This window comes from Gastrolobium bilobum, unplaced genomic scaffold (assembly GCF_033153095.1).
Source record: "Gastrolobium bilobum isolate Gb01-03AN ecotype WA unplaced genomic scaffold, APGP_CSIRO_Gbil_v1 utg51566, whole genome shotgun sequence".
Lineage (NCBI taxonomy): Eukaryota > Viridiplantae > Streptophyta > Magnoliopsida > Fabales > Fabaceae > Gastrolobium > Gastrolobium bilobum.
In genome coordinates this window covers 31,785-103,873 of record NW_026895246.1, presented here as the reverse complement: position 1 = coordinate 103,873, position 72,089 = coordinate 31,785, and the positions used below count along the sequence as shown (strand labels likewise).

The window sequence follows — 72,089 nt, the reverse complement described above, 5'->3', positions numbered from 1 at the left end:
GGCTGCTATTTTTACAAAATGGCAGGAGGACGTAAAAGATTTTGAGGACTTGGATATTTGTTGTTGGCTTCTACTGTTTTGGGCATGCTGCTATTGATGTGATATTTTATGGATGACTGTATGAAATTGAGAAGCTTTTATTAATGTGAACTATGATTTTATTATTGCATTACGATTTTATGACCAACAAGTATTAAGGGAACAGATGTTGAAACGTTTGCGAAAAGGATTTTGACGTGTTATCTAAATGCTGAGTTTTGAAAAGTCTTTGCGAGCACTTTGTAGGTTGTCGTACTGTGGCTACGGACCTCCGATTGTCTTATAATTTATATGCACGCGTAGCCCCAGGTGTCTAGTTTCATTATATATAAACCTTGCAAAGAACTTCTGAAAGCTCGATTTATTACGAATTTTTACCAGCCAGGACGTTTGTGATATTTTCACTGTTTTATCTCTTATTTTGTGAGTTATGTTTCGAGGGGAAAACGAACTCCAAATCACTATTATTTTATATGAACGTGAAGCCCTAGATGTCTAGTTTCCAGATTACAAAGAATATTTTTTTGAATCGTTGAACTGGATTTTATACGAATTTTTAAAGACAGACAGGTCTATCAGGAAATTTTTATTTCTAGTAAGTTTAGGAAATTTTGCGTACTCTGATTTTGTAATTAACCAGATCCCCTCTTTAGTTTTAATTGGCAATGTAAAAGCGATTTTTGCAGTCTCTAAAATACTATGAAAGAACTCTAATTCCGCTTAGCAAACACATCTCTTGGAGGCCTACAAGAGAGAGTGTTACACCCTAACCCTGCCCCTGTATATTGTTTATCTGAAATTGGATTTTTATTTTGATTTTGTTTTACAGTGTGACTGCATGGAGGAGAGACGCGTTGCGAAGAAGAGAGCGGTGGATACCGAAGGGAGGAGCAAGCACCGACATGATGGTTCTTCCTCCTCTCAGCCCCAAGCTGCTGTGCATCAAGCTCTGGACCTGTCGTTCGGATATTTACTTGAGGATGACGCTAATGCACACGAGAGGTTTGTGAAGTTTTTTGGGAGCCACAAAATTTGTGAGCTGAAATCACTGGATTCAGCTTTCTTCAATTTGGAGCGGTTCGACATAGTCCCACTTCTTCAGCAAGCACATCTGCTGGTGCTGGCGGAGATGAGGTGCCCGTACTCGGAGGTCATGGTGAGAGCATTCTACCAGAACCTGGGCTATGTGCATGGTGAGCTGACTTCCCGTGTCTGCGGGATTGATATCATCCTTACTGCTCCTATCTGGACAGAGTTGCTGGGATTTGACTTCGATAGTGTGCCAGGGGCAGCACTATATGACGGAGACAGCCATCATATATTTTGTGGTTATGATCGGGAGGCTGTTGTGGCTGAGACCAGGAGAGCAGATGCAGAGGCCGGACAATTTGCTCATTATCCTGTGAGCAATTTGTCTGTGTCTGCCCGCATACTTCATTATGTGGTGACACACATTATTTTCTAGCGCCCTCATAATCACTCGAAGGTGCTGGAAGGTGACTTTGTGATCTTGTGGGCTCTCCTTCACCATATTGAGGTGAACTGAAGGCACTACATATGCATCTTGATGTGGAAGGCGGCCAAGTCAAAGAAGGCTGAATTGCCTTTTGCATTCCTGGTGCAGAAGATTTTGCACAGATTTGGTGTTCCTATGGCAACCGAGACCATGAAGATAGCCAAAGGATGGAATGCCATCTTTGGGGAGCGCCTGTTGAAGCAATGCAGGATTATGCAGAGCCCAACAAGTGTGTGGTACTAGAAGAGGGCACCTGAACCAGCAGAGGTCCCCCTTCAGCACGATGCTTAGATGGAGGATGCAGGTGCAGGTAAATGTTTTTTGGGTTTAGGGTAGCAAGAGGGTTAATGTTTTTGCACCATCCGAATTTTAATGTCTATTTTTTATGATGTTGACACAGGACTTGATGATGATGACTCAGATGATGTTGCTGCTGCTGTTGATCCCACTCCTGCACGTCACAGCCGCACTCGACGACCACCAGCTCCACCATTACTTGAGGGTGGATGGACAGCTCCTGAGGGAGGATGGACACTTGATCATGTGATGTCCTCCATGTATCGCCTGACATGTGGTATGGACTCCTATACCAGTGAGTTTAAAGGCTATAGGCAGAGTACAAGCAAGTGGCGAACAACGATTGAAAACAGGGTGGCACGCTTAGAGGCTGGATCAGCAGGAGGTCATGACATACGTGAGGAGGCTGATGTTGCTGGTGAGGATGACGATGATGAGGATGAGGACAACGACGACGATGACCAGGATACGCAGTCGGATTCCAGGCAGTAGGGTTTAGGGTGACATGGCTGGGGTACATTTGACTTGATGTATGGCTGGGGTAGATTTGACTTGATTTATTTTGAGTTTGTTAGGCTGTAGCTTGGATTATTATGTATGTATGCAGCCCATTTTTGGTGATATAGGGTTTTATCTCATGATGTAATCGTGTCTTTTTTGAAATATATGAAGAACCCAGTTATGAAATGTGTTGTTATGTGACTTGTATTGTATTGTCCAAGTTCTGAATGAAATTGTAAGTAAATTCTATGTCTATTTTTAACGTGCATACCTCAGAATTTCATTCGCGCACATCAACCTATCTGATTACAGTATGTGCCCCATTCTGTTATCAACAAGTCATATTTTTAAGTATTATCAAATAACAATCACTAAAATTGCCAAGAAAAGGGTGGACCAGCTGCTAATCTTGCAAAACCAACTGGTCTACCCGGGTAACTCGTACTGGTGTACCCGGGTAGGATGTACTCGGGTAAGCCATTATGAGTTACCCGGGTAGACCAGTTGGTTTTGCAAGATCAGCAGTTGGTTCACCCTTTTTTTTGGCAATTTCAGCGATTGTTGTCTACTACCATAACCTTATGTGACTCAACCTGGGGGTAATGGAATATAGTTTACATTCTTGGGATCGTTTAATACCATAACCAAATGGTACACATAATAGTGTCAAACGTACACAAATGCAACAAAAGACTTAAATGAAAGTTACGGTTTAGGATACCATAACCATTACACAACAATACAAGTGGATGTTCACACAACATGAAACACAATCCATAAATGCATAGTCATTACAAAACAATGACCAATATGACTACATATAACAACGAAGTTCATTTCATAATTGCCATCATGCTTGTCTTAGCCTCAATGGACATGTACGAATGTTATGTCCAACTTGCTTGCAATGCTTACATCTGCTCTGACTGGTCGAGGGCTGAGACTCAACCCAATCCATCTCATTCTGAATCCTTGAAGACTTTGGTCTTCCTTTTGCGTGAACCAACCTTACATCCGGAATTACAATAGGCCCAACAACGGATGGAATCAACAGTTCATTGCCAATAGGATACCAGTGTGCAGCATATACTTTAGCAATGGTTGGAATTTTGAAAACAGGATCCACATAATCATAATGGTTCAACCGAGCTGCCTTGCAAACTGCTAAAACATGGTTGCAGGGATACCTCCTTGCCGTGAACCTACCACACTGACATTTACGATTGATTAAGTCCACTCGCATGGTGTCACCAACCTCGTGCGTAGATTGATTATAGGCATCCTCAACCTCAAACTATAACAAATGACTATCAAAAATCCTCAGAAACCTAATTTGTAGTTGTGAATATGTGTGGGATACAGTACCTAATTTCATCAACGTTTTCTTCAATTCCACATTCCTAAACCTGGTATTAAAGTTGCTTCCAATGTGACGTAGACAAAAAACATAATAAGCATATGAAGGCTGCCAACCAGCATGATCTTTGACCGCCCTTATGATGCTTCGATGACGATCGGATATTAGGCAAATATCGTGCCTATGTGTGACATGAAAACGTAAAAGGCTCAGAAACCAAGACCAATCTTCCAACTTCTCACCTGGAGGAACAACAGCAAAGGCAATAGGGAGCAGATATCCATCTCCATCCTATGATGTTGCAATCAAGAGTGTTCCTATGTACTTCCCATACAGATGAGTATCGTCAATTTGAATTATAGGCTTGCAGTATTTGAATGCTTCAATGCATTGGTGAAATGTCCAAAAAACCCTATGAAATATAGCCCTGTCTGTATAAACCCGACGTTCGTCATAATATGGATTTGTATCAAGCTTGAACACAGAACCCACATTCACCTGCGTCATATACGTCAGCCAATTGGACAAGAATCCATAGGATTTCTCCCAGTCACCATACAACTTAACAATGGCCTTTATTTTTGCCTTCTAAGCCTTCCTGTACGTTATGTTGTATCTATATATTCCTTGTATCCTCTCTTGTATTAGAACTGGTTTTGTAGCTGGATCTTCCTTTAACATATCTGTAAAAAAAAAAACACAACTTTACCATATTCTCAATAAGAAGCTTCGGTAAGTACACGGTAAAATACAGACTCATAATAGCCGCACAAATGACATCTGAGTCCAACTGTCTATGATCCTGTGATAGGCCCTGATTCAGGCATGTGTGATCTTGACCCCATTTACGGACCACCCAATTAGCTCCCTTCTTAGGCTTGATTGCCCTCATATACCACGGACAACCGTCAGCATGGTTTCTACATTTCATAACAAATCTTGACTCGTCACTTTTTTCAACTATGGTTGTCCTGCGCCCCTTCATACAATGTATCTTCACAGCATTTTGCATTTTAGGTTTGGAGCCAAATTCTTGTTGCACAAATAACGGATCTCCTAACTTCCAACCTCCGTGCAAGTCATCATCCCCATACAGGATCTCCAACTCGTCATTAGGGTGCGCCCAATTAATGAATGAATAATGTTGGCTTTCATTCCAAAATGGCTCTACCGCAGTCCCTGCATCTAAAGCTTCATCATTATTGTTTGAATCAATACCACCGAAAATGTATAATTTTTTAAAGCAAATGTGTAAATTTAATAACTTACCACTACTGACAGGGTGAACATGAACTGACAGGGTCAACGTGAAGTGGTGAAATGGCTGGGGTACCCAGCCTTACAACGCTCGTGCCAGCGTCAAAATTTTCATCCACGTCAGTGTCAGACGAATCACCTTGTGGAATAGCACTTTCAGATTCTCCCTCATCTTCACTGTCCACATACTCCTCATCTTCATCGTCTTCATCCTCATCCAATGTTACCTGAGCAGGTGCAGATGATCGTACAATTGTATCTTCTTGACCAGTACAGTGCGCAGTGGTTGTATGCACCAGTACGATGAAGACTGACCAACATCAACTTCAACATATATCTCAATCATTTTTAATACTTTCCATTCAACATACGCATTTGTGACGAACTCCACATCTTCATCATCATTGATATCGTTACCAATGTAGTATATTGTATCCATATCCACTACGGTCTCTAACCTGGCTATCATGCGATGGATGGAATGGATGCCTTCTGACCCCATTTTTTGGAGAATTCTCTCCTTCAAATCATTGCATGTAGTGCCCACTTTGATTTTCATCGTTTTTGTTTTTCCTTCAAATCGGACATCGTTCGGACCTTCAAAATGCCTCCCATTGTAATAAATAACTATAGGAACCATGTTAGTACTTGAACTCATCTTTCACACGAAAATTTGGGTCTAGGTTTTGGGTTTGGATCTTGGTTCAGATTTTTTAACACAAAATGGGAATGTGGAGGTGTAATGCCAATGTCCTACCAAGATTAAGCTTTTCGAGATGATGAGATGAAATATATGTGTGATGTGTCAGAATAGAGATGTGAAGAAAGAGAGATTTGGGGAAAAAATAACACTTAACTCGCAACAATGGCCGAAACCCTTGATATTGGGGTTTCTGGCCGATATCTACCCGGGTACCCCCATACCTACCCGGGTAAATAATTCAAGACTTTTGCAGATTGAAGAACAATACCTGGGTACCCCACTCCATACCCGGGTAGGGTTGATTTTTCAAAAAAATACTCGGGTATAGAGGGGGTACCCGGGGAGGTTTCGTGATCAACGGTCAAACAGGGGCAGATTGGTGTTATGTTTTTTTGAAGGGTTAATTTCTCGAAATAGTTTCTAATCGAGGGCAATTTGGTAAATAATTATTAATAAAGGGCTACAGTGGTCAAAAAGCCTATATATATATGTGTTTGCGCGCGTTCCCGTAGGAAAGCTGCTTTTTTTTTGGTAATCTAGTAAAGCTGCTTTTTAGTACACTTTTATATTGTTCGGTTGAATTAGAATGTGTTTTTATTTTCATCACACTTAATGTCCTTGCAAAATTTTCACGTTGCATTATCTGTTACATTATTAACATTAACATCAACAACATCTTTATTATAAATTAATTGAGATCGGTAGTAGATGAATTCAAATAAAATATATGAAAAAATTGAAAAAATAAAAATAAAAATATATACAATATTATCCATAAAAATATAGTAGTAAACAATTACAAGAAAAAATAAAATAAAATTAAATGAAAATAAAGATATATTAGAGGATAAAAAATAAAATAAAAAATAGAAGGACAAAAGAGAGAGAGTAAAATAATAAAAAATAAAAATACAGATAAATAAATAAAAGAAAAATGATTGAAAACAAAATAAAATAAAAGAAAAAATTAAAAAAGAAAGCTAGAGAAAGAAAAAGAAAGAGATCATGCGGGGTGATGGAAAGAGAAGAGAGATAATAAAAAAATATTAGCCCGCATACTTTTATATACTTTTATATATATGAACACTCCAAGTTCTACGTTATGATTTTTTTTAAAAAGGAGTCCAATGTTTTTCAATGTGAGAGTTAGAGATAAAAAATTTATCCTACAATATAAGAAATTTTTATCACTTTAATTATAGCATAAAATACATTATTTAGTTATGTAATTGCATTTTCGGTCATAAATTAGGGTAAGGTATTTTTTCAGTCACCGGAGATAAGTGACTCTCAAAACTACGTCGTTTTGAGTTTTCATAATTTTAGACGAATTAACGATGGGTGCTTCAGTAAAATTCATGGGATAAAAAAACAAAACAAAATTACGAAAAGATCATTCACTAATTCAAAACAACGTAGTTTTGGGGGTCATTGGAGATAACTTATCGTCAATGACTGAAGAAATAATTTACCCCATAAATTATGATACCATACATTTTATCAACTTTACTTCGTTCGAAAGCTAATAATTCAACAACAAAAAATCCCATAATAAACTAAGGGATTATTATTTCTCAGGTTGTAGGAAATAATTTTATGTCCTGTATATAAATAAAAATATATGAGATCCATATGAGAACAAGAAAAAAAATGAGCTCCACATTTTTTTATATTTGTGTAAGAAATAAAATTATCTCTAAGAGATATTAATCCCATAAACTAAAAGTAATTGAATCTATTACAAAAATAAAAATAAAAGTAATTGAATCACTTATCTACAAAAAATAATAATTGAATCACTTGAATGTGTAAAAAATATCGCTCGGAACGGAGTATCAATAAGTTTTGAGGATAATTTTGTAACTACAACCATGATTAAAATAAATACACACACTTGTGAGAGAGTAGGCCTTTTCAGCAATCATTATCCAGTTCAAAAATGTTTAAACATAGCATTATTGTTGATGTGACCTAAGAAACTTGCCAGAATTGCTGTCCTATAGAAGTTAAAGTATTATATATATGTTTTTTGGCATAATTTAGGGAATAACATATTACATCTATATTTTTTTTATGATTATTCTATTTTTATTTTATTAGATTGCAATCTCAATTAATCTTTATCAGTTTTCTCTTATTTCGAGATTGTGATCTAATCATGTTAGAAATAAGTAGATAAAGTAAATATAAAAAAAAGATAAATTTAATATTTTATCCCTAATTTTATTACTTGTATTTTTTTTATTGCTGTCAATGATATTCATTTGAATCAAACAGTTTTATTAATTTGTTTTTCAAACCCAATTAAAGGTATATCATTTATATTTAAATTAAAGAAATTCTAAGAAAGATTTTTTTATGACTCGTATATCAATTGTTTATTTAATTTTAAATCAATCTTTTAGAGTTTATTTGTTACATATTCCATGGGAAGTAACTGTATTTTCTCTTGTTTATTCCTTAATGAAGGGAAGGTGTCATCTTGAGTACTTATAAATGGCTTCATTAATTGCATCATTCCAATATTTCGATACACATTTTCTTATATTTTGAGGGATTATGTAATAATAATCCTAAATTCATTAATTGTAACATTTAAATTCAACCATAATTGTACAAAATATTTTGGAAAGGTAAAAAAAATCTGAAGATCCAGATTATATTATACTTTTGGATAAAATAAAAAAGGGTTCTATTTTTATACAATTTTTTTTATCTATCACAAACATATATTTATCAAAATTCAATGTCGGATGATAAATAAAATATTTTTATCGCAACGATAGAAATACTTTTTTCAATAAAAAAAAATAGACATGATTAAAGATAAGAGTTAGATTCGAAGAAAGATATAACCAAAGGTGCAAATATCCACATGTTTGTAATCAGGACGGGTTCTGAAAACAAATGAAGAAGGTCCGGACAATAGGCATTATTGATGAACATGACACTACACGACAATGGAATGTACATGATCCACAAACGTAGTTAACCAGATATGTCTTTCCATCATGGTCCCACTCTTGTGGTTATCCTTCATCGCACCGTTGCCTATATATTGCAGAGAAGTAATCCTGATCTATATTGCACGGATACTGATATGAGATGTGATATGATGTTCTGACATTTTAATTTTAAAAAATAATAGATTTTGACACATTAAGATATATTTTGATATTAAATAATTTTTTTAATTTATGTAGTGTATATTATATTTAATATTCAATTATTTAACAAAAAAAATGAAACTAAACTTATAATATCATCAATTTTGCAAAGAAACATAAGATATTCCAAATATTTATATTAAACTCAATAAAATTGTTATCGTAATCCAACGAATCTAATAGTTGAAACTAAAAACGTAATATAACGTAACTTTGAACCCTTTTTTAGTCTATGCAATGCGTGTTAGAGTGTCGGACACGACACATCAAGTTTTTTGAAATATCGGTGCATCATAGAACATCGGTATATAACTTAAAATAATAATAATAATAATAATAATAATAATAATAATAGTAATAATAATAATATTAATAATAATAATAATAATAAGACATTAGTCTTATTTATTCGGTAAGTGTAATTAGGTCTTGTCATAATTTCAATCATGATGGCTGTCAATGGAAGAGTGATTAGTTGTATTATAATGCAACTTAGTCCAACTAAGGTAATGAGACTATTTATGATTCTTATCAAAGCAAAATGCTCTTAGGTATTGCTCCAAATACCTGTTTGTAACTTCAGATTGTCCGTCGGATTGTGGATGGTAAGCTGTGCTTCTATACGGCTTAGTTCCACTAAACTTAAACAATAAAGTCCAAAACTGACTAAGGAACACATTATTCCTGTCAGAGACTATAGTCTTCGGATATCCATGAAGTTTAACCACCATGTCACAAAACAACGAAGCTACCTTGGTTGTTGTATAAAGACTCGCTAATGCACCAAAATGTGCATATTTTGTAAGACGATCCATTACAAGAAGTATCATTGAAAACCCACGACACGAGAAAGTGGCAATCTTGTTATGAAGTCCATGCTAAGGTCTTCAAAGACTCCCCTTGGAATTGGTATTCATTGAAGCGTTGTTGCATTTCCACCAAATTGTGATCTATACGAGTCTGAAAAGAACCCAATTCTTTCGCTAAATCTTGGATCCTCATCTTTCAATCTTTAGGAGTCCAATGGGATGAAAGCACCAATATTAAGGGGTGTGAACCCTAACAGAGACGCAAGGAACAAGAAGGAAAATAATGAATGAGTAACTCTTTTATTTCATCAAGAATGAGTTTCAAAATTAGTTAAACTGGGGTTTTATTACATTGACACCTAAGTAATGACTTTCTGCCTAAACACATGTCACGTGAGCTCTTAAAAATACCCACAACACTAATACTCAGCATAACTTACTAGTGTTACTTTCAAAAGCTACTTATATACAAACTATTGATATACAATGTTGTTATCTATATCTATATTTATTTTTGGATATTAACTACAAAATCCTTTGCCCAAACTGGAGCACCAGACCTTCTCTTGTCCGTAACAAAAGGAAAACCTCCTTTATTAAAGAACTACGTAAGTTACACAAAAAGGTGTTATATTTCCATCTGGTATGTTCTTTCTAACCCTGATTGATAAACTCATAATTTATCATGTTTTTAAAGACTAAAATCACTCTTATATCTAGTAAAAAGCACAAAAAGTTAGAGTTATTTGGCTAAAAAGTATGGACTTTGAATTATTGACTTATGTGAATGAATTTTGCTTGTTTTGTAAGATAATTGAGTTGAAAGGGAGTAATGGTTAAGCTTTAAGGACTTAAAGCGATAAATGAGAAGCACCCATTTTTGTGAGAATTTCTCTAAGGCTATCTTTCAGCCAATGTTTCATATCCAAGATGATGGATTTGGATCTCATATTCTAAATAAAAGTTGTATATCTATCTTTTATATTTCCAACGAGACCAAGATCATATTAATTGGGCGAGTTTATCTCATGTTATAGCCAAAATATGAAACCATGTTTTTGCTGTCAAAATGACGTGTTTCAATGCGCTCTAGCCCGTTTAACGCCCAGTTACAATCAAATTAAGGCCCATTACGTGATTTTCACCTAAAACAAGGATTCCTACACCTATTTAAGCTATTCTTCATAAGTCTTTGAAAACACTTGATACTGGAGGCGTAGTTTTCATCGTAGGAGCAAGTCTTTCATGCTTTTGAGAGCCGGAGACAGGTTAAAGTCGGGATTACGCTGGAAACCTTGAAGATTCCCTACGCCATCACATCAATGGAGTCTAGGAAAGCTTTTTTTTGTGTTCTTGATTCCACCATGTTAGGCTAGATTTTCTTTGTAATTAAGGCTAGATGGAACCCAATTGAATCTTTATGTTTCTGAATTAATCTTTAATGTAATCTTTCCTTTTTATATTGAATGAATGTGTCTTTGTTTAATGCCTTTTGTGAGTTGTTCTTGTAGATTGAATTAAGATTCATATATGACAATAAGGATGTTGGTATATGAACTCATTCATCACTAATTTGTATGACTCTAGGAATAGACATATGAATTATGCCATTTTTATGATTCTTGATATTAATACTTAAATTCTTTTGAGAAATGATGAGTCTCCAATTTACTATGTGTTAAGGGTCAATATGAGCATGGAATTAATTTAAAAGTAATTAAAAGTTATGAGAATTATAATTAAATTGTTATTTTATTTTCAATAATATTCTCATAAGATTTTTTATATTTTGCAGTAAATTTCAGCTCAATAAAGAGATAAATTGGAGAGATCAAATATAGTTGCTTTGGATTTCAAAATCATTCCAGATCTTATCAAATCTTCGTTTGAATATTTTTACGAAAAGCTTTCCATTAAATAAAAAGGGAAACATTTGAAAGATTTAATCAAAGATATGATTAGAGATTCTAGTGAAGATTCCATTTAAGATATGATAGAAAATTAAAAGATATGGTTTTCATCCCTATAAAAGGCATCTCTTGGAAACTCAAACACAATTCGACAGAGGCAACAATATTCAGAGGAGGAGACTCACGCTGGAGATCAGGATTCCGGAGAACTTGAAGATTGAAGACCATTGATCATTCTTCTTCATCTTTTTCTTTTCTTTCTTTGTTATGAATTCTTTTTACTATTTTAATTTTTTTAAGCCAGCTATGTCTGGCTAATTCCTTTTTGTAGTTGGGATCACGGACCCAATGTGAATTCTTTATATTTTCTGTATTGTTTTTATAAGTTAATTAGTTTAGTTAGTTTTATTCTGGCTGTGTTAATTTTTTCATATCCTTATTAGAACTGATCACTCTAATTATAAGGCTTTGAGAGTTAGGGCTCACAATAAACATATTGGGGTTTTAATCTGGACAAGAGTAGAATAACAATTTGTGCATGACCTAGACACAGGCTTACATAGATTGCAGACTTTTAATTCATTTGCGTAATGCTTAATTCAAGAGGGAATGCTAGGACACTAGTATTCAAATTGGGTTAAAGGGTTTTGAAGGATATTTTGCAGTAATTTGATATTTTGCAGTAATTTTAAGGAAAGTTTTCCATTAAACTAAAAAGAGGAAGATTTGAAGGATTTGGTCAAAGATATGATTAGAAGATTTGAAGGATTGATTCAAAGATATGATTAGAGATTCTAGTGAAGATTCTATTGAAGATTTGATCAAGATTTCTAAGAAAGGCATAAACTCTATAAATAGAGACCCAGACCTCATAGCAAACAATCTTTGGCTGGAGAGAATTCTTGGAGGCTCACGCTGGAGATCAGGATTTCGACGGAGTTGAAGACCGAAGATCATTGATCCTTCTTCTTCTTCTCCTTTTTTTTCTTTATTGCTTTATGAATTCTTTTTATTATTTTAATTTATTTAAGCTAGCTATGTCTGGCTAGTTTGTTTTTGTAGTTGGGATCACGGACCCAATGTGAATCCTTTATATTTCCTATATTGTTTTTATAATTTAATTAGTAGTTTGTTTTATTCTACCTGGTTTAATTTTTCATATCCTGTTTAGAATTGATCACTCTAAATTATAGGACTTTGAGTGTCAGAATTCACAATAGACATATTGGGATTTTAATCTGGACAAGGGTAGAATAACAATTTGTGTATGATCTAGACATAGGCTTACATAGATTGCAGACTCATAATTCATTTGCTTAATGCTTAATTCAAGAGGGATTACTAAGACATTAGAATTCTGACGGGTTAAAGGATTGAAATCACTAAGACATTAGGGTTCAACTATTTTATAGGGAAATAATGAATTGTCTGAACAAACGAATTAATTAATTATAAAATACAATATAGGAATATAAGGGAGGATCAGAGGTGAAGTGCATCCTGGCTATAGTCTTTTTACAATTTCCAATCAATTTCATATTTTCTTGATATTCTTGACATTCTTGATTTTCGTGCATGCTTTTTAAATATTATTGTTTTTAAATTTCTGTTTTAAAATTCCAACCATCAATTACTTTCACAACCAAAATCAATTTTATTTTCCAACTTAAAGGGAATAGTTAAACTAGTACTTGGTGCATTAATCCTCGTGGGAATGATACTTTTCTTATCACTTTGCCGATTTCGCAACAAGTTTTTGGCGCCGTTGCCAGGGATTAATTACGCCAATATTATTTTTAACTTTCGATCTTTAAGATTGGACTTTTATTTTTTATTTTGTTTTTTTTTGTTTTTTTTTTTGTTTTTCTTTCTCTATGATATACTATTAACATCATGGTTGAACAATTTGAAATTCCATTAGAATTGGAGGAAGGATTGCTCTGCATTGAAAATGCAAAACTTTTTGGGGGTGAATATGCAGAGGATCCTCATGATCTAATAGAAATTTTTTTGAATTTCTGCAGTAGCGTAAGGTTAGACGGAGCCACTGAAGACTCCATTAAGGTCCACTTGTTTCCCTTCTTTCTAAAAGGTAGAGCTAAGACGTGGTTGAAGTCTCAACCTCGACGAAGCATCACCACATGGGAGGACATAGAATTCAAATTTCTAAGCAAATATTTCCCACCGTCCAAAGCCACAAAGATTAAAAAGGAGATCGACTCCTTCGCACAAAAGAAAGGAGAACATTTATATCAAGCTTGGATTAGACTTCAGGAATTATGCAGAAGATGTCCAGTTGAAGATTGCGAATTTGTTCGCATTTTGTATGTAATGTCCCACATCGGTTGGAGAGGGGAACGAAGCATGCCTTATAAGGGTGTGGATACCTCTTCTAGTGTGAGGCCTTTTGTGGGGTGTCCCAAGAAACAAAATCGTGAGCTCGACGGTGCTTGTGCGCGGGGCAAAGCGGACAATATCATGCTACAGGGTTTGGGGCTGTTACATTTTATGGTATCAGAGCCTGGCCCTGAACCGGTGTATACAGCGGGGACGCTGTATTCCCAGTGAGGGAGGATGTAATGTCCCACATCAGTTGGAGAGGGGAACGAAGCATGCCTTATAAGGGTGTGGATACCTCTTCTAGTGTGAGGGCTTTTGTGGGGTGTCCCAAGAAACAAAACCGTGAGCTCGACGGTGCTTGTGCGCGGGGCAAAGCGGACAATATCATGCTACAGGGTTTGGGGCTGTTACATTGTACAACAGTATATGCCCACTTTCAAGAATAAAATTAGATCTAGCAGTTGGAATACCACTTTACACTATGGAACCTGGAGAAGTTCTTGAGCTGATCGAGACAGTGGTTTACGACGAATACCAAACACTCAAGGACCAGCCAATAGTTGAGCAAGAAGTTGAGGAGAAGTCATCCATTCTAGCTCAAGAGAATTATATAGAAAATGTTGCTCCTCTTCTCAAGCAACTCACTGAAAACATTGAGGGAAATTCATACTTGAAGGATCAGGATGTGACAATAGCTACTGAAGAATTCAAAACCGAGGAGGAATCTACTACAGAAGAAGAATCCAAAGTTAAAGAATATTTTGAAGTAAGAAAAGAGCAAGAAGATGGAACATATAGGAAGGAGACCCCCTCTCCAATGGCGATTACCCTCCTACATTCTCATGATGAAACACTTGAATTGGAGGAGTATAAAATTGAAGAAGATGCAGACTAAGAGGAGCTAGAGATGAGATCTTCTAATGAGGAAGAATGCGAGGAAGCTAATATTGTGAATTCAATTGAGACATGCAGTGAAAGAAGCACTAACACCTCTAGCCCCATAGTAGACATACATGTTGAGCAAGCCTTATGTGATGTTCAGACTAATGCGAATCAAGTGCCAATGACCTTATTAGAGAAAATGGGAATAAGGCATATAAGATTTGCGAAGATGACTCTACAATTTCCTGATCGCTTTATTCAAGTGTTGGTTAATATTGCGGAAAATGTATTAGTGAAGGCGGGCAACTTTGAGTACAGAGAAAATTTTGTAGTCATTGATATAGACGTGGAACCTGTTTTTGCTCACATTCTTGAAGAACCATTCTTGGCCACCACAGACGCAGTGATAGATGAGCTAAAAGATGAGGCAATTCACAAGGTGGATGGAGTCCAGGTAAGTGTTCTTGATTTTAAAATTAATTCTTCATCACTTACAATTTTTCCTTCAGATGTAGAAGCACAATTTGTTGAAGACAAAGGAGATGAAAGAACAAAGCTTAAGAATCCTCATCTATTAAGAACCAAAAGCAAACCAAAGGTTAAGATAAAGAAATCCAAAAAGATGACTATGACCAAGGAGAAAAAGCCAGCTTTGGTTCTTTGCTACAAGCCACCTTGATCATCTGTCAACGTCACGCTCGTGACGTTAAACAAGCGCTAATTGGAAGGCAACCCAATAAGTTTTTCAATTTTATAATTTTGTTTATTTTAGATTTTATTTTATTTTTCTATTTTTATTTTATTTTATTTTATTTTTAGTACTAGATGCATACATTTACTCTTATTTTGATAATTCCTGTTGATATTCTCATGTTATCAATATCTTGTTTTGATCTAAGTGTGTGTTCTTAGTTCGTAGGAATTTTTGGTTTAGTATTATTGCTAGGGATAACAATATTCTAAATCTGGGAATTGGGTGCATATTATGTTTGGACTGAGGAATACACACAGAGGAATAAATATGCTCAGTAGGAATTTTCAAATTCAGGGGAGATATCTCAAACTTTTGAAATTTTTTTTTTTAGTTGTTCTGTTCGACTGGTATTGTGTCTCTGAATTTTTCTCTCTCCAAAATAGCATTAGCTGAATTGGTTAATAAATCTGAATAACTCTAAGAGGCACAAGTTAAACTGTGAGAATTCAAATTAAATTTTTCTGTCATGACATTGCATTGAATATTATCTAGAGAATATGACTGTTCGTTTGTATGATTTTCTTTTTGAGAATTTCTAGGTAAAGCTTTGATGTGAAAAATTAGGAATTAGATTCTAGCTTGATGCCACAGTTTGTGAGTTTTGAGCCTAAATAATTAATTTTTTTTGAGAGACCTCATTGTAGTAGTACTCTAGAACTTGATCTGTTTCTCTGTGATGCATGCATGAGTTGAAATGATAAAGGCATTTTTGTTCTTGTTAACCACTTGGCCAAATAGTCCACCTTAAAAGAATTTTTTTTTCATTGCTAGCCCTTTTGAGCCTTAGACTGATTTTTGTTCAATTTCCATAAAATACTTAGCTGATATTCTTGTTGACTCACCCTTGAATGAGATTGAAATATTGTTCAAAGAAAATTTAAGGTGAAGTTCTCACTTGAAAGTTAAGTGATAAAAATGAAAATAGTACCTCAAAGAAAAGAAAAAAAATTCTGTCTGAGAAGAGAATGTGCAAAGGAAAAGAAAGAAATTGTGAAAAAAAAAAAAGTTCTGCTATAAATTATTAGCAAGAAAAAGAAAAAAAAAGGTGGTGAAAAAGGAAGAAAAAAAAATCATGAAAGGAAGGAAAACAGTGAAATCATTGTATAAGAGTTGACTGAGCCTTGAATTAAATTAAATATATTTCAATCTCACACAGTAAAATTAGCTGCTTTCCAAACTTTCTACCCCTAAACCAGGCCACGTTACAACCCTAAAAAGACTTTTGGATCAATTTTTGCATGTTATCTATGTTCCTCATCTTTAGGGATTTGAGAATAAGATCAAGCCTATGGTAGTGTTATTACACTGATGGATTGAGTGATTATACCTCACACACTTGAGTGTTGAGTGTATTGTTTATCTTAGTGAGAGGTATTCAAGTTAGATTCTAATTTTCTTTTTGAAACTGAAAAGTCTTTTTTTGAAATTCTCAACACTGAAAATCATTCATGCTTAGTATAGTACTCTCATGAGCTTCTGCTCTAAATTATTTGTTTGATGTTATGTTATGCTTGAATTTTATTGTCTCTTCTCACAAGATTACATTCATGCTTCATAGTGTTTATTCTAGTTTATTGCTGAGGACAGCAATGTCTAAATCTGGAAATTGTTTGATAAGTCTCAAATTTACTATGTATTAAGGGTCAATATGAGTGTGAAAATGATTTAAAAGTAATTAAAAAGTATGAGATATATAATTAAATTGTTATTTTATTCTCAATAATATTCTCATTAGATTTCTGATATTTTGCAGTAATTTCAGCTCAATAAAGAGATAATTGGAGATATCAAATAGAGTTGCTTTGGATTTCTGAATCATTGAATACCTTATCAAATCTTCGTTTGAATATTTTTAAGGAAAGTTTTCCATTAAATTAAAAAGAGGAAGATTTGAAGGATTTGGTCAAAGATATGATTAGAGATTCTAGTGAAGATTCTAGTGAAGATTTGATCAAGATTTCTAAGAAAGGCATAAACTCTATAAATAGAGACCCAGACCTCATAGCAAACAATCTTTGGCTGGATAGAATTCTTGGAGGCTCACGCTGGAGATCAGGATTCCGACGAAGTTGAAGACCGAAGATCATTGATCCTTCTTCTTCTTCTCCTTCTTTTTCTTTATTGCTTTATGAATTCTTTTTATTATTTTAATTTGTTTAAGCTAGCTATGTCTGGCTAGTTTGTTTTTGTAGTTGGGATCACGGACCCAATGTGAATCCTTTATATTTCCTATATTGTTTTTATAATTTAATTAGTAGTTTGTTTTATTCTACCTGGTTTAATTTTTCATATCCTGTTTAGAATTGATCACTCTAAATTATAGGACTTTGAGTGTTAGAATTCACAATAGACATATTGGGGTTTTAATCTGGACAAGGGTAGAATAACAATTTGTGTATGATCTAGACATAGGCTTACATAGATTGCAGACTCATAATTCATTTGCTTAATGCTTAATTCAAGAGGGATTACTAAGACATTAGAATTCTGACGGGTTAAAGGATTGAAATCACTAAGACATTAGGGTTCAACTATTTTATAGGGAAATAATGAATTGTCTGAACAAACGAATTAATTAATTATAAAATACAATATATGAATATAAGGGAGGATCAGAGGTGAAGTGCATCCTGGCTACAGTCTTTTTACAATTTCCAATCAATTTCATATTTTCTTGATATTCTTGACATTCTTGATTTTCTTGCATGCTTTTTAAATATTATTGTTTTAAATTTCTGTTTTAAAATTCCAACTATCAATTACTTTCACAACCAAAATCAATTTTATTTTCCAACTTAAGGGGAATAGTTAAACTAGTACTTGGTGCATTAATCCTCGTGGGAACGATACTTTTCTTATCACTTTATTACTTGGAACGATCGATATACTTGCCGATTTCCCAACAAACGATATCTTACTTATCATTTTATTACTTGAAACGAACGGTATACTAGCCAAATTCGCAACAAGAAACACCAAGGAATTATGATTCTCTTAAGGGAGTAAAGGGTTAGAATGCCAAGATATTAAGTTTTAACTAATTTAGGAGAATTGATGGGCAATATAAAAAAGGGCTATTAATTAGGTTTTAATTTAGAACATAAAAGGAAAATTGGGAGAAGTCGAATTCCTAACTGCATTTTTTAATTGACAAGTAATCCAAATTTTACCTTCTTACTTTGTCATTTAGTTTGATTTTCATATAATATTTGTGAGCAAATTTCATTCAACTCTCTTGATTGATTGTCCAACTTAAGCCTAAACAGCACATTAGTGATTGAAATTCTGATCCTTATAATTAAGAACTATCTTGTACTCAAAACACTTTATTACTTTTATGACCAGTGCACTTGCCAAAGTCACGACACTAATCAACTTCAATCCGATGATTTGTGCATATCCTTGGAAATGCTTTCTTTGCTGCTGAAATGGTTTGACTGTTTAGTAAAAGTATCAATCAATCACATTCACGACACATAGTTGATTATATTTTGCCCAACAAATGAAGGACCTGTCCTCATTTTTGGCTACAAATTACGAGTTGATCAAGCATGGAATGAGGATTTTGTAATTGTTGATGTAAGACTAATCAGTAGCAACAATCTCTACGCCAAGCATTGGCTATATACCAACGCCATGTGGGTGGGTGGCTGACCAACGCATAACATGTGCATCGGAATAGTAGTCATTACAATGGCCTTTATTGCAAATTTGCATTCCTTCCTCAACTCTCTCCGCTGTCACAAACTTTTAAACGATGACCGTGAATTTGAGGAATTTGTACTCTACACTTTATGTTTTTAGCTGCCTAACAGCATAGAAAAGCTCGTGATTGTAAAACTTTTGACTTGTTAGAGAAGTCCACAACTACATTTAAGGTTCCACTTAACTCATTAATATCCAAAATTATTGTTATTGAAAATCATTCAAGTCTTTATAATATATTATGTATTTATCTACATTGTTATCACTATTATTTATTAACTATTATGTATTTACCTAATTTAGTCACATTTTAGTTATTCTCAAAATGCTAACGTGAGAAAACCTTATCTAATAAAGAAGTAAAAACCCACGGGACCTAGTCCAGATCAAAAATTCACTATGAAAATAATGGTTACAAAATAATCAGAATACACTAATGTGGTGGTTAACTCAACCTCTCCAACAATGGTGATAACCAAACTACCCTAGAGATGTTTCTCTCAAACTCTCTCTAGAGATCTCTCAAATGCAAAGCATAAAGCTTTGCTCAAACAATCAAATAATTATCTCTCAAATTTTCTCTCTCATTCACTTAACCTAGCCTCCACCCACAACTAATGAATATATAGAGAAGGTGAGATCTAGGGTTAGGGTTTTTAGGAAATCCCTCAATGGGCTTGGGCTTAGCATTGAAGGAGGAAGCCCAACAATCAGTAACAAGTGAAGGCCTTGATCCCACTGGTAGAAAATTTAATTATCACTATACAATTTTTTTTTTTTACTCATATTTAGTTTCTTAATTTTTTTGAGTCTCTATATTTTTTTATGGCAATATGTTACTCATGTTGTATTAGACAAAATTGTATCATACAACACACAAAAATATAGGTGGGACCCATTGAGAAAAATAGAGAAAAAAAAGTGGGTCCTACTCACTTTATGTGGGAGCACGAGACAATTTTATCTTATGCAATAAGAGAAACATATTCCGTATTTTTTATACATATAAAAATTGGAAAATGTAAGTATAATATTGCAGGATATAAGTTTTGTCATATCACTACCTTATAACAATGTATTCCAGAGAATACGTAATTATAAGGAGAGGTTATATTTATAAACTTTTTGTTTACAGACTCTTACAAACTATATTATGTAGTTCCAGAAGTACACTATGTACTTCCAGGAGTACAAAATGTAATTTGCAAAAATTTATATAAAAAAAAATTATAAACATATCTTTCCTCTAATTATAATATTAAAATTATTTTTTTCTTATTTTAAAATTATAAGAGGGTGGCAAGACAAATCTTACATACGATGAACCCATAAATATTTAGATAGAAAACTTTTTCAGAACAATTATTGAACTCCCAAAGCTTATCATCCCCCGTTATAAATTCAATGTTATAAATATGAGGTGATATCTTCACTCAATATATTTAAACCTACTTAAATAAATTTAGCATCAGATATCTTACAAATACATTCCCTACTTCTCCTCTTAAAGGCCCATAAAAAATTACATCGAATCACCAAAGAAGTTTCATCAATCACGGTCAGATCAAAAATATTCAGGTCGGATCAGATATACAATTGCAAATCTCAATAGGGAAGCTTCAAATAAAAAATTATTTAAAAAATAAAAAATTAATTCTCAAAAAATTGACAAATACTTACCATTTAATATATTTAAAAACAAAAAAATTTACTACTAAAATATCAATTTATAAATAACATACTCATATACATATAATTTTTCATTTTTCAAATACTTATTTACATAAATAAATAATTTTATAAATTTTTGTAATATACTAATATCTTAAAAAAATAAATACTTTTAACAACTCCAGCATGAGACCTACATGACCTACACTTGATAGGAAAATGTAATCACGTGAATAACATATATATATATATATATATATATATATATATTTTAAACTAGAAGCTCCTCTTGGAAGCTTTTCATTAAAAGTTATTTTTATATTTTCTTTATTCAACAAAAAAGCTAATTTTTCAAAGAGCTTATAAACTACAAAAATTAAGGTGTTTTGTGGAGGTCTTTGACCCCTACAAAAGGCTTTTGTGGCATTCATAGCAACCTCCAGTTTCGCATGCGCCGCAACACATTTTGTGAGGGGTTTTGTGTGCAATGTCACAATTTGTTAAAATATTTTCTGGAGTTGTAGACCTCCACAAATGTTGCATTTTCTGGAGGTTCCAGACCCCCACAAATATTATGTTTCTGGAGGTTTACTAACCTTCACAATATGTTTGACTTTCTGTCACTCAATAGACCCCACAACATTTATCATTTCTTGGAGGGCATAGACCTCCACAATCTGTTTATTATATTTAAAAAAAAATAAAAAATGAGCTTACAGAAATGATTTTATTTGAATAATAAAAGCATTTCAAGTCTAAATTTATTTGTTATTTGAAAAAAATTCAAGCCACACTTAAAATTTACTTATCGCAAAATGAATCTCATTAACCATAATTTATTTCGAAAACCAAACAAATTATCCAAACATTTATTGCTGAAGAAATTAATTCTTCCACACCTCAAACCCGATTTTGACCTTAAAAAAGGACATAATTCGAAGAATTTACAAGCAATAAGTTATTAGATTCTAGCATTAGCTCCCCATAAAATAAAAACTTTATTAGTTAAATGATTGTACTTGTATAAAGAATAATGAAAAAAAAATATTATACAACTACCATAATTCATTTAATACAACGTGACTTACTTTTGAAAGTAACTCAAACTGACATCAGATTCAAATGTGAGCAAATAGATTTGTTATAATTATTAATGAATTGACTTTGGTAAATCTCATAATCAAACAGCACTTGGAACAAGGCAATTGAATTTCCATTTGAACCAATGACAAAGAATGGAAACCAAAGCATGGTATTTGGTGTTTAGATGGTTACTCGTCAAGCCTGCGCTTCTTTAACACTACTACTTTGCTTGTCCTACTATCTGCATTAACTTCTTCCACTCGTGTCTCACAAAAAAGATAAGAAACGTCAACACTACTTTATTAATATTTTCCACCACCTACAATGCACCTTTACCTTTGTTAACTATAATAGTTTATTCAATATACCTGTCACATTAGACAATGCCTTCTGCTTCAGAGATTTTATCCCTAAACTGTGTCATAAGCAGATATGCTTATCTCTCCATCTTCCATGGAACCCAATATCGGAATCTGTAAAATTGCTTTAATAATTAATTCAAGAACAGCTATCATAATTAATTCAAGAACCAAATGTTCTAAGTTTCAGTTTAATAATTGCTTTGTTTTCAAATGGGTTTATGATTTTCACTAAATCCATGAGTCTTCATTCTTTATATATTCTTAATTAATCAGAACATGAAAAAAAATTAAAATGAAAACTAAACTAATTGGAGTAAGAATAAAAGCGTGAAACTAAACAACTCCAATTAGTGTGCAGGAGTGTGACTACTTCTTTGATTACGGGGCAACAAACATCAAGTACGTCTTTCAATTGAAGAGAAGACAGAGTACCATGTTTTCGAGATAGAAGGCTCTGTAAGCTTTGCTTCCAAGCCTAGATTTGAAAACAAGAACCCAACACAAAAGAAAGTGAAGCAAAGCCTAGGTTTGGAATAACAAGTGAAAGTTTAGTTATTACGTTATTGGAACTATATATATATACACGATGGCTATGTTAGACTTAATTTGTTAGCTTACCTTTCTCATCTCGCAAGTACCTTCCTCCATAATGTAAGGATAATCGTCCTCTTTATGGATTCCACCACTTTCTGCTATAAAGGAGAATGCATAGTCCATGAGACCCCCATTGCAACCATTGTTGTAAGTTCTGTCACAGTCAATATATATTCCATCTTTATTCCCTCAACAGCTGCAACAGTGGAAAATGCCCAGCAACTACCTGCAAATAATCATGCTCATAGTTTTCATCATTTAACACATAAATAACATCTCTTTACATTTGAACTTACCACATGAACCTTGATTCATAACTTGGGTTACAACACCTTTCTTTCTCCAATCCACTGACTTTGGAAAATCAACATCCTTGTAAGTGAATTCCTCTGGGGACTCTCTCCTTCCAGACAAGTCAACCTTCAAACACGGAAAATATTGTGAAGAAAAAAAAAATTAAGTACACACACACACTCATATATATATATATATATATATATATATATATATATATATATATGAGATAGGATCCTTTGACACTGGTGTCAAATTTGAAATTTGACACCTCATCTGAGAGCCGTTGGATCAAAAAAGATCAATGGTGCCACATGCTTACAAATCAGAGTCATTTATCTTTTTTGATCTAACGGCTCTCATATGAGGTGTCAAATTTAAAATTTGACACCAGTGTCAAAGGATCCTGCCTCTATATATATATATATATATATATATATATATATATATATATATATATATCCATAGAAAAAGCATTACACAATTACAAGAAATAATACTATATAGGAGGACAGAAGAGAATAAAAAGGTAAGAAATAAAAAAATAAAAATAATAGAATATATCAATCATAAAAAATGACTTCAAATAACTGAAAATCAAACTTTGCTTTGCAAGTATGGCATTAATAACTCAAAAATGACTTACTTGACTTTCGGCTGTGATTTTTCTGAATCAGATAACTCAAAATCAAACTTTGCTTTGCAAGTAGGGAAGTAATAATGAGTGCATTCATGATTCTTCAAAAAACAGAATAATATCAATCAGTAAAAAATGACTTCAAAGACTACAAAAAATATGCAATCTTCAAGACAAATACAGAACTAACTATAATTTTTCATTGTAGACTTAATATAAGAAAAATGCAAGATATACAAACCGTGGCACATGTTTTGCACAAGAATTGGCCCCCAAGAGTTTCTGCACTAGTTGCAGGCTAACTTAACTGTTGACAGCATAACATGTTATTTGAACTTAAAAAAAAAGGACTTTATTTCCCTCAAAATCTCTTCAGCATACAACAAGAGACAACTTGCTATTCAAAAAAGTAGGTGGCATTCCAATGGACAACCTCTGACTTGGTGGGCTCAAGAACTTTAAAATATAAAGTAAGAGACATCCAAAATCTTTCTCACCCATTGCAAACCCAAAAGTATTCCCATAAACACATCTCACTCTGCAACTAGGACCCATGTACATCATACAAGGCATGAGAGTTACTCCTCCTTATATTACTGAAGACAAATAATCAAATGACAAGCAAGGTTAAAAATAAAAACATGATGGACTCGCAATAGAATCATTTAAAACTAGTTGGTTTGAGTTACTGCTCCTTATAATTTCTCTGTGAAGCCCTGATCTACCAAAAATGCCTCCTCTATTGCCATTTGAAAGTCAGAAGGATTATTGTAATTCAATTCAATTCTTACATAATTGTCATAAGAAACAATATATATTCTCATAAGAAAACCAAAACAACAAATCATTAGATAACATATTCATAAGAAAAGGTAATATCCCGTATACCATTCTGAGTGGAACAAGGAAATTGGCAAAATGCAGCTATCACTAGCAACTTGCAACCTAAACACATCGTATTAAAGCTCATTCTAATATAATACACCATTTAGTAAAAGCATAGCCACCGAACAAGCATCGACAAAGACAACCATACCAGAAAGAAATGATTTCAACAAGAGTTCATCAAACTCGTTATTCTCACCAACAATATCAAGCAGAAATCATAATAAAAATTAAAAAAAAATGAACTAGCGATTTGATACCTTACTGGAGATCTGAAAATTGGAACGGAATGCCAATTCGATGGACCCTCCGAGGAAAATCGACGGCTTAAATGGATCGGCCGATGATGGGAAGACAGTTGTCGTCACCGTCGTCGCCGCCGGTGTTTCCATTTGTAGCTGCGTGAAGGCAATAAGCGTTGAATGAATGAAAAAAGAAGAAGCTAAATCAGTTAACGGAGAACTCATACAAATTAAGAATTAGAATCAGTGATGGTGAGAAGAGTAAGAACCAGGTTGGAGCAATCTCGAACTGAAAAATCTTGAATATTAATAGAAGAGATGTTAAAGTCAATAAACAAGTAATGAACACGATGAGAAATTGAAGTTAATTGAGTTACCTTAATCCAATGATTTTGGGTTTTGAAGCAGAGTGAGATGTTGTAACGGCTGGTTGAGAGGAGAACGAGTGTTAGGGTCTCGATAAAGGAGCGAAGAGCAAACTAGACTTCACAACAGTGAAAGACATTTCAACAAATCGTATAGTTCACAACAATATTTTTAAAATGCAAATATTTTTTTTTTTTGAAAAACTTTAAAAAAATTTCTAGAGATTAATAATATGCATAAAGTAAATAGAAATTAAAAAGAAATTATATATATACATATATATATATATATATAAATTATAAAGCAATATAAACTAGAAAAACATAATAATAAATTGTGGAGATCTAAAATCTGCCAAAAATTACATTATTTAGTGGAGGTTTTTTTGACCTACACTAAATAACCTCCACTAATCACTTATTTTTTTGTAGTGATATAAAGAAGTGTTTGACTTGGCTTCGAGAAGCTAACAAAAATATCTAAACCAGATTGGTACAAAATAATAATAATGGAATCCTTTATAAACTTAGCTTTGTTCCTTATTTTTTTTATTTTAAATTCACACTTTTTTAGAAATGCTATATTTTTTAGAAATGCTATCATTTTAAATTTAAAATAAGAAAAAAATTAGAGTTTGAAAAGTATATAATATTTTGCTCCAATTTCTTCTAATTAAATAATATAACCCAATACAACTCTATGTATATATAAAATATGGAAGAAATTAAAAGGTTGATAGACAATTGTGAGTCATAAACTTTGCGCATCCGAGAATGGCAAACCCTAGCGCAACTACGACATCGTCGGATCTCTCACCGGAGGAAGTAGATAATTTGAAGAGGAATACGAAGAAATACAAAGGGGGAGATACTCCTTTCAGTCACGACCAAACAATGGCACCACGAGATGAAGAGTGGATGGAGGAGAAGATGCCCTTCAAGGAAATGCTCATGCACCACAGTGGTGAGTGAGAGATGCAAGAAGCGAATGAGGAGAAGCAATCAGAAAAAGAGGATGAAGATTTCCATGATGCGAAGGCTGAATCGAAGGAAAGAGATAACTCAGAGGTTCTCCGGGAGACTAATGGGGAGGGTAGGGTCAATTCTAAACTATCAGATGCATTCAAAAATCGTGCTTAGAGGCCATGGAAGAAATCAATTTATGTAAAATTATTGCGAAAAAAGCTGGCACTTCCTATCATGAAGAAAAGGATTGAGAATATGTGGGCAAGGGAAGGGAAAATTTTCGTCACGGATGTGGAGAATGGCTTCTTGGTAAGGTTCACTGATAAAAAAGATATGGATTATGCCTTTTCTACTGGTCCCTGGGTTTTGTTTGATCATTATTTAACAATAAAAATGTGGGAACCTGATTTCCAACCCCATTTTACTGAAATTGGTCGTATTATGGCTTGGGTTCGTCTTCCAAATTTTCCGATGGAATATGTTAATACTAACTTGCTTAAAGAAGTATGGAACTGGCTAGGAAAATTTGTTAAAATGGATACAGCCACAACCTGTTTAGCTCGAGGAAAATTTGCACGAATTTGTATTGAGTTAGACTGGGCAAACCCCTACAGGCAGATTATAAAATTGAGGGTAGACTGAAGAAGGTTGAATATGAAGGTTACATTTGGTATATGTTATAACTGTGGTAAATATGGCCATCGTTCTGAAAATTGCCAATCGAAGACTAGTCAATTGGTGAATACATCAGGTGAGGCAAGTATGAATCATAGTGAGGAGGGCTTGGCAAGTTTAGAAAATAAAGGCTGCTATTCAAATTATTGAAACTTCTACTGTTTATATGTTGGTAGATTAAAAATCGGGTGAAGAAATCAAATGTAATGTTCACAAGGGTAAGTTCAGTGAAAAATATATAGAAGGAAGAAGTCAAAAGCAAGAAATTGAAGAAACTAATACTATGGTAATAGATGAGCAACCTATCCAGGAAGATGATCCAACTATATGAAGCTAAAGTAACTCTGAATGTAATCATGAAGAGCTCTCTTCAATCGAAGTCCCAATTTATTTGAAACACTTATTTATTTTTTGGTAAAGAAACACTTAAAATGCAAAGGAAATTATATTTCATCTTTATTATATTTTTTATTTTCCCTAATTAAGAGAGTTTGAGACAAAAAGTTTGATTCTAGAATTCATATATCTATCATATTTCATAATTTTATTATCATATTTCGTAATTTTATTATTCATGCATGAGTTTTAATGTTACAGATTAATTAATAAAAATATGCCTAAGGTAAGTGAATTTGAGTTATCCACAACTAGTTTATTACCCGTGCAATACACGCAGCAAAAAAAAAATCGATTTATTTGTCTTGTAAAAGTTAATACGAATTTTAAATAAACTTTATGAATAAAATTTTCTATGACACAATTATTAAAGAAATAATTAAAAGATAATATAAATAAGAAATTTGCAACTTAATATTGAATGGTGTCTATAATAGACTAAAAAAATGTTACATTAGTGACTCAAAAAATCTGAAATAATAAATCCCTTGGAAAAGATTTCAGGGGTATCTATCTTTGTTTCTATATTATTCCCCGCTTTGCAGAAGATGAAGAATCAACCACTGAAAGAAGGTTTAGGAAAAAAAATATATCAGAAGGTTTCAAAAAATAATCAGGATTAAGAGACTAAGAGACTAACATGTAGTTTACTAAAAAAACAAACTTCACGAAACATATAAATTAAAAGAAGTTGGTTGAAGTGTAGACACATGAATAATAGAAATTTTAATGACAAACATAGTTTTACGATCCAAAATGTGTCTCTTCGTTTTTTCATTAAAGATATTTTATTAATTTTTTTTTTGTAATAAAACACAAAAAATTGTTGTATATTAATTATTGCAGAACATTAACTTCAGAAGACGAAGAAGAAAAATAAACACAAAAAATTTAGATTATATTAAATATCATAACGTCAAATAACTAATGTTTAACATCATGTTAAACATTAGACAATCATCCACAATCGTTCAATCAAACGTCATTAAGACATTGTACATTTTCTACTGTCTAATAATTCTCAAATATATAATTCAACAAAACCCAGAACAATGTTGATGTTACCCAACTTCCCTTTCTCCAGTAAGGTGTCTCCGACTTCAGCAATAGAACTAATTAAAAAAAATTGTCGGGTTCACTATATTGTATTAATGATATAGAATATAGAAATAATATGTAGTAAAAAATTATAAAAATACAAATAATTGGTAAGTACTTAAATCTTTCTCTATCTTAATCTTTTTGTTAGGACGGTTAACTGAAAAATTAAAATCTTCTTCCTTGACGGCATCAGATTTTATAATCAACGGTGACAACAAAGTGAAGGAAACATTAGCAACATCGGCACTATCACATGTTTGACTCTCATTATCTTGGTAAGACATTGAAATTGTATAAAATTATGAAACGTTATACAAATAAGGCAAAAAAACATTTAATTGATCAAATCTGATTTTAATTTAAAGATACTGCAGCTCTTTCTAGATCTGCTGATACAACATCAGTGTTGTAAGCATTATCGAATACTGTTTGATCCTGAAAATTAAAAATATTTGTAGAACTAATGCAAAGTACTAATATAATCAAATAACGTTTGAAAATTAAAACAACATACATTCGAGTCAACATGCTCACGAACACAAACATTTTCATTTTTCTACTACAGACAACATGCTAACGAACTTCCCCAAATCTTGATAGTAAACCAATGATGTCTACAAAATAAAGAAGTTGGACATATAATAATCTTAAAAACAAAAAAAATAAATAAGTGATATCAGAGACAAAACATATCACCTACTAACTAAGGACAGTTAGGTGCTTCTTTAATAATGTCAAAATCAACAAAATTGAATGCATTGGCAGAAAAAGTAGCATCAACAATGACAATTGACAATAATCATGCCTAGTTGACCCGAAATTGTCACTATTTAAACCAACTCCAAAATTTCTAATAAAATAGATATCTCCTTCACGAATTATATTTTGGACTTGTAAAAACCTTTCACAGTAGCATGGATCCTTCCATCCTACAAAACTCACACATTAATAAATGTTGAAGAATACAAGTGTGAATGATTGAGTGAAAGAGTCCCATATTGACTGAGAATGGACTGGGTAAGCACCATATAAGTGGAAGGACCCATGCACCTAATGCCTTAAGGTTTTGGGTTTGATTGTGGTGTTCCGAGCCCACTTAATGTCGCTGCTCACTTGGCCCATGGTTGGCGGTCTCTCTTGCCATAAGCTCCCCTTGCACGGCCCAACAATTGGTATCAGAGCTAATGGTGGATTGGCCTGTGGTGATCCGAGTATGTCTTGATGTGGGAAGCCAAGGTCTTGATGAGTGCAGCCATACAAGCCTTGATGAAAGAGCCAATGTTTGATGAGAAGCCAAGCATTGATGAACCCCGTGAATACTCGAAGAAGTTTCTACTTGAGGGGAAAAAATATGGGCCTAGGACTCACACTTGAGGGGGAGATGTTGAAGAATCCAAGTGTGAATGATTGAGTGAAAGAGCCCCACATTGATTAAGAATGGACTGAGTAAGAACCATATAAGTGGAAGGACCCATGCACCTAATGTCTTAAGATTTTGGGTTTGATTATGGTGTTCTGAGCCCACTTAATATTGCTGCTCACTTGGCCCATAGTTGGCGGTCTCTCCCGCCATGAGCTCCCATTGCATGGCCCAACAATTTCACAATAGTTATGCCAAATAGAAACCAAAAGTATTACCTGTTCATATGATAGAACCTTCTCCACATTGTCATCAAAATCTTTTCGATACAAATTAGGAATCTTCCAAGTCATAACAACCCTAACCTTAATCCTCCACTCCTCTTTGGTAGGATTAAGATCCTTTTTAAAATTATATTTGAAATACACAATGCAGAAGAACAGCTTGAGAAGAAGAAGAAAAGCAGACAAAAAACAGAAGAAATAACAGAAGCCAACTTTCCAATTAATGAAGTGATTTTCGGCTAGGATTTTGAATAAAGCAAAATAAGAAAAATGTCCTATTTAAATAACGAAAAAGAAAAACTAAATATGATGGCTAATCAACCCCTTGATTAGTGCCGCATTACTTCCCAATCATATTGGGTAATTCTTTTTTTTTATTCAATCAATCCAATTGATCAATTTTCTTAATTTTAGCCAATCAATCTAAGTAATTGGTTTTCTTAATTTGAGCCAATCAATCTAATTAATTATTTTCCTTAATTTTCTTCATTGTCATCAAATCTAATTTCATGACTAAATTTAAATTCAAATTTAAAATTTAAAATTAGAATTTAAATTAATTTTATTAATTTAATATTTAAGTTAAATAGGTTGCACTATGGATCAAGTCCCACTTGACCCATGGCAGATGTAATTTAATTTTTTTTAAAAACTTGTTTAAAATGGAAAGTTTACACTTTTAAAAAGAATACAAAGTAAAGCTTCTTACAGAATGTCTCTGAATTATAATATAGCATAGATTATTCAGAGAATTAATTTTAAAAAATAATTTATTCATATCTTAAGTTTTATCTATCAAGAATATTTATGATGTATAGACAAATTATAGATTATTACCAAAAAAAGAAAACAAATTATAGAATTTTTAAATTTGAATTTCTTAATCAAAGTAGGGATTAACGTTTCTCCCACTGTTATTAAAACTGAACCGACCCGGCCGGGTCGACCCGGGAACCAGTTATATAATCGGTCCGGTTTAAGCAATGGACCGACCATGCATCAGAACCGGTGCGATCTGGTCTGACCCGACCGGTTTTCATAAAAACCGGTGACCCGGTCGGTTAACCGGCGACCCGACCAGGTCTAAAAAAAAATTCCAAAACTTTTTTTTTCAAAAAAAATCATAATGGACATATTTGAATATATTTTTGCTTATTGACTTACATAAGTTATGTACCTACAACACTAATATTATCTAATTATGTACTATGCAGAAAATTTTGAATAAATTTATAGTTAGAGATGTCATTTTCTGAACCTAAAACCCCGTATCACGATCATTATGTTTTTGTTTGATCTTTTATTGGACAATAATATGTGATTTATTATTTTTTATATTAAAATATTTGAAATTTTTATCATTTTTTTAGATATTTGAATATGTTTATAATTTTTTAATATAAATTATAAAATTGCATATAATTACCGGGTCATGCGGTTGAACCAGTGACCCACTAGTTGAACCAGTGACCCACTGACCCAGTACCTCGACCGGGTCAATGACCGGATCGGTTTTAATAACATTGGTTTCTGCTATCATATGAGATAAAATTATCTTCTACAACTCTAAAATGACGTTGTTTTGGAGTTTAAGATTGAAAATAAAGGATATTGTTATCAAAAAAAAAAAAAAATAAAGGATATTTTAGTAAATTCATGATACAACAGGAAAGTAAAATTTTCAAAAGACACTTTATTTTTAATACTAAACCCCAAAATAACATCGTTTTTGGTTTGCATGAGATAATTTTATTTCATGAAAAACACTTTTTCTATCAAAATATTACCTGTATCAACAAAAATTTAAAAAAAAGTGTATATACTAATATTAATTTAATCAATTATATTAATTATATTACCTTTTAATTATTTTCTATGAATGTATTGTTTCCTCCAATGGAAAATTTCATCACTTGGTACATGTTTGATTCAACTTTTTTTAAAAATATTTTTTTAAAAAAAAAATCTCTAAAGAAACTGTCTTAAAAAAAGTTTAATCCAAAATTAAATTAATACCAACAATACATACACTTAATTTATTTTTGTCAGATTGTAACTATTGATGAGAATTGATTTAGTTAATTGATCATTATAATCTAAATGTTTAGAACTCAAATATATATTTTTATCAAGAAAAATATTTTTAATAAATTATTGAATATAAAATTTTTTGTGGCTAGAACAATAGTTTTGTGTAGTGGTCATAAGATTCCATCACCGATATGAAATAGCAAATCCAAACTTGCTTTCCTGATGTTGATTAAGTTTTATACGTAAGTTCCAACCCAATGGCATTTCGTTGCAACTGGGGCACCTTAAAGAAGCAGAAGCACGCAGAACAGAGTTGTGGACACAACTCATAATCAAACCATTTTAGACTTTACTTTTTTTTTTAAAAAAAAAACTACAATCTTGATTTTATTTTTTTTCATTCAACAAAATTCATATTTGTTTCATGGGAAAAAAGTTTCCGATGTTACTTTAGATAACTTTATCTAATGTTCATCGAAACAACGTCGTTTTGGAGTTGAAAAATTGAAAAATTAAAAAATTAGAGTGATAAAGACTATTATAACCCTGAAATAAATTAAAATTACAAAAATACCATGATTTCCGTCCCAAAACGACGTCGTTTTGATGAACATTAGATAAAGTTATCTAAAGTAACATCAGAAAAAACAAATCCTTGTTTCATTCATATTTTATTCTTAAAATGTGTTCTAAATTTCTAATAAAGAGAAAATATATATATATATATATGTTACATGCATTGAAGATTTAATCATTAATTAATCAATATTTATTTGGAGGTAAATTCATTTATTGTTATACAGGAAAATTCTGCCAACTAGGGTGACTTGTATATAATCTATTTAGTTTTTTTTTAATTGGTCTCAATAATCAGTGTCTTAGAGCATGTTTGGTGTTTGATACATAATATAGGATAAGACCTGATAGTATAAGAAAAGTGTAAACTTTCCATTTTAAACAAGTGTCAAATGAGCTGGGCTGAGCTTTGGCTTAAATAGGTCATTTACACTTTCCCACTTGATGTGATTGATTAAGTGGGCTTTGGCTTTGGCTTAAGTGGGCTTTAGCTTAAATAAGCAAAAGAATATATTATTTAATCAGTGTCAAATGAGTTAGGCTAGACTTTGGCTTAAATAGGTCAGACCTATATAAAAACAGTAAGTATGATCTGGCCTATTAGCCTGTGTAAGCCCCAAATTACAAGTCTGGCTGACCTATATTTAAAAAATAAAAGCTTTAGCCTAGGCACGTTAACCTGTTTAAGCCTATTAAACATTCAACAATTAAAAGAATAACTAAAATAATATTATTTTATTATTCAAAATTATTAAAATAATAATTTTATTTAATATATTTTAAATAAATAGTATGATATAGGCCAACCTATAGGCTTATAGGTTAGACATGTACAAAAAAGACTATGACCTATTTTCTAAATAAGTATTTTTAAAAGCCTAGGCCTATTCTATTTTACTATTTATAATAGGCCAAGTCTGGCCTAATATAGGCTAGGTCGTAGGCCCCTGTAGGCCGGCCTAGCCCATTTACACCCCTACCTGATAGTATAAGACATGATTATATAAGATCTGATTAAATTTTAATATTATCCAGCGTTTGGCATGATATTGTATAAGATAATATATTATATAAGATAATGTCATCTAATGTTTGGTAATACACTGTATAATACTAGATAGGTTAAAAATAAATATTTTTGTCAAAAATACCTTTTAATAATGAATTTACATGATTCTTCCAAATTTTCAAATATATCAGATGATATTATTTTTATAGAAATATGTTGACCAGTGTGTCCAAAAAATATATTAATTTTTATAAAAATAAAAATCTCCAATATTTTTAAAAATTATATATTGAAAATTTATTTTTTATTTTAATATATTAATATTAAAATAATATATTAATTATTGAGCATTGCATTGGTTAATACATCAATCCCTTATCAGGCATAATCCTATCCTCCTAGGCCTGATTAAGTTATACATCATTTTGATGTATAAAGGGATCCTGCTGTATATAGCTTATACTATACGATGGTCACATCAAATAACTAAAAATGTCGTAACGTATAGTATAAACTTATACTATCAGATTTTATACATCACACCAAACAGGCCTGGGCACTGGTTGAAATCATATCTTCCCAATATGAAATTATTATATTTATTTAAAGAAAAATATTAAATATATTTTTTGAGTTTTCAATATATTAAATGCTTATATTTGTATTTAAGATTTCTCATTTTAACTTCTTAAATAATGCCTTATGAATTTTTAGTTAATAACTTAATATATGTGCACTTATCACTAAAGTACACTTTAATTCAAAGAGCCAATCAAGGAGGCTTTGGATAAATTTTAAAAGAGAAATACTTTTATGATATAATTTTTTAAACTTATTTTTCAGAAACTAATCTTTTTAACTTTTAAGGAAAATACTAAAATTATTTTTTAATTACTTATTTAAAATAAAATTATCTAATTATCATAAATTTTTAAACATGTTTTATAAATAAAACAATTCTTAAAAAAACACAAACGAATAGTGTCAAATTAATTTCCTAATACACTTGCAGGCTGGGTGAAGGCCCTTAAAGTTTAAATAATGTTTTTCGTGTATGTGATGGGGAATTAGATTTTGAGGGTAAGGCTTGATTCAGGGAAGGCATTCGAATTCCATTTTCTTTATAATTTCTAGGATGCAAATCCTAGAAGAAGTTTCATGTATGTGTCCGCAACAAAAGATATTCCCCTAGATAAACCACATAACTATAAAGAATACAGAGTTCGTCTGACCTTGAGTTTTAAAGTGAAATGGATTGAAAGCGATTCATCAACCCCAATAGTTAATTATTATTTTATGGTATTTATTTTTTTTACTTGTGAACATTAAGGATTATACAAGGAACATACATTAAATCCGTCAAACAACCTGTTAAGTGTTTTGTTTAGTTTGACAACTTCACGACCTTAGGTTGAGTTAATAAATTAACTAGCTTGTTGAATAAAAAAAAAGGTTATAAATGAAGAGGAATCAAACTCAAATAAATTATATGAAGATAGATACCATTTTATGAACAAGAATTTTACAGTGTTATTTAAAATTAATAGAGTTTTCATTTCAAGATTTTATTTTTTTCAATCCAAAAAAAAAGAAGCAGCTAAACACTACTACATAGTACATGGACTTAATTTAGATGATGAGATGAGGGGGAATTTCTTATTAAAAAAAAAAAAGGTCCTCTTAAATGATGAAATTTTGGTCCAAATAGGAATGGTGAGCCAATTCTGCCAACCGGAACAAACAAATTAGTTGTCCAAATGAAAAATAAAATAAAATAATTCCATAAACTAGAATTAAATATATTAAATTATCAATTCCTTTCTACCCCAGTTATTAACTCCATCTTGTGAATAAGTGTCAAAACCTGAGACGTATAGAATTTATCCCTGCTTTTATAGTCTTTAAAAAATAATGACAACTTTGATCAAAAGCAAAAGGCACTCCTGGCCCTGATAAGTATATGGCTCAATAGAAACTTAATTGTATAACTTGTAGAAACAAAATACCACATGCTTCTTGCCCCCTATAGCACCCTTGAAGATACTCATGTTCCTCAGCACCTATTCTTCTCATCTCTTCTCTTCCCCATCTTCCTCAACATATCATATATATCCACCACTTCCTTGATCACACTCCACACTTCTGCTTCTTCCATAGCACTTGCAGGCAAGTTTTTTTTTTTTTTAATATTTTTCATGTTCAATATAAAGGGACTCTATTGATACCCTTTAATAAGCAAATGAGAAATATATAGTTTTTGTTTTATTTTCAATTTCAGGGTAAAACTCTTCTTTTTTGGGGGGGTGCAATTAGATGGAACCAAGTGAAGGAGTGAAAAATGAAGACTACAAAGAAAGCAAGAGGATAACAAAGCCATACTTGATGATTTTGGTCTTGTCTTTGTTGATATGCATAGCAGGAGGCTCTTTGCTTGGATGGTGGCTACACAAGTATCATCCAACAAATAGGCAACTTTGGATGGTGCCCTTTGGCCTCATTCTTTTTCTTACCCCACTCATTGTTTGGTTCTCCCTCATCATTTCTGACCTGTGTGTTTCCAAGACCGATGATGAAGAGGGTGGTTTTAAGATGAATCAACGTATTCATCCAATGGTTGAATCACTTTGTGATCCAAAGGGATGATTATCTTTTGCATATAATTAAGCTGTTTATTTTTTTTTTTCCTTTTTTTTTTTTGGTGTAAGATGCAACCTCCGTATTTTCTGATTTTGACTTGTTCAATATTGGAAACAGTTCAGGTGATGGAACTAGAAAGTTATAGGTTTTGTCATCCTTAAGAAAAATCACTTCTGGCATTTTGCTTGAAACAGTTAAAAAATGCTTCTTTGTGGGTGCTGTATACTTGGTAGTGTACGCTTCAATTCTTGTTCTTTTGTGCGTTTCTGGTCCAGGTGTGCAATCATTAATCAAACTGATAAAGTTTCTTTGGTTTAAGTGAAGGACAGATCCTTCATTTTTCAGTATCCGTTCACTTATTCCTTTTCTTTGTATATAACCCAATATTATATGGGAAAAATGTTTCTGTTTTTAAACGACACAACTTATATTCTTTCACTTTTACAACGAGAACGGGGTGAGACCCATATTTTTATATTTTTTTGTTCACTCTCTCTCCTCCTTTATCTATTTCTTTCTCTCACTTAAAATGATACAACTTTACATTCTTTAAAATAATATACTTTTCTCATATTATATTTGTCACAACATGGAACACAGACAAGAATGCCATTCTTCACCAAGTTTTTTACCTAAATGTCACGCGAACAATGTTATTTTCCAATCTGCCACGGGGGCAAGTTCGCTACCCGGTGTAGCGAACTCAGTTTGCTGACGTGTCACATTTCTAGTGGATAACAAGTACCAAGCTAAAAAAAAAGTATGAAGTTCGCTACATTGGGTAGCGAACTTGGTTAAAACCAAGTTCGCTATCCCGTGTAACGAACTTTGTGTCCACTAGAAACGTGACACGTCAGCAAACTGAGTTCGCTACACCGGGTAGCGAACTTGCCTCCATGGCAGATTGGGAAATAACACTGTTCGCGTGGCATTTAGGAAAAAAATTTGGTGAACAGTGGCATTTTGATCACTGTTCCTCACAACATGACATGATGAATTGATATCGAAACAGTGACCATTTTGCCACGCTTGGACAAAAAAATTACCAGATTGCCACGCCAACAGTAAATTTTGCCAAAATGTCACGCGGCATAATTCGCTACACAGTGTAGCGTCAAAATTTGACATGTGGCATTTTTGATTCTGTGCATTCTGACGTGGCATATTTCGCTACACTATGTAGCGAATTACTTGCATGCATAATTCGCTACACTGTGTAGCGAATTATGTCGCGTGACATTTTGGCAAAATTTACTGTTAGTGTGACAATCTGATAATTTTTTTGTCTAAACGTGACACTTTGGTCACTGTCCCATTGATATCCGGGACCAATTTTCTAGTATAATGTGACATCTTTTGTAATTTAATAAAAAAAAAATTAGTTATTGGAAAAATCTATGAGAATCTAGGTCATATGTGATGCGGATGGAAATCAGCATGAGAAATGCAGTGTTAGGCGAGTCAGAGATGTTACCTTCCCTAGATTATATGATCCAATTGGAATTGACTAGGTACATATTGTAAAGTCTACTTGTAAGCTAAAGAGTAGGTTTCAAGATAAACTAATAAAGCATGATCCAACAGCCCCCTGATTTCTCTATTTAATTCCAAGAAATTCCAAATGCATGGATAAACAAATGTTCAAGCAAGAGCACAGAACAAGAATTTTCTGTTTGGAAGTGTTTTGGTTTTTTTGTTTTGAAAATTATTTTATAAAATAGTTTTTTAGAGTTGATTTTCAAAGCTAGAAAAGAAAAAATTCTGTTTGGTAAATTAATTTTGAAAAGAGTTTTAAAAATTATAAAACAAAAAAATTTGCTTGTGATGAATGAGTGTCGAAGCCTGATACATAGGATTGACTTATTATTATTTACAATTGTGCCATTAATGAGAACAATTTGTTTTCCGTCTTTTCATTCTTTAAGAATAGAAACTCAAAACAAAAACAAAAAACACCTATGAGATGTCCTGTAATATCAGTTCTAAAAGTTAAAAAACAGATATTATTTTGAGAATAGGTTTTAGAAAACACCTTACTATCAAACAAGTTTTTTTATACTTTTGTTTTTAAAATTTAAAAACTGTTTTTCTAAAACAGTTATCAAACATGCCCAATTCTGTTAATGGTTTTTTTTTTTCAAAACTGTTTAGTAGAATAATTAATAAAATAGATATTTTCTACATTTTTTTATTTTGAAAGTTAAAAATTAAAATGCAAAATAAAAATAATTCAGATATGTTTTCTAAATTTAATTTTAAAAAAACCAGTTACAATTTTTTAATTTTTTTTTAACAAAATAAGTCTTATCAAATAAATTTATTTTTTTATTCTAAACTTAAAATTATTTTTCGAAACAGATTTCAAACAAGCCCTTTCTCGTCCAATTCAAGGACAAGTTTTATTTAATTTTTATAGAGTTAATAAAATTTTATATATCATGAGAAATTCCTACAAATGAATTTCAAAAATGATGGACCAACCTTCCTTCCGCTACTGTGTGCAAGTAAAGCTCGGAAAGATCAATCACAAGACGAATTTTATGGAACCAGCTTTCTACATGTCATTCTTGGACTTGATCATATACCAGCAGCAAAGTGGCTATGCCCGCCATCATAAATCTTAAAAGTGAATTCAGTAACATTGAAATTGAATTGACAGCGGTCAATGACATAACAATTTGGCTATGGAAGTCGGCGCAGCCATCAAGGAAATGGAAACTGTAAGGGAGAAAATGTGCACTTGCCATAATAGGAACCTATGGCTCAGGGAACATTAAGTGAGATTTGAATTATTACATATAATTAAATATAATAGATTTAAATATCAAAAAATATCTATTTAAAAAGTAAATCATAAATTTTTTTTTACATGTCAGGTCTATAAGTCGACCTAAATAATAATTTATTTGTTTTAAATTTTAATAATTTTAAACAATACAGTAATGTTATTTTAATTATTGAATATCAAATAAGATGAAACAAGTTAACAAATCTATATGGGAATAGATATATTGACAAAGTAAATAGTTTACAAATGTTTACAAACAATTAATAACCGTTAGATTAATTGTTTCGTCGACGGTTCTGATTTAATTTCTCCATTCCACAAATAGCTTCCATTTCACGTCTAACGTCTACCACACTTTCCTTTCCCGCTCTCTTACCCTCTCCGCTCAAGCCTCCAGTAGATTGTCGTCTGCGTCCACGTCACTCCATCTCGACCATCTGCCATCGCCGTCTCAGCCCTCTGTTTGTGACCCACCATCGTTGCGCTAGCCCTTGTGCTCTTTTACTGCCGAAGGCCGACCTTGCTGTCGGCGTTTCCCACCTGCGCGTGGAATGATATATTGAGTCGACCTTGTTGCCGCCATTACAGGACCTGTGAGTGAGGCAATTTGATTGGAGTTTTCATCTGTTAACGTGGGTGATTCGCCATTTTTTTTCTCCTTTGACTTTTTTTCTTTTTTTGGGGTTTATTCTTTTTAAGTTTCGATTGTTGAAGCTGTTTCAAATTTAATAGGAATACTCCTAACAAGTAGTCTAGCATTTACATGATTTGATAGTCGACCAATTATTTCGTTTGTGTCTTAACAAAATGGATGCCATTAAACCTTAAAACGGTGAAGTCTTGTTTATTTCAATTACTTTTATCAACTTCAAGTTAATCAAACACTAGAGTCTGTACTTCAATAACCATAAGTTTCTCGTTCATTTTTTTCTTCTAAGATATAATTGTTGTTTAATTTTCATAGAACACAACCTGAAATATATCACTATCGTCCTTCACCTTTCGACACAATCTTGATGTTCAAAGAGATCAAACATCTGCTTCAGTGTGGTTGGTTAGTCACTCTGCTATGAACTCTTTCTTCCTTTCTCTCTCTCTCTCTATTAGTTGTCTCAAATGAACCACTTCTTATATTCATTTGGAAAGAACCTCTAGTTTGTGCCTGCTTTTGCTTCTCTACCTGGTATGTTTTACTTACCATTTTGCATCATTTTTTGTGGTTCTGATTATTGCAGATTTACCTTATTTGGTTAAGCTCTATTTAGAAGGAATAAAACTTGGATACTCATTGAAGTTAGGGTGCTATGTTATCGTGGAATTCAATGATTGTGATCATTTTTTTGTACCCCATTGCACATGCTTTTATTCAAATGTATAAATGATGAGTACATCTACTAACTTGAGGCATAGAGATTGAATGCTTGGTTTTTATATATTTGTGTAAAAAAAAATTGAAGACTACAAATAATTATGTCAAGCTATGGAAAAGAAAGTATGATAATACTTCTGTTAAGACCCATTATTTTGTAGTGTTTTTTTTTTTTGTCTTTTTGTAGTTGCTAATGGACTTCTGGACTCTTATTATATTTTTGTATCAATACAAGGTGATTGATCTATAAAATGAAAATACGATAGGAAGCAAGAACTCGCTACATTATCTATTTGGTGCATTGATTCTCTCTTGACTTTAGATTTTTTTATTCATGTTATATTAGTTTCTCCCATATTACTTATGTTATTAAAAATATAAAATGTAGATGATATGACCACTAATCAAGCCACTTCAGCGGATGAGGATCCAATAAGTTATATTGACTGCAGTGAAGATTGCATTCCAAATGACTTATCTAATGAAATGGAATATGGTGAAATCAAAGATTCCAGAAATGATGAAATAGAAGATGATATACCTAATGACTTGTTTGATAATAAGTTTAATGCCATTCTATTATCACCAACAAAGAGTACTACTGTTATAATTGAGGTTGGAATGAAATTTTCCGAACAAAAGGATATATTAGACTTGTATACAACATTTGGGAAGGCAAAAGGTTTTGGAATTCGGAAAAGAACATCCAACGAGAACTACGTGATGCTAACATGTGTTAGAGAGGGCTATCATCAACCGAGAAAGGGAAAAGATGTGCGTGAATTGTGTGCAACCAAACCAAGGCGGACATCATCATCACGTATGGGGTGTGAAGCTTGTCTCAAGGCTTCTAGAGAGAAAAAAACAAAAATGTGGAAAATCACATATTTCATTGACAAGCATAACCATAAGATGGTTACTCCAAAAAGTGTTTCATATTTGAGATCACATAGAAAAATGCCCGATGCTGCAAAATGTTTGATAGAAGAATTCAATAACGCGGGTTTGCCTACTGGAAAGGTGGCCACCATCTTCAAAAGCCATGATTTAGGGTTTGACAGTCGAGATTGTTATAATCATATGAAAAATGTGAGGAGAAGGGTATACGATGTCGGGGATGCACAAGTTGTGCTACTTTATTGTATTAAACAACAATCACTGAATCCTAGTTTTTTTTATTCTATTATGTGTGACGATGATGATCGTATGGTTAGTTTTTTTTGGATTGATGCAAGATCCAGGCACGCCTATGAGCTTTTTGGGGATGTCATCACATTTGACACAACATATAGGACTAATAAGTATTCCATGCCATTTGGACCCTTTGTTGGTGTAAATAATCATTTTCAGTCCCTCTTATTTGGATGTGCTTTATTACACGATGAGACTGAGGATAGTTTTGTATGGCTTTTTGAGGAATGGCTTCGAGCAATGAATGGAAAACATCCAGTTGCCATAATTACTGATCAAGTATGATCAATTTATTGCATTGGTTATTATGTTTTGTATATTATCTCAAATATGACTACTTATTAGTGATTGCATACTTACTCATGTTATTAAATTTACAGGACTTGGCGATTAGCAATGCAGTCTCCAAAGTTTTTCCAAATACGAAACACAGATTTTGTTTGTGGCATATCATGAAAAAGTTTCCAGAAAAGTTATCTCATCTCTACCATGACCACGCATCATTTAAAAGGCATTTGAATGACTGTATTTGGAGCTCCAAGAGCACTCAAGAGTTTGAAGATAGATGGCAAAGATTTCTTATTCAGTATGGTCTTATTGAAAATGAGTGGTTGAATGTACTTTATACAATTAGATCCTCTTGGGTACCAATCTTTAACCATTCCACTTTCTTTGCTGGTATGAACACTACTCAACGTAGCGAAAGTATAAATTCATTTTTTGATGGTTTTGTTACATCTGGCACAACTTTAAAGGAATTTGTGGAGAAATATAATCAAGCAATAGATGCTCGCTACGAGTCATTTAAAAAAGAAGACTTTGAATCTAGGCACAAAGAAAGGATTTTGACATTTAATATGCCATTGGAGGAGCATGCTGCTAAAGTGTATACCCGTGCAATTTTTTTAAAGTTTTGCGATCAACTTTCTCTTAGTTTACGATTTTCTAAGGAGAAACTTGGGGATGATTGTGAGTGGGTTATGTACCGAGTTTTTAATAGGAAAGATGTAGAAGATTATGCAACAGTTGAGATGAAATTGGAAAACAGAGAAGCTAGGTGTTCTTGCCATTATTATGAGTTCATGGGAATCTTATGTCGGCACATGCTTGCTATTTTTTTTATTGAAAATGTTGAACAGATTCCTGAACACTTCATTCTGCAGCGTTGGAGCAAGGAAGGAAATGTGATACCAAGCGGAGAGAAGGACAGATGTACCGCAAATGGAGATAGACTTCTTCGCAGCTTTCATCTACGCTCTAGATATTCCAAACTTGATGACCTTGCATATAAGTCAGATGAAGCATTTAAATTAATTTGTGATGGTATTGATTCTCTCTATAAAGCAGCAGAAAAAGTTCTAGCGTGCGAAGAGAGTAGTGGTCTTGGGGATTCTAATTTACAGTTGTTGGGTTTTCATCATGAAGAGCCTTCTATGATGTACTTGAAGGATCCAAATATTTCACAAACGAAAGGGCGGAAAAGGGACTCACAAAGTACTTCACAGGGACACAGGATTCGTAGCGGGATTGAAGAAGCATCAAAGCATACTAATATTTGTGGCAATTGTAAGAAGCGGGGACATAATAAACGCACATGCAAAGAATATATAGATGCAATACATTCAATGTTGAGCAAACAACATTGAACTGGTGTTTTGTAATATCAAGTACATCTGACAACCATTATTTTTGAGTCTGATTTTGACATGGATATGGTCTCTTTTTGTGTTGCTAAGCTTTGCATGTAAGTGTAGCTTAATAGAGTAAAACAAAAATAAGTTCACTGTTTTGCTGTCAAGAAGTCCAACTATGCTGAGAAAAGAATCATTTCCTGTGGCAGAGGATGATGGATTTACATCAAAAGATGGTGCCAGTTTTTGGATACCCACTACCTTGTGTTGCTAAGTTTTGCATTTCAAGTTGTCAACTTCATGATTTTATTGCAACACCATCAGATAGAATGCCTTGTAAAATCTTATATCTTTTCTTAGTGACTAGTCATCTGAATGACCAATGTTCAGAATTTCTAATTACTGTTTTACTGTGTTGCCATGTTACAGCTTAGAAACATGGACGTTTGATATGTCATTTTCCTAAGTTGTTGTCAATGATCATCTATACTTTTCTCCTCACCAGCCTTAATACAATTGGTATGTTTTGGATAATACCATTTGGAGTTAGTGCTACAAAAAGGTCAGTCTTTCATGCTGAAATGTACTGCTTATATTTTATTAGTATCAAAAAATTAATAACTTAGATAATACATTTTTTCATTTATTGAGGAACCTTATGTTTATCTTCATATGTAAACTTACCTTAGCTAATTCTTTGATTGTGAATACGCGTCATCTAGACGATGTGGTTGGCAGAAGCTTGGTGCATTTGTCAATCTAGGATCTTATTATCTTGTGGGAGTTCCTTTAGCAGTTGTGTTTGCTTTTATCCTCCATATGAATGGGCGGGTAAGATTTAACCATTGTGTTATCAAGTTCCTGTTCTGCCTAATTGTAAATGTGTTCAACTGGGGCTAATGCTTTTGAAATTATCTTGATTCTTCATATTACAGGGGTTAGTTTTGGCAATTGTATTAGCACTTATAGTAAAAGTGGTGTGTTTTCTTGTAGTCATATTACGCACCAATTGGGAGAAAGAAGTAAGTAATCTTAACATCAACTCAATTTTGTTAGCAACTTTAACTCTATTATGTTATTATTGTTTAGGTAACATGTTCACCAATTGGCAAGCCATAAGTGATGTGTTAAGCTAATGTCCTAAAGGGTGAGAGGGCTTTTGGAGCTTGCGTTAATTTTCTACAACAACATATTATCAAGCCACAAGTGATGTGTTAAGCTAATGTCCTAAACTGCCTTCGGGCCACTGGCACTGTAGTAGCTAGTTTCTAACTTGTTGTATATGCAGTGTGTTTAGGTTCAACACAACTGTTTATATTGTGGGTTATATTTTAAGCTTGCAATGACAACTTTGACATGGTTTTGGAATTCTATGTCCCAAAGAGATAAGCTAGGTTCAACACAACTGTTTATATTGTGGGTTATATTAAACAATGAGCTTGATTTTCAAGTGATGGTGAAGTCTTGTAAATTGTTTGAGAAATCAGCTTGAATATAATTGAAACTAAAAAGTTATAGTAGATATTGAATTATCATTAAGGAAGGTGGATGATGTGTCTACTGCTGAAGTTTTCTTGTGTTTAATTTCTGCTGCAGAATCAAGCTTACTTTCATTACCTTCTTTCTAATTTATGACAAAAACCTGAAGAAAAGGAACCTATTCACTCTCATAAATGCAAAACTTAATGACTTTATTCAGTACTGATGTCTGTTACATAAAATTACGAGACATTTCATGAAACTAGTCGTGAGTTAGTCTGCAATTGTATGAAACTAGTATTGATAATTATTTTAATTAATTAGCTTTTTAAGCTTTCTTAAATTTATTTTAAAAATATGTACTAATTTTAAATCTTTTGTAATAAATTAGTTTTTTTGGTCATGTAAGTTAATTAAATAAAATTTTAATAATAATATTTCAGAATTTGATAGATATCAAAATCTTCCCAAAGGAAAAGAATTCCTAAATCCAACAAATCAATAAATTGATAGCTAAAATCATTGTGATTACAAATAACAAAATCCCAGATAACCAAAGTCATTGTGAAGAATCTGACACTACTGCTGCAATAGTAAAATGCCATAGCTGTTTATCAAAAAAAAAAAATTGCCATAGCTGTTTTAGGCATTAAGACAGTCTTCCTTAACATTGCTATGAATGGAACAACTGCATAGATAGCAGCAAAACATGATGGTGAAAACTTCTTAGTATGTTGTCTCCATATTGCTGGTGGACACTTGCATTTCATGCCTGGAGGAGGTTGAATAGCCTTTGCAACAAGTGGAAGGATTTTGCTAACTGCGCGTTATGACTTTGCAATTGGGTCATTCTTTGCAGCCACTCATTGCCTTTTGCCTCATGCTTTGATTAACTATCCTGAATATCAATTAAATTAAATACACATCAGGGAGATTGAAAAAGTAATCCACATCATGATTGAAAGTTGTTCTGTTTTACAATGTTTAAAAATAAATATCTTAGTGATTCTCTCCAACTACACAAAGATTTGTTAATTTCTCTTTCCTTATAATAAATAAAATGATGAAAAATCTAGTAGGCCCAAACATATTATTTATAATTTTAAAACCTTTAGCAGAAAATCTTGTAACGAAAAATGATTTGGTCGTGGCCAGAATAATATACTTAATGTAATATATACCTGTGAAGAATGTTCTTTTTTTGATGATTTAGGCTATCTTTTCTGGTTGTTCCACTTATCAAAAAATGAATCAAAACTGAATCGGCCAAATCCAAAGATGATCCAAATGATGATATACTAATAGTTGCTGCCCTTATAACAATGATTGAATTGGAATTTTGGAAGCTCAGCCTGCACTTTCTTTGAATGGATATTTAAGCATAGAGTTCATTTATGTCTCTAGTAAAGAAGTCCATTCTTCAGCTTTAAATCTAAAAGACCAGCAAAAAGAGGGAAAACGTGTATAAGAAATACTTCATGGGATTATGGGTAAGAGATATAAAATGTGGAGGAGTCAATGAATTCAATTCACAGAATTCTTACAAACAAAATTAAATGAAATCTCAAGACTATAAGGTCTAAGCATTTGAAATTAGACTAAATTATTGAAATTCTTGTAGCAGCCAAATCCAAATATACACACACCAATCCGTGAAGTCCACATTAGGATTCAAAACCTAATACTGAACTCATAAGATATCACAGAGCAACATATATTTTCTATTTTTTAAAGTCCACGTAAAGAGAAAATTACTCTAAACTTGTCAAAACTTGAACCTTGGACCAGTTATCCCAACCTCTTGTCATATAATCAAACAGAAAAGGCTAGCATTAAATATCATTGGTCATTATAGATTTAAGCAAGTTGAGATTTCTCATTTGTCAACTTGCATCAGTTCACAAAATTCGGTGTTCTACAATCTCTTATCATTTGCATCCCTAACAGTCAACTCAAGGGCAAATTCCAATTCATTTTCCAGATTCAGCCCCAATACCACAACCAACTGCAATTTAAAACCTTATGGGAACTAATTATGTCAACTGTGAAATACTTACTAGGTAAAATCCTCGCCCATGAAATGGAAAATCGATATACATTGTTGCGAAGAGAGCACATCAACTTGATGTCTTCCTGTCAAGTGTCAAGGACTATGGTTAAGAGAGTCAATGATAATAGTCAAAGTATAGTGAATTGTAAAGCTGATACCAGATTATCATTACCAAAATGACAATCGGCTATGTAAAATCTAAACTCAAGGGCAAATTCCAAATAATTTTCCAGATTCAGCCCCAATACCACAACCCATTTAAAAATTTACACAAAAAAATGAAAGATAAATATAATAACTTCAACGCATTTCAAAAAATTCCTATTAAATTTGAAACAGCTTCAACAATCGAAACTTAAAAAGAATAAACCCCAAAAAAAGAAAAAAAGTCAAAGGAGAAAAAAATGGCGAATCACCCATGTTAACAGATGAAAACTCCAATCAAATTGCCTCACTCACAGGTCCTGTAATGGCGGCAACAAGGTCGACTCAATATATCATTCCACGCGCAGGTGGGAAACGCCGACAGCAAGGTCGGCCTCCGGCAGTAAAAGAGCACAAGGGCTGGCGCAACGATGGTGGGTCACAAACAGAGGGCTGAGACGGCGATGGCAGATGGTCGGGATGGAGTGACGTGGACGCAGACGACAATCTACTGGAGGCTTGAGCGGAGAGGGTAAGAGAGCGGAAAAGGAAAGTGTGGTAGACGTTAGACGTGAAATGGAAGCTATTTGTGGAATGGAGAAATTAAATCAGAACTGTCGACGAAACAATTAATCTAACGATTATTAATTGTTTGTAAACATTTGTAAACTATTTACTTTGTCAATATATCTATTCCCAATCTATATTAAGAATTTTTTAAAGAAAAATATAGGTCAAATCAGACTTATAATTTAGACTTATACATACTAATCGACCAAGCTAGCTAAAGAATTTTATACAAACCTGAACTATTAAGTCAAAGTCTAACCTGTCCCAATCTATTTACATCCTTAAAAAAACTACATAGCCCGATTTATTCATATAGTATGTAACATCCATAATATGGCCCGCATCATAAATTTAAATGCTCAGCTCAAAGCTTGAATACTTAATTACTACACACTTGCGTACTTATCACTTTCAATTAGGCACACAGAAATTTTTATGAAAGGACAAAATTATAAGTGTAATATACTTTGTAAATTATAATTATCTATGTACTTAAAAGAATATAAATAATGTTCATAATCAAAGACTTTTTAGAATTTTTGAAGGGGCCATATGACCAAAAACAACACAAATAATGCACATAAAGACTTATATAAAATTGAAGGGACAGCCGTCCTTCCTCTCTTGCTCCTCCATTGCTTTACCATTGCACTGTTAAGCCATACATAATGTTAGAGAATTGCTTAAGAAATGATTGATAATTCTTCATTTATCAGTTTAAGTTTTTGGATTTAGACAATTGCTTATTATGGTATGAGAGGCTTTAGAGCCAAGTGAATCAAAGGATTATGAGTGTAATCCTCACTGCTTCCACTTTCTAATAAAATTAATTCAACATAAGATAAAATAAAAAAATTGATATGTGCAATATTTATATTTCAAACTTAAATAATTCTTTAAGGAGGAGGATGTGTTACAAAAATAATATATAAAACTATAGAAGGTGATGAATTGTATCACATAAGAATAATATTCGGTGTATTTGGTCATATAGTTGGAGCATACCTGAAGGGGGAAAAACTTGAGAAAAGAGGAAAACAATGATTGCGGAATTTTTTTTAATTTTAAAATTTGATTATTTTAATAATTTTGTCCCACGGCAAAAGGCAAATTGCTTTAGTAATATGATATTTTAGGTGATTATGCCAGCACAAATGTATTTTTCTTTCCTGAGGATTTGAATTCACATAAAATATGCCTTAAAATTTGAAAGCCATCATAGACATTGGTACAAAACAAGAAGCTTCCACCACCTTCATCTTCTGGACGAAAATTTGAGCAGCCCATTCTTGTATCTTACTTCTTAAACGAAAAGCAACAGTCTGCATTCATTCATACACACTATTAGTGCGGGTGTCTTAGAGTAGAATGATCATATATCAATTCCAATAGGGGCAAGAGAAATTAATATTGTATATTGATTACCTCTACTGAAGTTTTAAGAACTGCATCAAGGCATACAATATGTAAGAAGCAATCCAGGGAGTGTTACAACTATCAATAGATAGAGGAGGAGAAAAATTTTAATGCACCGAAAGCACTCGGTGCTCGCGTTTATTAAAAGGGAAATTTTTTAAGACTATACATACTATATTATAATTTAAAGTTATTTTGTGAATTTTTTTTGCCATGTATAATTCATACAATAATTTGTATTCTTTTGAAAAGTATACATTTTTCATCTTTTAAAAAAATTTAAATTATATGCATCATGGGTCAAGTGAAATTTGATTCATTGTGCAACCTAATTAATTTAAATATTAAATTAATAAAATTAATTTGAATTCTAATTTTGAATTTTAAATTTTAAATTTAAATTTAAATTTAAATATAGTCATGAAATTAGTGTTGATGACAATAGAGAAAATTAAGGAAATCAATTAATTAGATTGATTGACTAAAATTAGGAAAATCAATCAATTGAATTGATTGGATAATAAAAAAAATTACCCAATATAATTCAAAGTGACGAGCATTAATCAAGGGGTTGATTAGCCATCATATTTAGTTTTCCTTATTCTTTATTTAAATGAGACATTTTTCTTATTTTGCTTCGTTCAAAACCCCAGCTGAAAATTATTCTATTCTTTGAAAAGTTTGCTTATTTTAAAAGTGAATGTAAGACCTATTAATCTGAACTTTAAAATTTTATATCTTGCTTATTTTAGAAATAGTTTTTATCAAAGTTAAAGATATTTAGCTTTTAACTTATGGTTTTTATAGAAGTTAAAAATTTTATCTTAAAAAAAACAAATTTTATCTTTTTTTGTGATTTCTACTCTCTTTTTTTAAGCATATAATTAAATAGATTTTGTAGTGAGAAGTGTTTTTCTTTAAAAATAATAATAATAACTTTTGAATAAAAATTGCACATTCAAACGGGCCGAATACCCCTAACGCACAAAAGCCACTATTCCGGTACCAAACAAAACGGGTTTAGCAATGAATACATTGGAATTCAAATTTAAGTGGTAGCCCGAATTTGAAAAAGAAAAAATCAAAATTAAAGTTGGGCTTTGAATAAGGAAGTACTTTCATTCACTTTTGAGGACCCCTCTTCAAAATAATAATAATGCAAAAATGTTTGTTCTAGATATTTTATTTTAAATAAGAGAAAGATTTATTTAATATTTTTTATTTAAATTTTAAATTTTAAAAAAAAATCAACAATTTTTTCTCCCTAATTTTCTTTGCTTCTCTTTCTCTTATTTAAAATAACATAATTTTATGAAGAAAAAAATACTTGTTTTTTTTAAAGGATATAATTTTGTGTCATTTTAGATTTTAATCGTTGATTTTTGTCAATTAACGATTAGATTTTATTGTGAATTATTTATTAATTAATAAATATGACCCAATAAATCTTATCATTGATTGATAAAAATTAATAATTAAAATCTAAAATGACACAAAATTATATTTTAGAAAAATATTCTTTCCTAATTTTATATCCTGATAATAATAATAATAATAATAATAACTTGTATTTATCCCATTCATGCGGTGCAACAGTACAATGATCCGAACGGGAAACAGAGTCAAAACACAGACAAAGAAAAATACAAGGACATATAAATAGCGAATAAAAGAGCATTGTCGTTTGGGAGTTTGGAGGAACAAAACCGAACCACGAGCACCACCAAATCTAGCAACTAGCAACTAGCAAGTTTTGTTTGGTTGGGTAAAATTTTTTTATTCAACACTGCTAAAGTACCTTAATTTATTCCTTGTTTTAATGTTGTTGCTTTGTCTTCAAACCCCAGAATCTTCTTCTACGCGACATCCCAAAGGATCTTCACAAGTGTTTCCAACACTCACCTCTCACCTACTTAGAAACCAAACCCAGGTTCTCTTTCTCTCAAAGTTCTTATCTTTTCCCTTTTTTTATTTTTTTTTATTTTTTATCTTTTACCTGAAGGGGTTGTATAACAAGTTTCCATTTGGGGTTTGGGGTTTGTTTACTGTTGAATGCGGTAATTTCGGTGAAATTAGGGTTTTTTTTATTTTTCTTTTCTTGGTTAATTTCAGTGAAAATAACCAGGCGTAGAAGATGCAGCAGAACCCTCCAATGATTCCTATGATGCCTTCATTCCCTCCTACAAACATAACCACCGAGCAGATTCAAAAAGTATGCTTTTTACTGTTTTAACCCGTCCGTTTCCCTCATTACTTACAGACTTTACTTTAAGGTTTTCATGGTTTCTTCTGTTTTTTTTTTTTTTTTTTGTGGGTATTGAGGTGAGAATGAATTAGATTTATGATAATCTGTCATAAATTTAATCATGTAGTGTGGAAATAGTGTTCCTATTTCCAGCCTTTTATGTGATTTTTATTTCTTGCTTACATTTATGAATCATGATGAGAGCCAAGTTCTAACACCTGGGTCCGTGATGAGACTTGATTCTTTCTAGTCGTGAGTGAAGAGATATCTGTTTTGGATCATTTAAACTACTAAGCTCACAAATAGTAAATATAAAGATGAAGGAATGAGTCTTTCAAAATGATCTGAGCATGGGAGTGGTTTGTGGTAAGAGTGATATCTGTCTCAATTAATTCGTTGCTCACCAAGAAGGCACGAAAGGTGCATCTAACTGACTTTGCAATTTTAATCCAATGTTAGGATATCATCTAGAACTAGAAGTAGATAATATTTGCTATCATTGAGAATCAAGTTATTTTATCTGGAAACTATATTTCCACTCTAAACAATTCTATACACTGATTACTTCTAATTATGATTTAGGTTTTCTTGACATCAACTGGAGCATGTTGTTGATAGTTTGTTACTGGGCCAAAAGGCATATCTGAATAAATTTATATCACAAATTGAGAACCTCGTCTTGTACCTATTTAGCTGACTGCATCTTAGCCTGCATAGGTGTTAAAAAATGGCAAATTTAGACAAATATTTGGATGGGCTGATTGTGTGATGAGCCTGCTATCTTGAGAACCTCTTATAAATTAGAGACTTATGCAATTTCTCTATTTAATGTGAATCATCTACCAAAGTCACCTGAGAGACAAACCCTTGAAAACTGCTCTATTTTGTGATGCTATGTGGTGCATCCATGCTCGTTTAGTTTTCAGTGAGCAAAGGGGATGATGGTAGAACTGATATCTTGCCAGTGATGCTTGGATCACCTCTCTGATTTGCAGCATAGGCTTGTCATTTTTTCTGTCTTTCTTTGGAGAGGTCAATTATTTATTAGGAAGTAATGGAGTTTTATTTGCAGCATAGGCTCATTATTTTACCCTCTTACCCTGTAAAGGATAATTACCTATTAGGAAAAGAGGAGGCTGTTGGTTGGACTATAGTCGTCTCGACTCTACTGCATAATTATCTTAGACAAGGCATAGTTATAAATCTCAAATAGTACCACATAGCAGCTGACCCCAAAACCGCTATAGTAGGATATTGGGTAGCGGTATAGTCATATAGATGCTACAGTGAAGTTTACATATATGCTATATTAAGTTATACTACACATATATAATGCTCAAAAATAAAAAAAATTACTCAAATTATAGGCACTCATAATTAATAATCATAAGTCAATAAAGGAAAAATTCAAGAAACATAAAGGAAGAAACTCAATATTGTCACATTCGTAACAGAGGAACAAAGGCAGCGGCCAGAACAGAGGAAAAAGTGCAAATTGAGGTGGGCTAGGTTTGGAGCACAGGCTGGAATTGCGCCGGCGGTGAGTGGTGGGCTTGCTGGAACAGAAGAGAGAGGGGGAGAGAACAGTGAGTTACCTGACGAGAGAGATAGCTCGATAGGATTTTGTGAAAGATAGTTGTAATATTAACATACATTAGATTGAAGGGGGTGGAAACTTTGATTTTGCCCCTTAAGTTGCTTCTAGGACTAAGCAACATAGAATCTAACACCACTGGCATCCTCAATGATACTGGATTCTTGGAATACTGAGAAGCCTGAGGACAGCAACACCAAAACTAATGGTATTGATGTTCGTTCGTTGAACATTTTCTATAACCATTAAGAAATGTATTGTCATGAATTGTTATTTAGCCTTTATGTATTAGGAAATTTCCAGGAAAGAACTTTAAAGTCACCTAAGGTCTCTTTTCTCATCACCTATATATCTACCTTGCATGATGATTATTATTTCACTAATTAAAATGATATGATAAGTTAAACCCAAATTGGCAGCAAGAAACTCTTTTTTAATTTGAATGCCCTCTCATGGTACATGATGCAGTATCTTGATGAGAACAAGAAGCTGATTATGGCAATATTGGACAATCAAAATCTTGGAAAACTTGCTGAATGTGCCCAGTAAGTGACCTCTAAATTGTATCTGCATGTATTTGTCAGTGCTGAAGGTTGGTCTGACTTGAATTATTAATTGATTCTCTATCTTCTGATCCGTAACATTTTCAAACGTGTATAACAGGTGAGGCGTTTAGCACTCTCAATTACCCATTCACTCTCCTCACTAACTTCATTTAATTGGAAATTTCCTAAGATATAATTTATTATGGTATTTGTTTCGTATAATTGAATCTAATAATGATGTAGCTTGGTCCTTATCTATTTGCAAGCATTTATTTTCCAAGTTTTTTGCATGTACTTGGCTTAGTTTTTATGTAATGGTTGTGTGATGATTTTTTATTTCTTAGGTACCAAGCTCAGCTTCAAAAGAATTTGATGTATTTAGCTGCAATTGCTGATGCCCAGCCACAAACACCAGCCATGCCTCCACAGGTAAAAATAGAACATAGCTGGTCCCTTGTAAGTCATATCTGTTGCACCATAACCTTCATATTGCCTTGTATTGAACACTTGCAGATGGCCCCGCACCCTGCGATGCAACAAGGATTCTATATGCAACATCCTCAGGCAGCAGCAATGGCTCAGCAACCAGGAATTTTCCCCCAAAAAATGCCATTGCAATTTGGTAATCTACATCAAATGCAGGATCAACAGCAGCAGCTACACCAGCAGGCCATCCAAGGGCAAATGGGACTGAGACCCGGAGGGATAAATAATGGCATGCATTCAATGCACAGCGAGGTTGCTCTTGGAGGTGGCAGCAGTGGCGGTCCACCTTCGGCTACTACCGGTCCAACTGATGTACGCGGTGGAAGCAAGCAAGATGCTTCTGAGGCTGGGACAGCTGGTGGAGATGGCCACGGTGGTTCATCCGCTCCACATAACAGTGGAGATGGTGAATCATCTTATCTGAAGGGGTCAGAAGAGGCAAAGTGACATATTTTCTTCTACGTTTCATAAGATGTATGTGACTGTTGATAGTAGGTTTTTCTTAAAAGGTAGGGCTAATGTATTCTGATGACCTTTAATATATCGACCAAAGGACAAAAGAGCTTCTCTTGTTTAACAGATTAGGTAGATGCTGTTTTATTAGGGTTTTGGCATGCAGTGAGTTTGTGTCAACAGAAACTCCAGGTGCCACATCATGATGAACTAGTATGAGGAAGAGGTGAAAGCATGTGTTCTACACTACCATGTCCTTCAAATTTTTTATTACATAAATTGCTTGCGGGTTTTTCACAATTTTGCTTTGTAGATTGTTGTGTTCATATAAGCGGAAAATGTTTGCCTTTGGAGGGAATTCCATTAGATTCGGGGCATAAGAGTTTGAAACAGGAATTGCAGTGGATGAATTCACGGTCTGAATTTAGTTCAGGATATATTCTTCTTTAGACCTAGAACTTGCAATGCAGGAATAATCCGAAGCCAAATAGTACTTTGAGCTGTTGCTAAAGGATTTGTTCTTTTTATACAGATATATTCTGAGCTTGGTGTTTGCTTTCCTTTTTGGTTGGTTTTGGGTGTGATTTCTTGTGATCAATTAGTTGATGACATCTAACCTTGAGTTGGATTTTATTAGTATATTTAATGAAGTAGAGCAATGTTTACTCATATGAAACTTTTGGATGTCTTCATGTGATTTGATATAGTCAGGTGACAGCCACAATTGAATTATATTAGATTGAGTTGGAGATTTGATCATGTGATCTGGTAGAATGTAGAAAGTACTCAAAGTAGAGAGAGAGAGAGAGAGAGAGAGTGGTTCATCACTCTCAAAAGAGGAACATAGATAAAATATCATAACTGGGAAGAACTTCTCAAATGTGTGATGACCGCAAAAAGGGCTTGTGAAAAGGGGTGGGATACGGTTTTCACACTCCAACGTTCTTGGGTACGAGGTGCTGACCAAGATTAATATTATGGTTCTGATTAATGCAACTTTACAATTAAGCCAAATGGAACCCCATTTATGTGATAAGTAAAATTATTCTATTTATTGTCCCTGCTTTATATAGTGTAAAACAGTTAAATGTTTTTAGTAAGATGCTGCTTGAGGCAAAAGTGCAACAGGAAAGATCCTTATATATAACTTTTTGGTTAGCTATAGAAGTAAGGTCCGTTTATTTTTTTGGGATTAATGCTTTTGTAGGAGATAATATTTATTTTTTACACACATAAAATGTGTGGATTCATGTGAGGCCATGTTAAGAGAAAAGAGAAAAAGAAAATATAAACTTTACATATTTTTATGTGTGTGTAAGAGATAAAATTATTTTTTATAAAGAAACATTAACCCTTTTTTTAAAAATGCTTTTTATGAAGAAAAAATAAATTAAGTTACTCATTTCAACTTATTCAAAATCTAAATTTTTTCAATTCTTTACTCTTTTCCCATCTGTCCTTACTTTGTCTTTTGAATTCAAAAATGTTAGGGCTATTCAAAATAATACTCCTGATTTGAAAAATTAAACTGGGAAAGAGAACTTGTTCTAGAACACTTAAATGGTCTCAACTCCTCCCTACTATAAGATGTGTACTAAGTATTTCAATTTCATCACTCTCACTCAAACCTCTAGCCACTATACACAGTGGCGAACTTAGAATCTTTTGTAATAGGGGATAAAAATAAAATTTTAAAATTATAAATGTTGTAAAGAATAGTAGGAGATATTAACTATTATTAACATTTTTGAGGGATTAGCAAACTATTAATATTAATAGCCGATTACTATTAAAAATATTAGTTTATATATAAAATAAAATAAAAAATTAAAATTTAGGGAGGAGCAACGGCCCGTGCTCGCTCCTCTCTGAGTCCACTCTTAACTATACATAATCATCCACTAAGTAGACTATTACACCGTCAATCACCTACAAAACCATTCATTATGTGCACCTCCTTCCTAACCGCTATTGCACTTCATTTATATAATGATAGATACAATGGGGTTTGTTTTTCCTCCCTGCTTACACTCATTCATCACACTTCAATTCTTGGGTGCTTGTGGATTAGAAGATATATAAAAGTTATTATTGTAGTCTCACCTATCAGCTTAAATTTTTGATTAAATTAGTTCTTTATATGGTATTAAAGTATGGGTGTCATGAATTCAATTATCATTGCCCTCATTTAGTTAATAATTAATTAAAGTCTTGTGGAGTTTCTTAGCACAAGAAGATGAGTATGTACATTGTTTACCCTTCAAATCTAATAAACTATTGTGTGAGAGAACATATTAAAGAAATATAAAAATCATTAAAATAGTTTCATCTAATAGTTTACATCACATTCCTACAGAACGCAGAGCTTATATAAAATTCCAAATCGTTATTTCGTACTCGATTTTCATTGCCATTTGACCTGACTTATATTTATTGTATATTATTGTTTTCTATCACTTTCATTAGGTATTGAAGGGGTTGTTCCTCATATTTTACGCTCTTGCTTCCTTCATCGGTTTCATTATTATTATTATTTTTTTTTATAACAATCGGTTTCATTATTTTATTTAGTAAATAAATGAATTGCGTAAGAAACAAAATAAAGACTTCAGCAGTAACGTTATACAAATTAAATTGAGTAAATTACATCCACCAAATTTTTTTTTTTGAGTAAATTACGTTATTTTCCTTAAAGTTTGTTATAATTACATGCAGTTCTCTCTTTGAGTATGGTATAAGTTTCTAATCCGTAAAATCTAACTAAATCTTTTAAGAGCTCTAAGGCAAAAAGTAATGAAAAGTAAAAAGAAAATAAGTTAAAATAGGGAAAAAGAATACATATTTCTATATGTAAAGCGAATGTAACTGTAAGATTGTAGTTTGTAGCCACACTCTCCGACTCCTTTTTTTCTTAAAAATTAAACGTATCAACTTTAGTGAACTTCTAAAACAAGGCACGAAGATTCTGCATCTGGGTTTACATTCAACACCCCCCCAGCCCTTTCAAACTAATTGTTATGTGGTCTTTCTTTTATCTTAAAAATACATCTTTTTAAATATTGTACCTTGAAAGAAATCCAATAATACATTAAGAAAGCATATATTTTCAAAATTACTAGAGAATAATGATATTTTTATAAATAAAAAAATTATTTGAATTAAAAAAAATCATAATTCATCATAGCCAGTTACATAATTAAATTCCCGTGTTCCATTCATTAATTAAGCCATTAGAAATGGATTAATGATAAAAAAAATTTTTGAATAATTTGTTTGAAGTTATAAGTTGAAACATGTATAGAAAACTATTTTTTTCTTTGATAATGTATTTCGGTATTTCCCAAGAAATATCCAAGGAAATAGTAATATGAAAGGTCAAAACCATGTAATTACGAAACCAAATTCCAAAAACGAAATACTCTTGACTTTGAAGAACTATCCTTCCTCTTCATCGTTTCTGTGGCCAGTAGTTGTCTTGTCGGTAGTTCTGTACAAACCGAACAAAAGAAGACACAGAAAAAAGAAAGAAATAGTCGAGAATTCCTATGTTGTTCGTAACCACCAACGGTCTTTGTTCCACTCTGTTGAATTAGTACAACAACAACAACAACAACCTGTAGTTCCCATAAACTCTCACAAACATGAAAACAGAGCAACACCACAACAACAAGAGACTTTCATCCTTATTAACACCTAAAATCCTTAAAACTGTCAAATCCACGGCGTATGTTATCCTCCTTTTGCTAACTTACACCTTAGGTTACTTGTCCCACCCTTCTTCCACCTCGTTATCGCAATTACCACCACCGTCGCCGCCGCCGCCACCACCTGCGTCTTCTACCATTCTCCGCCTCTCCATTAACACGACGGAGCTCGACCCATTCCGAGTCACGACTCGCTGTGCCGATCCAATCCCCCCGGAAACCGTTCGCCGGACGCTCATCGACCGCCTCTTCGACGGAACGTCACCGTTTCACGGTTTCCCGCCGGAGCACGCTGCGGGGAAGCTCCGGCGAACCACTAGGGTCAAAGGGTGGGGGTCAAAAGGTGCCGTTTTCGAGAATCTCATTCGTAGCGTGAGGCCCCGAACCATAGTGGAGGTGGGCACGTTCCTCGGTGCCTCGGCGCTTCACATGGCCGAGTTGACTCGCCGGTTCGGCCTGAAAACTCAGATACTCTGCATCGACGACTTTCGCGGTTGGACCGGGTTCAGGGACCGGTTCAAGAATATACCAGTAATAAACGGCGACGTTTTACTTTATTACCAATTCCTTCAGAACGTGGTGACGTTCAACGGAACCGAATCGGTTTTGCCCATACCATATTCGAGCGGATCGGCCTTAATGAAACTGTGTGAGTGGGGTGTGTTGGCTGAGCTTGTAGAGATAGATGCGGGTCATGACTTTTTCTCGGCCTGGTCCGATATAAACCGGGGCTATCAGATACTCCGACCCGGTGGGGTCATTTTCGGGCATGACTATTTCACTGCCGCGGACAATAGAGGGGTTAGAAGAGCGGTTGATTTATTTGCACGAATTCACAGTCTCAAGGTAAAAATTGATGGCCAACATTGGGTTATTCACACCTCTTAAAATTTTAATTTCTTTTTTTTTGTGGTAAATAAATTTTTTTTGTTTTAATACCCACATGTGGAGGTTGAATGTTGGAAAGTTACACTTATTATCAAGAAAAGAATTAAATATTCAATAAGTTGATATGATTTTTGGGGTTGCATAATTGAAGGTTCAGTTGTGATATTTCATTTTCTTCCTTTATTATTATTTGTACTTTATCCGTCAAATATGAAGTATCTTTTTCTTTGATTTGCCCCGAACTTATTTGTGGGGAATCGTTATTGTAGTTAAAAAAAAGGGAAACTAAAAAAATTTATAGCATTTACAACTAATTTAAACATCGTTAATTTTCGTTAATCTAACAGTTATAATTTATTAAAAATTATTAGGTCATTTTTATTAATTAATTATTAATTCTCATAAATTATAACTTTTAGATTGACGAAAATCAACGGTGATTAGGTTGGTTGTAAAAGTTATAAATTTTTTTTATGGCAAATATATCCTTTCCCAAAACCAAATATGGAGTTTGTTTTAAGAGAAGCGTTATTCTAATATTCTTACAACTTAAAAATTTTATAACCTTTTATCACTTGTTTTTTTATTATTATTAATTTATGTTAATCTGACCGTTATAATTTAGTTAAAATTAATAATTAATTAATAAATGTGATCCAATAAATTATAACTATCATATTGGAGAAAATCAACACTAAAAAAATATCTTATAAAAAATTGTAAAATTTGTAGGTGATAACTGATAAGAATAGCGCTCCTCTTGTTTTAATTCGTTCCAAGATAAACATTTTTCTTCCATCCGATGCAATCGAATATTCGTTTTATTTTGGCCAAGATATTAGTTTAATAACCCTGAGATGGGCTGTGGGTTATGGACTCACAACAATGTAAAGTTACGGCTTCAACAAATAATGAATCTGAGAACAGACCCAACAAAGATTGGGTTTAGTCAAGCCTGACCCAATATGACTTAATTACCTAAACTAAACCAAACTTATTCAATTAGTTCAAAATGGATTTTGAGTTCATTAAATCAACTAAACCCAAAGAACACACTTATGGTGCAGCATAAATTGGGTATATGTCGATACTATTATTAAGTTAAAGAATTATTAGATCATATTATGAAGTGAATCAAATAGATTCTGAAAAGCTCAAAGTATTGAAGCATGGATATTTTTACAAAAATTTTTACACATTTAACTTTCGATCAATCGCATCATTTTACTATCTAAGATTTATATTCTACAAAAACATGTTAAGAAACTAAAAAAAAAAGGATGTTTTTGAGGATCAAATATAAGTTGATAAAGGGACTTGTTATTGTAAAAAAAAGGCCAGTGCTATAAGTTTATCGAGAATAATTGCACTAATTTTTCATGAGGCTAGCGCTAATTATATTTAAAAAAAAAAACGGAAAATTATATCTACCTCTCTTACTTTGTTATTTTTTAAGTAAACTTTGTGTAAGATTTATACATGAAGTAGGAAAATCTGTGTAATTTCTTTAAAAAAATAAAAGAATGATGTTCAAGTATAAGAACAGTCGTAAAATAAGCGACGCATGCCTATTTTTATTTTTGTTTTTAAAAGGTGATAGAATATTAATGATTGCTTAGGAAATGTTAGTGTAATTATTAGTTGGGAAAAATATTTCTACATTAACCGGAGATAAAGTTATCCTCAGTGGGCTGGAAACGATGTTGTTTTGGGGTTATAAGATTAAAAAATTATAATGATATAGATTAATATAACCCTGCAATATATTAGAATTACAAAAACACCTCAATTTCTGTTTAAAACGACGTCGTTTTGGGCTCATCGAAGATAACTTATCTCCATTGACTGGAGAAATCTCTTACCCTTACTCATTGGAAAAAGTATTTTTCCAGTTACTGGAGATAAAGTTATCTCTAGTGAGCTCGAAACGATGTCGTTTCGAAGTTATAAAATTAAAAAATTATAATGATAAAGACTAATATAACCCTGCAATATATTAGAATTACAAAAATACATCAAGTCATGTCCCAAAACGATATCATTTTAGACTCATGGAAGATAACTTATCTCAAGAAATCTTTTTACCCTTACTCGTTATTTCCATTCAGAATTTATTTTTCGTGCTCAAGTACAAATAATGGACCTAAGTATTCAAGACTTCCATATTCAAAATGTCTAAGCCCATATATAAAATGGGAAAAGTGTTTGTCATTTTAAATGACAGAAAGTTATGTCATTTTAAAAGATATACAGACACATAAAATTTGAATTTTAAATTAAAAAAACCACCTACTTTCTCTCTCCCATGATTTCTGTTTTTCTGTGTTTATCTCTCTTCTAAAATGACATAACTTATGTCATTTAAAATGACAAATACCAAACCCATATAAAATATGGTTCGAAGACTCTGGCCCCCATAACCGGGCCTTATCTTCTATTTTAGGCAGGAAAATTTTTATTTATTGAACTAGTAGCCAGATGACTTAAGAAAAAGCTTGTTCAATAAAATTAAGATTATTATGAAAATTATAGAAAAAATTTAGCTGAATAGATAGGAATGTTATCAAACTAAAAAGTTTGGCAATCATAATTTCCCATAATAAAAAGGTTGGCACTTTTTAGATAAATGAAGAAATGTGTCCCTTCTAGAAAAAAAGAAAAGAAATGTACCCACCCTAAGAAGACAAAATGGGGTCATCTTATGAATTATTAATTGTTGACTCTATTCCCCATTACGAGAATATAACACGTCTTATTTACATGTGGGCTTACTAATACTTTGAATATCGGGTAAGTTTGACCTAACGATAACTTTGTTTTCAATTAATCACATGCACATAATATGTCAACCGTTCCTAAAAGAATATATACATTTAGAACAAAATTGTTATAAACTGTTTGAATTAAATTGATTATCGGTGGTGATATTCTTATTAGTATTATATGAAAGAAAAGTCACATAATTGGCGTAAATTAAATTCTACTTGCAGGCGTTATTTATAGTGTCAGATCTGGATGAGATTTATGTAGTGTGATATACCTAATTGAAAGTACAAAACCTTTTTATGTGGCCAATACATCAATTATATAGTATTGGGCTAAAGTTAATTTTCGAACATAATTAACTATTCTTATTTTATTTTATTTTTGGTGAGGATTAACTGTTCTTATTTTGTCAATGCCAGTGGCGTTCATGATGAGATGAAACTTTGCTTCAATATATTGAGAACTCAGTTTCACCAGATATGTATTTGCCAGTTAATATTTTCAGGAGTTAAATTTATTTTTTATATATAGATAAAAAAATATGTAAAGTTCATATATGTGTAATAGATAAATTTCTCTCCTATAAAATATGAACTTATATACCAATTGTGTGGGCAACGTTTTAACTACTTCAGAGTTAAAAAATGGCCGCTATAGCCATCTCAGAAAAAATAATTGCATGGTCTCCCTCTCTCTCCTCCTTCTTCCTCTTTCTCTTCTTTCCTGTCTCCTCTTCTCTCTCTCAGGGTGCATTGGTCCCGATCCACTACATATATGCTCCGTAGGTATTGCATTGAATGAGAAGAAGTTTGACATGCAACTTTCAATTAATTGAAAAATAAGACTTTTTCACATGACAAATGTGTTTTTTTAAAGATTTCAGTGATTTAGTTCTTTGGTCAAATATACTATTGGATGAGTGAATATGCACCTGATCATAACGTGATTATATTGAATGGACTTAAAGGCGCAGCTGGATCTAACACATCTATAATGAGACGCGCACTTATTCTGACATGTCTTGACTGAACTAATATGAAATGCGTATATGTTGGATGCATGACTATACACATAGACATCTGATATACATCTTTCTACGTTAGTTCAATAATACGTTCAAACAAAAATTCAAAGTGGAATATTTCGAAAAATGTATTTATCAGATTAAAAAGCAAAAAAAAGAAGCTAATTATTTTTTAAAAAAAAATTATCATTACCATGTGTTATGAATAATTGTACGGTATTTGTTAACCATCTAATCATCTCAAAATTGATTCGTCCATCAAATCAACCTTTGACGTGATTTCCCCAAAAATTAGGGACCCCATTTCGTAAATTTAATTTTTATTTCGAAAATTTTATTAAGAAATAATTAACATTATGATTCACCTTTTATATTGAAATATGAAAACAATCAAAACATAATAATTATATCATAATTGTTAATATAACATTAATTTTAATAAAAATATGAAATAAACTAAACGTTATTTCTACGTGATTAAAATCGAACTGAAACGGCAGATGAGAGAGACTGATACAATTGGGAGTTGAACATCAACAGACAAGGCCAATCAATATATATATATATGCTTTAATGTTTCTATATTAAATCTAGATAAGTTATCTACATTCATTCCTGATCTAGATAAATATTATACAAATACAAAGTCCAAATCTAAAGCCTTCACAATGAAGCAAATCCTTCTTAGTCCAAGAAGGCTGCAAGCTCCATAATATTAAAAGCTCCATGACAGCCATCAAGTTGTACAATATTAAAGGCTATCATAGCAAGCTGCACAACCTTAAAGACTCCATGACAGCAAGCTCCTCAACATTAAACATGACAACTCTATTACTTTGCCTCCAAGACAAAGCAAACCTGATCACTAAGTAACATCTCCCCAAGCTGCTCATCTCTCTACTATAAATACATACCTATTAACACTAAGGTGCATATCTTCTCCTACATAATAAAACCTACTTGAACCATAACTGACTTGAACATCGGAGTGTCTTGCAGATACACCCCCATCGCGTTCCATAGAAGACCCATGGGATAAAGCGGCCCAACTGCAAGATGCTCTGACTTAAGACGGAGGGTTCCAGGCTTGTGTAGAGGAAGATCACATGATCGTCCCAGTTGTAAAGATTTGTTCCGATCAGCTCCCAAATCGACGTCGTTTTGGGGTGAAAAATTAAAAAATTATAATGAAAAAGACTATCATAACCCTGAAATAAATTATAATTACAAAAATACCTTGATTTCCGCTTCAAAACGACGTCGTTTTGAGCTCACTGTAGATAAGTTATCTACATTGACTGCAGAAAAAGCGAACTCATATATATATATATATATATATATATATATATATATATATAGAAATATTACTCTCCTTTCACATAAAATAACTTTTCTCATTTTCTCTCACTTCCATTTTCGCACCCCACCATTTTCTTTTTTTCTTTTTTCTTGTAATGGTGGGACCCACTTATTTTATCTCTTCAACATAAGGTAACTATCTTATGTAAAAGGAGACTAATAAAGATCAACGACTCTGATTTGTAAGCATCAGTTGCGGAGCCACATGTAGCGTGGGTGTAGGCTTGGCCCGACCTAAATTTCAACAAATTATATTTATTATATATAATTATATAATTAATTATAATTTGGCCCGGGCTACAAATTATTATTTGGCCCTATGTAGAACTTAAAATATTTTTGGTGAAAGATTTGGGTAAGTTGTAGTAGGTTATGTGTCTAATTTTCACTTATATAAAATAAATAAATTATTTTTAGTAAAATTAGAAAATATTTAATAAAATTCTAACTCTTCTTAGTCCTGCCTGCTCAGGTATTCTGTATTTAATATAATTTAAATATATTATGATATGAACTAACAAAATTAAGAAAAATAAATACACATATAATTTTTTGGCCCGGGCTCGAATTTGAGCCCGGCTCCGCCACTGGTAAGCATGCGACACCATTGATAATTTTTTCTCTAACTGCTATCAAATGAGGTGTCAAATTTCAAATTTGACACTGGTGTGGTGTTAGAGGATCTCACTTATATATATATATATGGAAAAACTATTCTCATGTTACATAAGATAAGTTTTTTCTCCTACACACCTTTCGATAATTGTCTCACATTTTTTTTTATTTTTTTTATTTTTTCAAGTGGTAGAGCCCACAAATTTATCTCTATGATATGAGATAACTTATCTCCTTTAACATTAGATTAATAAAACTCATATATATATATATATATATATATATATATAAGAATATTTTATATTAACGTAAAATAATTATCATATATATATATATATAAGAATATTTTATATTAACGTAAAATAATCATTATATATATATATAAATATGAGACAAGATTATTTTACACCAATGTAAAAAAAAATTATTTTATTCTCAATTTTAGTTTTTAATTTTTGTCAATCAAACGATTGTAATTAATTGGGTTATTATTATTAATTAATTATTAATTTCTATTAAATTATAACTGTTAGATATATAAAAATTAATAATTAAGTTTAAATATAAAATTTATTATTCTTATACCGGTATAAGAAAATCTTGCTTATATATATGGTAAAATCATTTCTGCAGCCGCTTTACGTACAACAACATGTGTATGGTTATGATTCCTCACATTTAATGCTTTCATCCTTTGTATGGTTATGATTTCCTGCATTTAATGCTTTCAAGTATATATATGGCAATTATTTGATTGTTGCACGTGTAACAGCTGCAGAAATATAAACCCTCATATATATATATATATATATAATATTCTTTTAATTTTAGTCATTTATTATATTTAAATTTAATATATGTGACGTTGTTAAATATAATAAGATCAATAATTAAAATTAAGTATAAAATACTAGAGAAATTATATATAAAATTGTAAAAAAAATATTTATTTACTATCTTAAAATTTTGAATTGAAATAATTTTTTTACATAAATTTTATTATTTTTTTATGATAACCCATATACGTATATAATCAAAGGCAATGACTTAATATAACACTAACTTCCGAGGTTGGATTATGGCAAGGTATGATGACGAATTATAGTCATTATGGTCAAAATACCAATAATATCTTCTGCAGTTTCAACAAATTACAGGAGATACAGTTTTGTGATTCCATCGTTTGCAAAAATTGTTTATCATTTTAAATGATATAACTTATGTCATTTCACTTTTATAAATAAGTGGAACTTATATTTTTAATTTTTTATTCACTCTCTTTTCTTTATAATCTATCTCTTTCTCTTACTTAAAATAACATATATTCTTTAAGATGATACACACTTCTCTCATCATTTATATTCGTTGAAGTATTTTGTTATAATATTTCTCTCTATAATAAAAATAAATAAATTTTAAGGCCAAGATGGTCAAATAACAGTTCAAGACTTCAAGTAGTATTATATATCATTTCGGTGGAGGGTTCTTAGTTTCTTATACATCGTTTTCATTAAAATGTCCTTGTCCCATGAATTACGTACTAGACCAGGTTTCTTTACGCAACCAGGAACTGTATTATCTCTTTTGTTTTAGCAAAATCTTGTCCAGTTTCATTTTAGAATGACAAAAACATGTCATTACAGTTTTTGGCTTTTTATTTTAAGTTATTTTAGTATCGTTATTTGTGTGTCATGAATCAACATACAGTAACATACACGTGCTCTGTGTAACCCAATTGAGAAAAACGTAAAATGCTTATATTCAAAGGATCGCCTTCGTCATTTAAATAAGAATCCACGTCATGCTGATAGGAATCAATTTGTATGAGATGTATATAGCTGTGTTTGATAGCTTGAAACGAAAAAGAACAAAAAAAAAAAAAAAAAAAGATTGTATTAATGTTACGTTACATGACTTAAGTTTTGTTTCTAACACACAACAAAAGGGAGAGAGAAAGTGGAATGATGAAAGAGAAAGAAAAATATGTAGACCCTACTTCTTTAATGTGTGTGTAGAAAAATGAAATTGTATTATGTTACATGATAAACATAAAACTAAAAAAAAAAATAGTGAATTTGAAAACTGAAAAGCTAGAATCGCTGAACCCGATGGAAAACAAAGAAACAAGTATTCAAGAAAAAAAAAATTCTTATAAATTATATTAAATATGACTGGTCAGACTTCAATCAAGAGTATATAATCGGTAGATATAATGTAATTTGTAAAAGTTTGTAAATATAATTTCTCCCATTAAAAAATATTCAAATCCAAAAGTTTAATCTATTAGCTAAACGCACAATAATAATCATCTTATACAATGTTGTTAAAATCGAGATCTTAAATAAAATTGGAAGGGGATTAAAAAATCGTAAAACGTATAATCGTAATGTAAAAAAATTGTAAAAGCGTTTGGAATATTAGTAAAATCGTTTTGATGAAAAAATCGTAGTGATAAATCGAGATTTTAACAACAATGATCTTATATTTTATATTAATTTTTTTAAGAAAAATTATGAAATGTCATATGTCTTGATGTATCTTTTATTGAAAGAATTTATTGCTTCACCTTATTTTTTAGTAAATTACTAATTTTAAGATAGGAAAATGCGTGGTTTTGAAATTATGCAACGTACTTGTCTGGAAACAGTTTATTGGGCTTTTTCATTCTTTTGTCCCTTATTAATTAATTAATAACTATTTTGCCCCTGATTCGAAATTATTTACCAATTTGTCCCTCTTTAATCGACTACCTTGCATTTTTAATTGACTAAATGGCCAAAACAGGCAAAAATGGCTGTTGGGAGATTTAGTCGACTAAATCTCCCTATTTAGTCGACTAAATCTCCCAACAGACAACAAAAGAAAACAAGTCAGTATGATTTTTTAATCGATTAAGTAGGGAGATTTAGTCGATTAAATCTTCCAACAACCATTTAGTCGATTAAAAATGCAAGGTAGTCGATTATAGAGGGGCAGATTGGTAGATAGTTTCAAATCAGGGGCACAATGGTTATTAATTAATTAATGAGGGATAAAATGGTCAAATAGCCCAGTTTATTGCCTATAATTCTCAAGAAGGATCACTAGAACAGTATGTTGTTTTGAAAATGTTAATTAAACAGTGTGAGTCTCCGTGTAACTAATTATGTAACTTTCAATGCTCCAAAAACATGAGGGAGAATATTTATACTACTATTTTTTTTCATTACCAATTTACTATTTTTTAATTATCATTAAATCAGTATATATATATTTTTTAAAATTTCTGAAGAGAGAAAAAATAATTTTAATATTATAACTATGTACTCTTTGAAATACATAATTATAGTAGATGGTAATGAAAAAAATGATAGTATAAATATCTTACTTCTCAAAATATTATCACTTGAAAATGTTAAATGTTATATGGTGTAAGATAAAACTATCCCTTTAGCAAGTGAAAATTAGATAAGAAAATCATGTTTATATGAGCTATAAATAAATTAATCCCCTAAATAAGCTACTTCATAAGAGAAAATAATTTCATCAAATAAATTGAAATAATTTTAAGAAAAAGAGAAAATCAAAAAAATTGAGAAAAAGAATGAGAACACATAAATAATTTATGTGAGAACACATAAATAATTTATTATATTTTCTCTCTCTGACCCCCAAAATTAGGAGAACTCTAATATTAAGGGTGAGAAGGGTATAGAAGAGTTTTGCAAAAATTCTCTATTTCTTTCTTCAATTTTTAAAACTCACATACAAGAAGAAGTCATAAGCAAAATATTCTCTCTCTCTCAATATTGACTCTCAAACACACAAGTGTACAGAAAGTGAAGGACATTGAATGGTGTTAAAGAATTAAAGACATAGTTAACCACATTAGTTGGTCACATAAGTATAAGTCAAGTAGGAGTCTTTGACTAATTAAATTATCACTAAACCTAAGGTGTATGCCTTTTAAACCACTTTCCTAGATATTGACAATATAAATTAACTTGATCTTTAATTTCACATACCAAGAAATCAACAGAAAACATCAATAATAATGGCGCACAAGATTTTACATGGAAAATCCAGCTGAAAAAATTAAATTAAGAGAAGATCTTTCAGAAATCCTCTATACGGAGTATTACAAAAATTTATCTCTTTAAGAAAATAATTTTTTTTTATCTCTAATTTAATCACACTATAAATGTTTTAAGTTGAGCTTACTCTCTAAACTTTTCTCAAAGGTTTGTTTGAGACTCAATATTAAGAAGCAAATTAAAGGAAGGGAAAACTTTTACTTATCACTTTTCCTGAGTTTTAAAAGATGGGAGAAGGAAATAAGAAATTTCTATAAAACCCTTCAATACCCTCCTCATCCTTAAAATCAGAGTTTTCCCAATTTAAAAAGAGAGTAGTTATACTTATTATTTAAAAATTTTACAATTTTTACTACTAAACTAATTACATTTGATTTCTGGCAATCTAACGATTATATTTTATTAAAAATTAATAATTAATTAATAAGTATAACCAATAAATTATAATCGTCAAATTAACGAAAATTAAAGATGATTTAATAATAAGAGTCGTAAAACTTTTAATAATTAATATAGCATCTCCCGTTTGTGTGCCCTTACACACTTCCTCAAACTTCTTGAATTTTTTTTTGCTCATCTTGTTGGAGAAAGCAGCCACCTTTTTCCTTTCGTTGGCCTCCGCGGCGCTTCTGTTTCTCCTGGTTGCCCTCGCTACCATTTCTCTAATCCCAGATGACTTTACCGCCCTCCTCGCTATTCAGACGGTTGTCACTACCGCACTTGGTGTCGGGGCTGTTGAGTTGTTTGTTGGGTCTGTTATAATTGGCGGATTGCTGGAAGTTTATTGATTGAATATACTTAATTTAAAAATTTTATTTTCTTTTTCTTTTATAATTGGGCATAATGGGAGAATGATGGCTCTTTCTTTCTAGTGTAAAAAAAAATAAAATAAATAGGGTTGATTTTCTGGAAATTGGAACATACAAGTTACAAGGTACAACTATATTGCAATGGTTATTGTGAATGAATTACCGATTTCTGACCTGTTTCATAATTAATATTCAGAATTAGTTTAAATATTTTTTAATAATTTGAAATAAAAATCAAAGAATAAATTAGAAAAAAAATTTAAAATTTAATTTTAAAAAATTATTTGAATTTATTTGATGAAACAATTTTCATTTTTATTTTCTAATTGCATTATTTTGAGATAAGTGGTTTACTTTTACACATGTGATTTATAATTTTTAATAATTTTAATTTGATTATAATGTGAAATAGACAATTTTATAGAGGAAAAAAAATAATTTTTAGAGAGAGAAAATAATTTTTTAGAAGGAGTTTTAAATGTGAAATATAATAATTATATTAATTTTTTAATCTCATTAATTCTCTATTCTTCTCCTTTATTATATTTTTAACTCCAAAATAAGGGAAAGGTAAGACCCTTCATTTTTCTTCCATTCCTTCCCCTCTCTCTCCATAGATCCCCTACATTCTCCTTCCCTCCAAATTTCCAAACACACCCTAAAGCATTTGTTATGCTTTTCTTTTCTTTTATGTGTTTAATTAGAACTTGGTCAAGCACCCTTTATCACAAATTTTATCTATTGTGAAAGTTAATAGCCATTATAGTAACATGTTTTCTATGTTAAAAACAAATAACCTACTATATTTGAAATTAATATTTGATAAACTCATAGTTTATCATGTTTTAAACGACAAAAATCACTCATATATATAGTCAAAAGAATGAAAACTTAGAGTTATTTGGAAAAAAATACGGACTTTGAATTATTAACATATGTGAATAATTTTTGCTTGTTTTATAGGACAATTGAGTTAAATTAAAGTATTGGAGCAATGGTTAAGCTTTAAGGAATTAAAGCGATAAACGAGGAGCAACTAGTTAGTGAAAATCTCCCTAAAACTTTCTTTTGGGCAATTTTTCATATCCAAGATGATGGATTTTGATCTCTTATTCTTCATAGAAGTTATAGATATCTCTTTTATCTTTACAATGATACCAATATCATATCAATTGGATGAGTATAGCTTAAGTTATGGCCAAAATACCAAATCATATTTTTGCTATCAAAATAGCGCGTTTTAATGTGCTCCAGTCCATTTAACGCCCAGTTGTGAACCAATTAAGGCCATTACGTGGTTTTCACCTAAAACAAGGATTCTTATACCTATTTAAGCTATGCTTCATGAATCTTTGATAGAATTTGACACTAGAGACGTAATTTTCATCAGAGTAGTGAGTCTTTCATGCTCTTGAGAGTTAGAGACGGGTTCGAGTCGGGATTACGATGGAAACCTTGAAGATTCATCGCGCCATCACATCAATGGAGTTTGGGAAAATTTATTGTTTTCTTGTGTTCTTGATTTCACCGTGTTAAACTATATTTTCTTTGTAGTTAGGGCTAGATGAAACCCAATTGAATATTTATGTTTCTTAATTAATCTTTAATGTAATTTTCCCTTTTTATATTGAATGAATGTTATTTGCTTAATGCATTCTATGAGTTGTTCTTGTAGATTGAATTAGGATTCTTATATGACAATAGAGATGTTGGTATATGAATTTAATTTGACTCATTCATCATTAATTTGTATGACTCTAGGAATAGACATATGAATTATGTTATTTTTATTATTCTTGATATTTATGCTTAAATCATTTTGAGAAACATCAAGGAATTAAGATTCTCTTAATGGAGTAAAGTGTTAGAATACTATGGGATTGAGTTTTAACTAAATTAGGAAAATTGATGGGCAATATAAAAACGGCAATTATTAAAGTTTTAATTCAAAATATAAAGAAAAAATTGGGGTAAGTCGAATCCCTAACTACGTTTCTTAATTAATAAGTAACTCAAATTTTACCTTCTTCCTTTGTTATTTAACTTGGTTTTAGTAAATTATTTGTGATCAAATTTCATTCAACTCTATTGATTGATTCTCCAACTTAAGCGTACATAGTGAATTAGTTATTGAAATTCTAATCCTCATGAAAATAATTTTGTACTCAATACACTTTATTATTTCTACGACCGGTGCACTTGCTGAATTCACAACAATATCCTACCATGTGAAATTAAGTAACAATTTCAACAAATAGAGGTGTAAAGTGAAAGTATAATCATAGCTTCTCTCATTAGTTGTTTAAAGAAATAAAACCTAAGTCTTGTGCTAAAAAAATCTCTAGGGTATAGGAATTCTCTCACCTACAGTCAAAATATATATCATGTGTTCTGTTCTGAAAAGTGAAAACTATAGACAATCCTAATCCTGTTAGTGTTCCTTATATTTCATAACAAATTGAGGATAATGAAGTCAAAAATATGG

At 32.0% G+C, this 72,089-nt stretch overlaps 4 protein-coding genes across 6 annotated transcripts; 3 read left to right on the top strand and 1 right to left on the bottom strand.

Moving 5' to 3' along the window:
• Positions 1 to 21,972: 21,972 nt before the first annotated feature.
• On the bottom strand, positions 21,973 to 25,498 carry LOC133301723 (uncharacterized). 3 transcript variants are annotated; one of them, XR_009750239.1, is made up of 8 exons: positions 25,383 to 25,485; positions 25,275 to 25,303; positions 25,024 to 25,161; positions 23,888 to 23,979; positions 23,244 to 23,367; positions 22,972 to 23,173; positions 22,786 to 22,828; positions 21,973 to 22,464 (listed from the first exon to the last, which is right to left on the bottom strand). XR_009750239.1 is itself a non-coding variant. In XM_061501405.1 (6 exons), exons 2-5 carry the CDS (start codon positions 25,153 to 25,155, stop codon positions 23,129 to 23,131), a joined length of 357 nt encoding a protein of 118 aa, XP_061357389.1. In that variant the 5' UTR covers positions 25,156 to 25,161; positions 25,383 to 25,498; the 3' UTR covers positions 21,973 to 22,464; positions 22,972 to 23,128. The 3 variants fall into 3 exon arrangements, 1 of the variants encoding a protein (XP_061357389.1); XR_009750238.1 differs by lacking the exon at positions 22,786 to 22,828; XM_061501405.1 differs by lacking the exons at positions 22,786 to 22,828; positions 25,275 to 25,303 and having other exon boundaries at positions 23,280 to 23,367; positions 25,383 to 25,498.
• A 15,457-nt stretch (positions 25,499 to 40,955) lies between these two features.
• On the top strand, positions 40,956 to 44,503 carry LOC133301679 (protein FAR1-RELATED SEQUENCE 9-like). Its single transcript, XM_061501345.1, has 6 exons — positions 40,956 to 42,032; positions 42,134 to 43,319; positions 43,422 to 43,497; positions 44,107 to 44,215; positions 44,320 to 44,406; positions 44,474 to 44,503. The coding sequence occupies exons 1-6, from the start codon at positions 40,956 to 40,958 to the stop codon at positions 44,501 to 44,503; spliced, it is 2,565 nt and encodes an 854-aa protein (XP_061357329.1).
• Positions 44,504 to 50,659: 6,156 nt separating this feature from the next.
• On the top strand, positions 50,660 to 54,666 carry LOC133301657 (GRF1-interacting factor 3-like). The gene is made up of 6 exons (XM_061501316.1): positions 50,660 to 50,808; positions 50,891 to 50,973; positions 51,156 to 51,255; positions 53,351 to 53,427; positions 53,772 to 53,856; positions 53,941 to 54,666. The coding sequence occupies exons 3-6, from the start codon at positions 51,178 to 51,180 to the stop codon at positions 54,358 to 54,360; spliced, it is 660 nt and encodes a 219-aa protein (XP_061357300.1). The 5' UTR covers positions 50,660 to 50,808; positions 50,891 to 50,973; positions 51,156 to 51,177; the 3' UTR covers positions 54,361 to 54,666.
• Positions 54,667 to 57,782: 3,116 nt separating this feature from the next.
• LOC133301751 (uncharacterized) lies at positions 57,783 to 59,032 on the top strand. Its single transcript, XM_061501447.1, has one exon. It carries the CDS (start codon positions 58,008 to 58,010, stop codon positions 58,956 to 58,958), a length of 951 nt encoding a protein of 316 aa, XP_061357431.1. The 5' UTR covers positions 57,783 to 58,007; the 3' UTR covers positions 58,959 to 59,032.
• Positions 59,033 to 72,089: the final 13,057 nt, after the last annotated feature.

Coding starts and splice junctions, on each gene's coding strand:
- LOC133301679 (XM_061501345.1), top strand. CDS start 40,956: ATGACCACTAATCAAGCCACTTCAGCGGATGAGGATCCAATAAGTTAT. Junction 43,320..43,421: donor TACTAATATTTGTGGCAATT/GTAAGAAGCGGG, acceptor TGTAATATCAAG/TACATCTGACAACCATTATT. Junction 44,407..44,473: donor GCACCAATTGGGAGAAAGAA/GTAAGTAATCTT, acceptor ATTATTGTTTAG/GTAACATGTTCACCAATTGG.
- LOC133301751 (XM_061501447.1), top strand. CDS start 58,008: ATGAAAACAGAGCAACACCACAACAACAAGAGACTTTCATCCTTATTA.
- LOC133301723 (XM_061501405.1), bottom strand. CDS start 25,155: ATGGAAACACCGGCGGCGACGACGGTGACGACAACTGTCTTCCCATCA. Junction 23,368..23,887: donor AAATCACAGCCGAAAGTCAA/GTAAGTCATTTT, acceptor CCGTGTTTGAAG/GTTGACTTGTCTGGAAGGAG. Junction 23,174..23,279: donor AGTGGATTGGAGAAAGAAAG/GTGTTGTAACCC, acceptor GATTATTTGCAG/GTAGTTGCTGGGCATTTTCC.
- LOC133301657 (XM_061501316.1), top strand. CDS start 51,178: ATGCAGCAGAACCCTCCAATGATTCCTATGATGCCTTCATTCCCTCCT. Junction 51,256..53,350: donor CCACCGAGCAGATTCAAAAA/GTATGCTTTTTA, acceptor TACATGATGCAG/TATCTTGATGAGAACAAGAA. Junction 53,428..53,771: donor AAACTTGCTGAATGTGCCCA/GTAAGTGACCTC, acceptor TTTATTTCTTAG/GTACCAAGCTCAGCTTCAAA.